We start from the raw sequence: 72,089 nt of genomic DNA, 5'->3' as shown, positions 1-72,089 counted from the left end.
TCAAATTCCTGTTACAGATCCTTTATTCTATCACTCATAATGGTTCTGCTTTCCTCATGAACTCAAACTAGTATAATTGCCAGTTATATCTGTGATTGCATTTACTTTCATAACAGCTCTGCCTAATAAATTAAATCCACTGAGTTTTTCTCATGAAGAGACTGAGAACAGAACAGTTTGCCTAGGGTCTCATTCTGTGAGCACTGGAATCAATTCCCACTGTATCTGTCTAATTCCAGAACTGTACCACATGGCCACCTTTGAGGCTTGGGAGGAGCATAAGATCTTTGCTAGGTTGCATCCAGGTTGACCCTTTGGGTGTCTGTTCTCTATGGTTTCCACAGGCTCCTTGGTCAACTCAGCCAGTAAGACTCTAGGATCTGCCCATTCAAGTGCTCTTCTCTTTCTGTGCCTTGTTTAGATTAATCTATATATATATAAAGAGTCAATATGCAAATTGTCTGGGACACCGTAATGTCACGACCACTCAGGAGGAGGCTGCGCATGCAGGTGGGAGGGAGGGGACTGCGTGAGCAGTGAGGCAAGCCACGGATGGTGCAGGCCCAGAGAGAAGAGGGCCTGCCAGCCACAGCGTGCCGGCAGTCCCACCTCTGTGCTTGAGCTGCAGAGGAAACACCTTTTCTGACCGCTCATTGGCTAAGCTCCCAGTATGCCACTCCCAGTGTTCTTGGTAACTTGGGTAATAAGAATCCAAGAAGATGATCTAGGGTTTTTCCACCTTACCTCTGGAGGAAAAAAAATGAAGGTCCGCTGCTGGAGGGGCTAAGAAATGTCATATCCTGCCCTAGCTCGTTTGGCTCAGTAGATAGAGCCTCGGCCTGTGGACCACAGGTTCCGGGTTCGATTCTGGTCAAGGGCATGTACCTAGGTTGCAGGGTCCTCCCTGGCCAGGGCCCAGATCAGGGCTCATGCAGGAGGCAACCAATTGAAGTGTCCCTCTCACATTGATATTTCTCTCTGTCTTTCCCTCTCTCTTCCATGCTCTCTAAAAATCAGTGGAAAAATATCCTCAGGTGAGGAAAGAAAGAAAGAAAGAAAGAAAGAAAGAAAGAAAGAAAGAAAGAAAGAAAGGAAGGAAGGAAGAAAGAAAGAAAGAAATGGCATATCCTATGAAAGAGACATATTGAAAATGCCTAAAGAAAGTTTATCATTTTTTCGTGGTGAAGGGACTGGACTCCATGTTGATGAAAACACCTTGGCAGCTGCAGCAGCCAGCAGTGGCAGCAGCAGCGGGGTCATGGGGGCAGTGCCTTCCCCTGATCAGCCCAGTCGCCTCCCTCAGAGGGAGGCCAGACTGCGGCTTAGGCCCATTACCCCCAGGGAGCAGGCTTAAGCTGTCAGTAGGAAATTCCCTGAGGGCTCCCAGACTATGAGAGGGGGCAGGCTGGGCTGAGGGACCTCCCTCACAGTGCACGAAATTTCATGCACCAGGCCTCTAGTATTAAATATTAAAACATGCTTAAATTATGAAATATTTCCAATACATAGACATATCCAGAAAATAATAGACATTCTTGTACTCAACATCCAAAATTGTTGTATGTGCTTCAGTTTAATTTTGTCATCTCTTAATTAATATAAAAACTAAAAAAAATGTTTCAGCATATTTTGTAAATATCCACCCATATAGGGATGAATAAATAAATATGATGTTCCAATGCCAATAAATACCATATAGTAATTAAAATTGATAAACGAGGTCAATATTTTGAGGGAAAAAGGCAAATTGCAAGTGAAAAGAGCAATATAATAGTATTTGTGTATTTTTTTAAAATATATTTTTATTGATTTCAGAGAGGAAGGGAGAGGGAGAGAAACATCAATGAGGAGAGAGAATCATTGATTGGCCGCTCCTGCATGCCCCTACTGGGGATCGATCCTGAAACCTGGGGATGTGCCCTTGATTGGAATCGAACCTGGTACCCTTCAGTCCACAGGCCGACACTATATCCACTGAGCCAAACCAGCTAGGGCTTGTGTACATTTTTAAAACCAGCAGACCCATACCAATACATGGTTCCAAAACTTTAAACTCTTTTCTGGAGCTATTCCCTCAGAGCTTCTACCTGCCTCCAGACATCCTTGATTCTCTCCATCCCTGCTTCCATTTTCATCTCAAAAACTTTTCTGAAATACCATTGTATCTCCTTACAACTCTCCCTCTTGGCACCATCAGCCCACCCACAATCAGCCTGCTTCTGTAAGTCCAGTCAGAGATTTACAATATTTTGTATGTTAAAGCATAATTATGGGCCTTCCTCTGAAAATGTATCTTGTGCTTATTTATAGATGTTATAGCTCTTTAAATCTGAAGTTCGTCTGGTAGTACTCCAACCTCTGGTTTATTTGTCTGGGATGCCCTTCAAACCTACTTTAGACATAAAACATGTAAGAAAGATGGGCAATACCGGGTTTTGGTAAGCCTAGAAAAAGTTGGCAATTCTTGAGCCCTTCTGGTAGAAGTGTGGACTGGTGAAACCACTTTGGAAGACTGTTTAGAAGTATTTCCTGAAGATGAAGCTACACTTACTTTCTATGACCCAACAATTCCATGTTTAGGAAAATCCCAACAGAAATGTGTGTACATGGGTGAGAATTTTCCCAGCAGCACCATTCAGAATATCCCCCAAACAGAACAACCCAAATGCTCAAAAGTCAAATTGGTAGGTAAATTGTAGTATGGTTTTCTAGTGTGGTGGCTCACACCTGCATGGGTGCTGTCATTCCTAACGTTGAGAAAGGGAAGCCAGATAGAATAGCGTACATGTGTGTGATTCCATGACATGGAGGTCAAGATGATCAAAATGAAATCTTGGTGTTCAGGAACCCAGGGTGCATACTTAGGTGTGGGAGGAGAGAAAATCAGGGAAGTGATTGCCATAAAAGTCAAGACAAAATTTATTTTTGGTGTGAAGAGGTATGCCAGGAAGGGGAGCTGGGGTGCTGACAATGTTCTGTTACTTGGCCTGGGTGGTGGTTATGCAAATACTCATGTTATAATGGTTTGTTTTGCTGGCATGTTTTATGGACTTTTTCAGTATGTAGGCTGTTGTTTTTTTGTTTTGTTTTATTTTTTGTTAATTTTTACCCGAGAATATTTTTCCATTTTTTAGTGAGAGTGGAAGGGAGGAGGAGAGACAGAGAAACATCCATGTGAAAAAGACACATTGATTGGTTGCCTCCCCTGCACGCATACTGGGGATTGAGCCTACAACTCAGGTACATGCCATTGACTGGAATGACCCTTCAGTCCGCGGGCCAACGCTCAATCCACTGAGCCAAACCAGCTAGGGCTATATGTATGTTGCTTAATGGTGTTAAAAACCTCACATATTGCAATACTCTTAACATTTTTTCCAGTGAGAATACAAAGGATGATTTGCAGGATTCTTTTGAAAAACCTCAAATTCTCAAACTATTCTGGCAGTAATTTCCCTTATAAAACTTCCATTTTCTGCCCAAGAAACAACACTTTCTTGGACCTCTTCATTTTCAAACGAGGCATACTCTCTCTCTCTTTCTTTCTCTCTCTCTCTCTCTCTTTTTTGCAAAGAAAATTTTATCACTTAACAAAATTGTCAGATGAGTTACCAGATGGAGAGTAAAAATGAGCAGAGTGAATCTCACCCTCATGAACTAAGTGATGCACCAGGGATACCCTCTTCACAGTGCACCCATTTAAATTCCAAGTCACTGACCCTTGGAAACCCTGAGAAATAAAAAAGTGATAGGCCTTTTAATACAATGATAACCAACACGTTTACTGGGCAATTTGTCCTTTCCCTTTATAGATGAGGAAACTGAGGCATGAAGAACTTCTTCAATTTCTCTCTATGAAATTAAAAACTCTGGTGCTGGACAGAGGTCATCTGGCTCTAGAGACTATGCAGGTAATTAGCAACCATTCTACCATCCCCCAATCATTCTCTAAATTGGGGGTCAGCACATATTTGGGAATCTTTAAATTCTCCCTCTTCCCCATGGCCAATGAATTTCTTTTCTTTTCCAAAATAATCTTTTGATTCTATTCTTGACTTTTCATTTCCTCAGCCTAACATTGGCCAAATGAATTTTTCACTTGCTTTATTACAAAAACCTTTGACCTATTCTCTCTAAGTCCAACTCCTCTCTCTCCAGCTCTAAGTCCTTTGATGGTTGTCCATTGTTGCCTTGTCAAGTCCAGACCCTCACCATGACTTAGAGTGTCCTTCCTAGCTTGGTCTCTACCTATTGTTCAAGCCTTATCTTCTACTCCTCTCTTTGTTTATCTACCTATAGGGCCCCAGACTATTTATGGTACCCCTTGGACCAGAGATGTTCTACCACACTACTTTTCTCTGACAGCCCTTCCCCTGCCCCCTCCACCATCTCCCAGTCCCATTCCTCCTTCAAGACCCAGTGCAAATGCCAACTCCTTCGGGAAGCATTCCCTGATGCCTTTCAGCCAGAACCTGCTCCCCACTTCTCGGCTTCAGTCTTGTCACCTTTATCAGAGTCTGCCCTGGCTATTTGCACAACTGTCAGCTCCACTAGACTGTAAACTCTCAAGAATAGGGACTGTGTCTTATTTACCTTCTGATTCCCAAAATCTGGCAGAGAGCCTGACATATATTAGCTATTCAGTTAGTATCAATGGATATAATCACCCACTTAAGTTCAGAGCCAGTGATGAGGACTTCCATGGCACTATGACATTCTCTTGTCCTGACATTCTGGCCCGGTTTCTCCTAAAGCAAAATGGTTAAAGCAGAAGTCAGATGGATGGAGCCTTTTCCCGGCCAAAAGGAGACAAGTGATACTGGAACAGCACAGATGACTATTCATTTGGGGTGCAAGTTTGGCTGGATGCCCACCTGAAACAGACTTTCCCTGACCCAGTCTGGGACTCCAAAGACTCCGCCAAGGTGAATCAGGACAAAAAGAAGTGGAAAATTCCCTATTCACGTTTCACGGAGAAACTTGAACCAGAAATCAATGTTTCAGGCCCAGCCTGTCTCGTTTTCCCAGACAGGACTCCCTGACTCCCCAGTCTGCCCTGAGACGCGCTGTAGCAGAAACAGTGCAAAGCCGCTGTGAAGACTTTCATGTGGCTTTCACTGCGAGAAAAACACCACCTCCCCCTGGGTGCCTTCAGAACACAGGTTCATTGAGAAATCTGGTTTTTCTTCCAGGCAGGGCATGGGGACTATTTTTCAAGGGAAAGCACATGCATAATTGCTGGAGAAATATACACGTTTAATTTCCTTTAAGCCCTTGACGCTTTCTTCCTTAAATAAATCATCCTGCATGGTCCTGTGACCTGAGACCTGGAAGTGGTTTTGTCCTGGCCCCAAGCCATGGCCTCCAGAGAGAGGGCCTCCATCCCATTTGACACCCACGTGAACACACATGATGCTGCCTTGTTCTTTTCCAAATGGGCAGACAAGATGGAGCTGCTAGAGTTTATGACATGTAAGGTCTTTTCAAGAGCTGAGCAGGTAGCTGACAACCTGCCTGCCTCATAAATTAAAAGGCACAGGAAATAACTACTAGTATGTTGAGAGAGATAAGAAGGCTTGCAAGCTTGGGCAAAGAGATGCTGTGCAAGCCTTTGAGAAGTCCATTGTTGGAGATGACAGGAACAGTTGGAATTGTCTTTGACAACCTTTCAATTTACAGGTCATAGGGGTTCACAGAGGAAAATCCTGTCGCCACTGTTTTCCCAAGGACAGCTCGTCTAATATCACCTGGGGAACTGGTCACAAATGTCACTCCTGGCCCAATCGCAGACTCTGAGTCTCTGGGGATTCCCTCAGGAACTAGGAATTTAATCAGCTTCCCATGTGTTTCTAAAGAGCCCTAAAGTTTGGCAACCTGTGTTAAGTGCTCTGGCCTTTTTGCTTAGACACAGGCTGGGTCCAACCTTCTCACAGGCCTCAGCTGCTCTTTCATCTGGCTCTGCTTGTCTCTCCAAGTACCAGCAGTTCACCTGGGCTTTCTCGCCCCCAGGCCACCTTTCTCCCCTTATAGTGCTCTCCCCTTCGAAGGCCCTTCGCATCCCAAGCTGCCAACTTTAGGAGATGGAAACAGCACTCTTCCTTTCTCTGGACAGGACCCCAGAGAGGATCTAATGCTGCCTCCTCCTCCCCTGTCCCTGTCCATGCATGTTCCTTCCTCTCTTTCCCCTTGTGTATTAAGTGAAGACATTACTTATGGAAGCAATAGCACCTGCTGTTTCCGGAAGCTGGAAGCACTGTGTGGTCTCAAGAGGGGTTTGTAAGATGATAAAGGCTTTTGAATTGGGGACTTGTTCAAGGCATATTATAAATTGAGTCTTGGGATTATTTAACAAGAAATAACCATTTTGCCACATGTTTCTGTAGCCTTCTGGTCTGTATGGTCTATAGCAGTGATTTTCAACATTTTTCATCTCATGGCACATATAAACTAATTACCAAAATTCTGCAGCACACCAAAAAAAAAAATACATTTTTTGCTGATTTAACAAAAAAAAGGTATAATTTTGTTTCATTCACAATGGATGGTGATTATTGGATTGGCTGTTGTCTTTTTCTTTTTCTTTTTTTTTTTTTTTTTTTTTTTTTTTTACAAATCTAAGGGGAAAAGAGGTCAGTGACCCTGACTAAATAGCCAGGTACTGCATCTTATAAAAATTCTTGTGGAATACCAGTGTGCCATGGCATATAGATTGAAAATCGCCGATTTAGAACCTTGCTAAATTCATGCAGTGGAGCTTTTGTTGTTATAATCTGCTCCCTCTACCCACTCACACCAGCCATCAGCCATTAATTTTAAGTGTAGGTCATTTTGAAATTCCTTTGTGGGTGATATTTAGAAGGCCTGTCTAGCCTTACAGGAAGCAGAGAAGGGGTATGGAAGCACATTGCCATGGTCAACCCGGCCCACATTCCTGCTTCACTTCTTACACCTGGAGAATCTTCCTACTCCTGCCTGAAGCTTCAGTTTTCTCATCCAAAAAGGGACAGCAGATGATCTGCAAAATTTCTACACCTAGTTCCTGTGCTCTAACACTCTTCCTGGTAGTGAGAGGACTCGTGTGGAAAGAACTGAAAGTCCTTGCAGAGAGAAGAGTCGTTTCGGAGTCACTATCATTGAAATTATAATATCACAAATAAGCACTTGGGATGCACTCAGTCATGGTGGCCACCTTAAGAGGGATAAGATTACCTGAGTTAGACCAGATAGCATCCAAGGCTCTTCCCATTCTTATGATTCTGTAATAAAAATTTGACTTAGACCAGATAGCATTCAAGGCCCTTCATAATCATAATCAAACCTGTCTTACAGGCTCATCTAACATTATTCCCCTTAACCCATAATTCTCTCAAGCCATGTCCCATGAATTTCATGCTTCTTCTTGCCACCAGACTGCCAATTCTTGTACTTTCCATGCTTCTTTCCTCTTTCAAATATTAAATATCACTCCTCCTTGAAGGCCTTCTCCCATCAAGCTCCTCCTGCTTTCACAGCTGTAATCCACCCCTCCAGCCTTCCATCTGCACTTCCCATAGGATGTTAACATTTAACTATCTGTGTTCTGGGTACATAGAAACACAGCTTACCAGGCTGGAAACTCTTTGAGGACAGATACTGGGTCTCAAGTTTTCTCAGAATGCACCCAGTACCTGGCATATGGAAGTTGTTCATGAATGATTATTGAATTGGGCCAAGGAATTCCAAGGATTAATTCAAATACACTATGTCTTTGGTTTTAGTATTTTTCTTATTTAAGGTATGTTGACAACAAGGATCAGGTATTCTCTCAAACAGTTTCAAATGAGTAGACAGGTTACTAAAAGGATACAGGAGACTGTCATTGATCTCCAAGGACAGAGGGAACAGAAAAGTCTCCTCTCTCTGTCCTACACTGGCTACAGATTATCTTCCCTCTAACTCTTTCTGCATGTCAATTCCATTCTCCTCTTGGCAGGCGGAACCTCTCTGCAAGACTCTTATTTTTCATTCTTCCATAATCAGCGCTTGCCTATGGCTCCTATTTTGTTATACATAGTCTTACTTCCTGTTCTTGATGTGTTCAGACCTTTCAGTTCAAGCATACTCCTAACTGGAGTCTCTCTTAGTGCAAATTCCACCAAGAAAGAAGCTTATTAGCTTGGCCCAGACTGAAGCCCAATGTCATGTGTCCATACCTGGGTGAATCAGCTGATGAGGGTCAGAGGTACATAATATGACTTCCCAGGTCCCACCCTCTCAGCACGAAAGGAATTCTGAGGAGGGTTGCATCGCTTCCCAGTAACTGGCTATTGGTTGAATTATCATTCCTAAATACAACTATGTGTACAAAAAGCAGTGAAGGATACAGACACCACACTATGGATCTACAATGTGGATTTACAAGTCAAAGTGTTGGCTGTTTCCTATTTGGATGCTGCCCAACATGGGTCTCTGGGGTCTACGGGAGCTAAGGGCTACTTGCAGGCTGGCTCAATCTCTCTTAGAACCTTTTGCTTGTATTTGTATTTCCTTCCAGGAGCTAAAGCCCAACAAGTTGGATATTTCTATATAACCAGCAGAGGTGATACTGGGGTTGACAGGATGAGGAAATAGGGGGGGGGGAAAGGAGTGGCAATGAAGGGTGTGGACCCAAGGAGCCGGGTGCATGCACACTAAGTCATGGAGAGGACACTAAGAGGGAACTGGCGGTCAGTTAGAGAAGCCTCAGGCTGGTGTCTCAGGTTGATGCTTGGGCACTGTTTTTGCCTGCCTTCTGGATCATTCTTTTCAGCCTAAGACATATTGTATTATTATCTCTTAATATAATCTTCCATTGACCCCCTTTCACTCCTCTCCAACTACTACCCCCATTTTCTATTTAACTGATGGTGATTTCCAAATTCACACTCCTCTGGGAGAACTGCCTAAAAAACATGAGGATCAGTTCATTGCTGCTGAGATTTGGTGGGACTAGTGCTTTACAGGAACTTTTAGGATCTTCACATTGACTAATCACTGCATCTGCCAGTATTGTCCTTACTGGTTTAAACATTGAAAGACAAATGCCTTATAGCCCAAAAGAGGAAGCCTGGGGTGGCATGCTTCCTTGTCATAGCCCCCTCTCACTGTATTCTCCTCCCTTCTCTCCATCTTCAGGAGCCTCTTACCAACCCTTGGAGATCTATTTAAAAGTCTCCTCTTCTTCAAAGTCTTCCCTGACTTTACAGCCAGAACAAACCTCGCCCTTCTCTGGACTCCAGTGTGCCCTTGTTCCTATCATGAAGGCAGCACTTACCCCTGACAACCCTGGATGCTCCACATTTCCTTCATCTTCAGGACTCTTGACACCCACTAACCTCTGAGGGTTTGTTCAAGAGAACTTGCGTTCTTTCTTCCCATTTACTTTATAAGCAAAACTCAATTTCTCTTAAGTTTCATATGCTCATCTCAAAAAGAGGGGCAGAAATGATCTCTACTCAAATCAAATAAGACCAGTGATGGTGAAAGCTTGCAAACCCTAAAGAACTGTGGGAGTGTGTGGGAATTTTTCTCAATACCTACCTCATTGTTCTCAGGGACGGACCACTGACCTGGCCCATCACTGTGTCCATGCATGTTTATGTTTCAATGGTCTGATTACAAGTTGTGTGTTGGCTTTGACCCCGCATACTGATGACAGATGCACCCTCCCTTGTTTGTGTGGGTACCTCCTCAGTCCAGGGCAATAACCTCACAACCACACCTGTCGTTTCACAAGAGATGCCTAAAAAATTGTAAAAGGAAGGACAGAATTAGAGCCATTTTCTTAAGCTTCCTGTAGGGTGTGTCTTAGTACCCACCCACAGGGCAATGGTATGTGAAGCAATTTCCTTTCCCAAGCCCTTCATTCATTCTTTCATTCAGCAGTCCTCACTCACTCACTACTTCAGTGCCCTCCTGCATGTAAACCAGCAGGAATCACAGAGCAGGGGGTAAGTGCTCTGACAGGTTTTGCAAAGATGTTTGGAGGAGTACAGAGGAGGAATGCCTATGCCAGACTCTAGGCGCAGGGGGTCCTCAAACTTTTTAAACAGGGGGCCAGTTCACTGTCCCTCAGACCATTGGAGGGCCGGACTATAGTTTAAAAAAAAAAAAACTATGAACAAATTCCTATGCACACTGCGGGCCCGGGACGAGTCGGCTGCTAAGCAGGACAGGCAGCGGCACCCGGCGGGCCAGATAAATGTCCTCGGCGGGCCGCATGTGGCCCACGGGCCGTAGTTTGAGGACCCCTGCTAGGGAGAAGCTTCCCATAGGAGGCGGCCTCTGAGCTGACTCTAAAAGGAAAGGACTGACCACATGCCCTCAAGGAGGCTGGGGAAGGCTCTCCTTACAGCAAGAACAAACAGCTTGTGCAAAACCTGGAGGTGAGTGAGAACATGGTGTGCTCGGGAAAGAACAAGCTGTTCACAGTGGCTGGAGTGTGAAGCTTAAGGAGCGGATGGGTAGAGATAAAACCAGAGCATGAGGCAGGAGGCAAGAGCCAGACCAGGAGGAGTCTCAGGAGCCATGGCTTAGGGCCTGCTCCCAAGGATGGCTAAAATTCCACCAGTAAAACTTGCTGGAGGTGATGCAGGTTAATAACCTATGCGAGAACCCACCTCCGGGCTCCTAGTCCAGTGCTCACTTGCTCCTTCACTATTCATTAGGTGGCCCTGGCCAGGCTGCCTCTGGCCACACACTAGCCGGAGCCTTGCCAGGGAGCTGAGTGCAGGAGCCCCAGATGAAGCTCAGATGGGTTCTGTGGCAGCTGACAGGGCATCTGAGCTGGGACCAAAGATCCTCCCTCCCCTGGAGGCGGCAGCCCACGTTGCTTCCCAAGGCATCCGGCCCTTCCCTTCCGTGGTTAATCTTCACTTTTCATAAAGATGTATTCCTTAGGGCACCAGGAGCGGAGCACTGCCTGATGGGTACCACATGCCTTGCCCACAGCGGGCGCTTTGGTTCCTGCCAGACTAGGCTGCAAACATCTTGCCTTCCCTGAGACAGCTGCCTTCTTAGTGGGGCATCACTTGCCATGAGCCCCCCTGCTACCTAAAAGGCGCGCGGGTCCGGGGAGGAGGGGGTCCCCTTCCCCGAGGCGTGATGCTGGAGAGCGCCGCCAGAGCCCCCACCCTGGCGGGGCAGGCACAGGCCGGCTTCCAGCAAGAATCCGCGGGCCACACAAAGGAAATGGCAAGATCGTGAGTCACCCAGAGGCTCGCCTGCTGCCTGGGCTGCTGGCCCACAACAGGACGTTTGTGCTGTGCTCCCGGGGGACCAGGAGGAGGGCGCAGGGAGGCAGACATTGTGGGGCGCTGAGTAATGCTGGGGGGCGGGGGGCATCTCCGCAGGAAGCAGGGCCGACTTCTGGCGCCTGCCACTGCAAAGCCAGAAGCAGGGACTCAGGCAAGGCTAACAGAGTGCCCTCCCGCTGCCGCCATCTGGTCACACTGCTTGTCCCCTGTGAGGTACATCCTATGTTGCAGAGGACGGTAAGCTTAACAGTGGTATGAAGGGTTTGAGGCCTGGGGGCATGTCCATTCAACTCACTCTTCCTACCACCATCCCTGACCCAGCCCTGAGAAGGTGCTGAGAGTCTGTGGGATGGAGGGAGGGGTGGATGGAAGGAGTAAGTCATCATACAAATACTACAGCATGTGAAGAGCTAGCCCAAAGCCCTCGTCACACAGATGGGGAAATGAAGCTCAGAGATGAGAATGGTTGGAGCTAGGTCCCACAGGCAGAGGTGACAGCCTTAGAATTTGGTGCCACGCTGCCGGGCCTAGGGTGCTCCATTGTGTAGCTGCTGTGTGTGGCTCAGGGGAAACCAGGAGATATGACTGATGTGTGGGCAGAGGTCAGGATGGGGTGAACCCATAGCATGACCTTGGGGAGTGAGGGAGAGAAACCAGAGCAACAGGAGGCCTCAGGGCTCCAGGCTTTTAGGGGATCACAGTCTCTTGGCAGAGGCAGATCACAGGGTTTACAAAAGCTAGGAAAGAATCAGCATTGTTGAGCACCTCATGTATGCCAGGACATTCAATGCTTTAACCCTGAGGGAGGTTCATTACAGATAAAGAAGGTATCTGAGAGAGCAGGGGCCTCTGGGACAGTCAGTGACAGCTCCATCAGGGTCTCAAAGTGGTGGCAACTTGGTGGGGCCACCGTGTGACAGGATCAGCCTCTTGGTCTGGCAGGCCCAGAAACTCAGTGTTGTTTGTGCCTGCAGAGGGGGTCAGCGTCTCATAAGTAATGCACATCAACTCACACTGAGTCGGAGATATCACCAAGAGACTGGGGTGCAGATGAGTGGAGGTTTCTTACTGTGAGAAGGTGAGCAGTACAGGGTAGGAAGGCTGCCTGGGAGCATGGAAGCAGAAGCAGAGGTTTAGTGCCCAAGCCAGACGCTCTGTTCTCCTGTGGCCCTGTTCCCATGGCGGGTGGCCAGCCACAGGCTGCACATCTGAACTCTGAGTCGGCATGGCCAGGGCAGTGAGCATAGACCTGGCCTTTCTCCGTGGCCTTTTCTTTCAAGCAGGCCATCCTCACCATGCTCCTCACTTACAGCAATCTTCTTTCAGCCTAAACCCAAACCACAGACTGGCTGAGAGCTTCCAACCAGCTGATCCAGCCTCAAGCTGGGCACCCTAATGAGATTCAGACAGTCCAGAAGCACTTGGCCTCCTCTCGACAGACCAGGGCTTAAGGCAGATGCTGTCCATTCACAGCAAGAATCATTTCCTACCTCTAGCATTTCCCAATTCCTTAACAGAAGCTGATTTTTTTTTTTTTTTAAGAATGAGAGTATTGGACTCCCTCGCACTCCTAAGCTCCTCCCTCACCCCCCCCCCAAAAAAAAATCCCTAAATTATCCACTTTAAAGATGAGGAGTTTAGAAGTCTGGTAACTTCCCAAAATTACATGGCTATAAAGTGATGGCACCAAGATTCAAACCTACCCTATCACGTATGCCTTCACGTAGTCTTATCATATAAGACTGTTAATGACAATGATAATTAAGGTTGCCAATTGCCAAGGACTTGCATACGTAAATGACACTTTGTATGTTTCTTTCATGTAATCCTCACAGCAACAGCAGGAGATGGTTCTCGTCTGCGGTTTAGAGGGGAGAGTGGAAGTGTGGAGTGGTAAAGGGACTTGCCCAGGCCAAGGCCACACAGCTACTAAGTGCAGGAGTTGGATTTCAAACCAGTTTGTCTCCCTCTCCACCCAAGCTCTTAGCCACCCAGTCCATGGCAGAGCAAAGCACAATTTCTGCAATCACTCACCCCCACGGTACCCCTGGGTCCTGCCCTGGGCAGAAGTGGCCCTATCTGGGATTACCAAAGTCCAGAGCCTCACCCTCAGCCTTGTCAGTTTAAGGATTAGATTTATAACAGCTTCCCAGAGAGGAACAGGTTCAGGCAGGCTGACTTATGATGACTCACCCCCAAGGGTCTGAGCCAAACCTAAGGAGTTGATTCACCTGTGAGGTACACCAACCAGAAGGAGGTTGTGTAAGAGCACTGACTTCGAACTCAGACGCAGCTGGATCTGAAACTCCATCCATCACCTCCTAACTCCAAGACTTTGGACATGTAACCTACCCTCTTTGAGTCCCAGTTACAGCCCCACAGAAAGGGAATATAGTGCCAACCTTGCACAGTGACTGTGGCTTAAACAGATATTGTGGGTAAAATGTTTAGTGCAGTGGTTGACGCTTAGTAGAAGCTCAATAAGTGGTAATACTTTTAATTATTATGATTGCTTGAAAACTGGGCTTGGCCACCTGATAAGGTATCCCTGCCCCTGGCTGGTGGGCAGGTTACATTGTAAAAAACAAATTCCAGCTCAGAAGGCTGGTGGGAGAACCCAGATAAGAAGATGGGGCCTGAGCCCCAAGCCTCTGATTGTGGGATGAGGTGCACCCCCTTCCCTCCCACCCTCGGGGTGTTGCTGTTGGAACACCCAGTTCTGACTCGGAGCCTATCTTCTCTTGGACAGAACTGCTCATGACAACCAAGTCTCTTTTCTCAGTACTTCCCTCCCACTGAGAAGCAGGCCTGATGCCACCTCATCTTCAAGGCCCCTGGTGGGTAAACTTGTCCCCTCTTCGAGGCCCTGATCAAATGCGCCATCATGTGTCAGGCCTTCCCAGCTCTCTCAGGCAGAGGTGGAGCAACTATAGGCCTTTCATACAAAAAGTACTTTGCAGGTGCTGGGACACAACAGTGTAGAGCACAGAGGTGGCTCTTCTCTTTCTGGAGCTTGAAGTCTAAAGGGACAAAAAACAAACAAACAAGTAAACCAAATCGGGGTGATGGGGTATCAGGAAAGACCTTTATAAGGAGGTGGCATTTACCCTGAGGCCAGAAAGATGAAATGGAGCTAGGTTTGCCAAGAGCTGGGAACAAAAGGTTCCTGGCATAAGGAACAGCTTTTACTTTCCAAGGAGGGAAAGAATTTGGTGTTTCTCATTGTTCACAAAATCCAGCTGGAGCAGATAGAAAGGGTGGGAGGAATCTTAGCAATCAGACACAGGCAGAGAGTCCTTGCTCCTCTGTGTATCCAGCCAGATATGTGATAGTGAGGATACGACTTGTTACCATTTATTGAGCATCTACTACGTGCCAGGTACTGTGTAGGCATTTTCCATAAACTCTCTCATTTAACCCCTCCCACCCCAATTCACTACAATATCCATATTCATGCTCTGGTTTTGCTCTATTGTCAGTATTTCCCTGCAGATTTGTTTCCCTGCACACTCCTCCTCTACCCCCATTAGACTGGAAGCTCCTCTGTAAGGCATCTTGAGACCCCAGCACAAGGCACTGGGATAGGGGGCTGCAGTATCTGTGGAGTTTTCAGCAACACTCCTCTTCACCTAGTCTTGAGCAGTTACAATTTGGGGGAGGGGAGAGTCAGTAACATGCATTCACACAGTCCAGATAAAGGTTGTAGAAAACACATCAGGCATCTTGTGATGATTTAAGAAAAACTTAGTTACATCAGTAGCATGCTCACAGTTTTATTTAGGTCAGCCAGTTCCAGGATACTCTAAACAGGGGCAAATCTCACCACTTTGTGTGTTAGTGTCTACCATGAAGGATGGCAGTCCCAGACCTGCCCCCACCCCATGGAGTAGTGTGATCTTCACAGGCCATACAAGCACACTGCAGATAACAGGGATGAGTTCATTCCATTCAACATTGTCATTGAACACCTACTCTCTAGACCCTGTGGCAGCTGTTCTGTTAGACATAAAAATGAGTTTCAACGTCCTCTGCTCTCTTACCACATTGCAGAACTGTATGCAATGATCTAATGAAAGTACAGGCAGCACCGTGATGGGGAGGTGATGGATATAGCAAGAGCCAAATCACAGACAGCTTTGGATGCCAAGGCCAAAGGCTTTGGACTTTTGCATAAAACTATGGAAGAGGATGGAACCTAAAATGTGGTTTTCATTTCTAATTCTTCTTTTTAAAGTAGGAAATTGTAAATAGCTCTATTTTTGAAAGGGCCATTCTGGGAGAAAGTGAAGAAAACAGAGGAAGGCATTTGTAATGGTAGGGGCTTGGAGCAACTCACATCATTCACAGTATGAGCAAGCCCTGGGGCTGGGAGAGAGGGAGGGAGCAAAGTGAGATGTTGAGGAATGGGGAGTGAGAGCAGCAGGACTGTTGCTATGGAGATATCTCTCAAAGTTTACCCAAGAGTCCTGAAACCAGGGACAACTGAGATGTCCTAATGAAGGGAAAAATACTGGCCTTGAGTTGGAATCAGATTCCAATTCAACCACTGTCACAGATTAGCTGTGTGACTTGGAACAAGTCACTTCATTCTCTGAACCTATTCACTCAACTGAACAGTGGGGATTACAGCATCCAAATATGGGTTGTAATAGGTAAAAAGATGTGTGAAGATTCCTTTTATTGAATCCAAGAATCAAGGTCTTTCTCTTGGTGGTGAGTTGGAATTGATCTCTTCTTCCTCTTTGCCTGTTCTCATCTTGTCATCACATGACTTTGGCCAAAAGATGGGCTTTCTACCCTGTGATTCCTAAAGGCTCCTCTAGCTCTAAACATCTAGATTTCTATGTTGAATTTTGTCAGATTACATTGACCCAGGTCTACAGAGCAACCAATTGAAGCTATCATCCAAAAGGAAATTATAGTCAGGTCTATAAATAATACATGCTGCATATTTACACATACTTTATTGAATCTTGGCAGACTGTGCAACCTATTCTGGTTTAATTTTTCAAATGAAAATGTTGTTTATTGCTTAAAGGCAGACAGAAGTGAAAAGGCAATTATGTTATTATGGCCATTAAAGACAGGCTATATATAGTGTTCCTCGGGTAGGTCTCCTCACCATTCCCAACTGGAAATTTCCCTCACTGAAATTCACCACAACCATTGGGGATGGTTTGTTTTGAAAGTGTAACACAGAAAAAAAAGAGCACCACCCAAAAAAAGGGAATGTTGAGGGAATGGGAGACCACCACACAACTTTTCCAGGCCTGTTGGAAAGGCGTTGGCAGCCCTTTGTGGGAACTCTGACCAGAGGTTGATGAAACAATAGTGACCGTGAGCCAGGGATTGGCGGGTTGGTCCAGCACCTTCTGTGCAAGGACCCTTGCTCTCCAATAAGCAAACTATGTATATTCTTCACCTTCCAGTGAATCAGGGTTAGATTTAGAGGTTCTCTGGTTTCTTAAAACACTAAATCAGAGTTAAGGGATCTAAAATGGATGCAAGAGGATCCCAATGTGAAGGGTATAGTCAATTTACAGAGATGCTCCCTCCTGGAAAATCTGTACTGTGTGTTTATGTCTCACTTGGAGGCAATTTTGAAGAATAGCTGAGTTCACATATGCCATCCTCACATTGATAGGGGAGTCGGAGGAGAAAAGACAGGCATAAGGACCTAGAGGATAAACATTACACCTCAGAAAGACTAGGAGTGAGACGCCACCCACAGACAGTCGTTTTACCTTGACCTTCAGCTGTCCAAGGATGCCAGAGCACACGGTGACCGAAGGATGGTGTCCAGCCTGGATTCCCACAGTGAGTAGTTCCACAACAAGGGCTGGTAGCTTATTTTCATAATTGATACTGAGATACAGGAATGAGAGACAGAAAGGAGGTGCTGGGAGCGGTTGTAGCTAGAAGTCCAGACCTGGCTGAAGTAAAGAGGAGGGCTGAGAGGATGAAAGAGGACACAGAGGTGCCCATTCATCAAGTTAGAAAGTCAGCACTTGGCAACAAGCAGTGATGGGCTCACCCAGTCAAACCCGGACTCCAGGCAGGGGTGGGGAAGTGGTTAGGAGATCCTGGAAAAATCATTTTCTTAGAATGGAGAAGGGAACAGAAGAAAAGAAAAAGGGAAGAAGGAAAGAAGGAAGGAAGGAAGGAAGGAAGGAAGGAAGGAAGGAAGGAAGGAAGGGAGGGAGGGAGGGAGGGAGGAAGAAGTAAAGGCAGATAAAAATTCACTAGCTTCTTTCTTTTAAAAACAAACAATTTTCTTTTTGTAATAGTTGTAAAGCTAATTTATGACTACAATAAAATATTTAAGCACTTAAAAGAGAAAAATGCAATGAATAAGTTTCTCCCCTATCCCAGATCTCAGTCTCTCTCCCCAGAGGTAATTACTGTTAAGAGTCTCTTGCATATTTTTGTGTTTTTTTCCCAGTAATATTTTATGTATATTTCCTTTTAAATGTACATATGTACATTTCCTTTTAAAATCAAAATTTTAAATACAAACATTGTGGACCTTTTTCTTTTTTTTCTCCTTTGAGGATTGCTTAAAGTTTTTTTGTTTTTTTTCATAATCTCCATAAAAAGGACTTTCATAATTTATTTAACAAGTCTCCTTTTGATGAACAGGTAGTGTTTCAAATATACCTCAAAAAAGCTGAAAACATCTTTTAAAAATTAAAATCAATTCTCTGCTCACTCTTGGTTTGATAAGCATTTATTGAGGCTTACGTTAGGTGCTGAATAGAAATATGAATAAAAGAATAACTTGCCTTAAAATGTAGAGAATAAGACACACATGAACAAAATCACATTGTTCCAGTGTCCCCAATGTGACTATTGTGATGAGATTTAAAGACACACAGATAGAGAATGCACCCACCCATTCTAATGGGTTTCCTACATAGTTTTTGTTTATATGCGTTCTTTCAAAATATGTATTTTTGTGTGCCTATAATTTTAATGTTTCTACAAAATGTTATAAAGCATATTGTTTTCTTTTTTCACTTAGCATAGTGTTTTTAAGATCCAACCAAGTAGTGAAGAATACAATTATCTGGTTTCTCCTCATGACTGCGTAATGTTCCATGGTGCTCTTCAACAGCAGTTTAGTTGTTTACTATCCCAGTGATGATCCAATTGATAGATTACTACCAATTCTTCAGTTCAAAAAATAATGCCACATCCAGCAGCATCCCCTAGTTGCCCCTTTGTGGACCTGTGTGAACATTTTTTTAAAATTGATTTTTAGAGAGAGATGAAGGGAGAGGGAGAGAGAGAGAAAGAAACATCAATGTGAGAGCAGAACATCGATTGGCTGCCTCCTGCACACCCCTTACCAGTGATGAAGCCCACAACCCAGGCATGTGCCCTGATCAGGAATCCAACCTGCAACCTTTCTGTGCATGGGACACTGTCCAGCCAACAACGGAGCCACAGCAGCCAGGGCTGTGTGAACATTTTTGATGCATAACAAGTTGTGGAAGTGCTGGGTCACACAGCATATATCTACTCAATTTGACCAAGTATCCACTGACTGCTATTCGAACCATCTGCAGTCATCTACACTCCACCAGCAACATATGAACATTTCTCCATTCACCTATCCACCAGTGCTTGGAAGTATCCAGCTTTTCAAAGTCTAATTGATCTCAGTCTCATTTCTTTTTTAGTTTGCAATTTTCTTTCCACCAATGAATTGAAGGTAGCCGTGCAATTTTCCTCTTCCATTAATTCCTATTTCCAAGCTTTACCCACTTTTCTATTACAGTCCTTAATTTTGCTTGTTTATTTAAGAGTTGCTTATATATTTTAGTTATTAATCCCATCTCCATTTTCAATATTGTGAGTCTATTTTTGTTCCCTGTCTATTAACTTATTAGTGGCACCCTTTGCTTAGCAGAAGTATTAAATTTTAATGTAATCCATTTCATTATAAAAAATTTCTTTATAATCTCTATGAGAAGGACTTTCATAATTTATTTAATAAATCTCTTTGGATGAACAGTGTTTTTTCTCCATTTTTTCCTCATTGGTTACAATGACCAGTTAAATATTCTTGTATATCCTCTGTGCATGTGTGTAAGAATATTTGAAGAACACACTTCTAAGAGTGAAATTGTAAAAAATATGTCCAGTTGAACTTTTAGTAGAGATTGCCAAATTGCTCTTGAAGGATTCCTGCGGATTTACACTCCTACACCCTGCTGGTGACCCCACCTCACCTCTTTGCGGTCTTTATGAATCTAGTAGGTAAGAAATGAATTTTACTGTTGTTTTAATTTGCATGCATTTAATTAGGAGGATAACAGACATTGTTATCATGTATTTATAAGTTAGTTGTTTTCTCTTTCTGAGGCTGCCTGTTTAAGAGCCAAAATAACAGATATACACATATGCTCTGTGTTTAGGCTGTGCCTGAATGAGTCACGGTGAAGCTAAGAATCACCACTGAAACCTGTGGCAGGCGTTGGGCCAGCTATGGGGTGACAATTTGGAGCAAAGATGATAAAGCCCCTGCCGGCTGCACTTACAGACTTGGAAGGTGGATCCAAATAATCAGTCCATGGAAATACGTGCTGAGGTGCCACAGAGGAATTAGGCAGAGCCTTGCAGCAGGGTGGGTCCTCTGACCTGCACCACCTTTCCACCCACCTGGAGGGGGTTAAAATTTAAAAAGGCAAAGGGAATGAAGCAGAGTGTTCTCAGTAGGAGGCAGCAGGACTGCAAGTGTGAAGGCCCTGAAGTGACAGACATCATTAAAGGAAAGAAATTCAGAAGAGGTGAAAATAGTGGGGCCCTGGAGGCATTGGGGTGGGATGGGCCGCAGAGTAGAGTGAAGGGCTTGCTCAGTTTGCCAGGCATTAAGGAGAACCCAGGCCTTTCGGTACTACAGTCAGGGACAGCCCTGGCTAACCTGGACAAGTCGGTCCTTGAAGGGCTGAGGCCATGGTATAGGACTGCTGATAAACCATAGTAAGGATTTTGGACTTTATCTTAAGGGCAATAGTGAACAAGGTTCAGAGTTACATTTTGCAAAGCTGGGCGCTGTAGTCTGTGTAATTTGAAGGGGGCAGAGAGGATGGTGTGGCAGGGCGGAGCCAGCAAGACCAACTGGAAGGCAGTCTGCAGTATTACAGATGAGAGTTGCTGATGCCTTGAACCAGGATATTGGCAACAGACACAAAAGCTTTGAGAAGTAAGATCAGCAGAATTTCGCAGGACTAATTGTTGTGTGAGTGAGAGAAAGGGGTGGGGGTTGGATGCTGCTGCTGTTCTCTGAGACTGGGAGGGGAGCTGTGAGAGGAGCAGCCCGGGTGGTGTCCATGTGTTCACAATTCAATCTGTGGAAGAAGGGGCCTGAGAGGCATCTAAGTGGTCATGTGTAGGAGGCAGTTTGCTATATGAACCTGCAGTTCAAGAGAAAAGATTTTGGTGGAGATAAAGTTATGGGCAGTGTCACCTTAAAAATGCTAACTGATATCATTGGAGTAGAAAAGACACCCAAGGATGTAGATCAGAGGTGGGGAATGTCCGGCCCACAAAATCATTTGGTCTGGCCCTGCTAAGGCATTAAGGTGAGTTGATTAAATGTTTGACCAAATAGAGCAGGCTAATATTTAAGTTGATAATTTTGTATGGCTCTCGAATGATATTATAAATATCCAAATGGCCCTTGGCAGAAAAAAGACTCCCCACCCTTGATATAGAGGAAAGTCAGACTCAGAGCTATAAACATAATGACAGTAATTAAAAACAAAAATTTAAAAAGCTTGCATAAAAATTGAAAACAATTTGGTCTAGAATAGCTTAAATATATTTATTGAAAATGTCTTTTGTTAATTTGTGTTTCAACTACCCACATACTCCCCTGGGGTGTGTGTACATGTGGGGAAGGGTGTGTTTGATAAGACATTGTCTAGCTATCCTTCAGATCTCTTGCTGCTTGTGAGTAAGTTTGTCCCCTCTGCCTTCATGAGGCCAGTGGTGTCAGGAGGGAAATTCTGAGGATTGAGACCCCAGAACACAGCCAGCAGGCCGTCCTCAGCTGCCCAGGCCAGGGTGTCATTTTCCTGTGGTCCCGTGACTGGTCTCCTGTGGTCCAGGTCTCCCGGGTCCCACCCAGTGTCCTCTTTCAGATACATGCTTCTGGTAGAAGCAGGTCTGTTAGACAGGAAGGCATCCTGGTGTTTCCTGAACCAGCCAAGGGCCTCTGTCTACTGTGAGAGTGCAGGGTTTGTGCTGAAAGGGGAGGTGACACTGACTCCCACTGATCTGTGGGGACAAGCAAGGCCAAATAAAGGAACAGGGACACAGACACAGAGGTCTGTTCACTGTGGCCACAGCTCGCTCTCTCCCAGAGGCGCACTGCTCTGGGTCCACCATGGCCTGGGCCTGCTGGCTTCGAGGAGCTCACTCACGCTCTTCTCACTTTACGCAGGGGGCACCGAGGCCTGACCAGCTGAGCTGACTGCCCAGGTGCCCACTGAGCAAAGCATGGGAAGTATAAGGAAGGCCTGCCCATCAGAGAATGTCAAGGTCCCCCTTCCCGTTAGATGGGACAGTTTGGATCCTTCAAACACAGACAGCACTTTGGCTTTTCAGTGTTTTCATACACAGGGTCCCCTTGTCAGAGACGAAGCCACATCAGTACAGGAATAAGTGGTAAAGACGGGACTCGGACCCAGGTCTTCAGGTCTTCTTTGTTTATTTCACTACCCACCTAACAATCACCATTACTGTACTTGGGCACCTGCTAATCGCCTTACACTCTGCTAGGCCCTGTATACAAAGAAGAGTGAGAGCCACAGCCACTTCAAGGGCACAGGATCTCCTTCCTCACCCTGCTCAGGGCAGGCACCCATGCCAGGTTGCCCTCTGGGAGGACACCAGCATCCTGCCCTGGACCACCCTCCTACACCCTCCCCACCCCACTTGGATTCTGAAACTCTCCTATGAAGACCACTTCTCACTCCACTTTGGGTCTGAGTCCCATGCCAGGACATTTCCTCAAGGGTCTCTCTTCTCACCTTGTTTAAGATAACCTACTCATCACACACAGGGCCACCTTCCGATGTGAACACCCCCTCACTCCACATGGTCCCCAACCTCCCAGTAGGTCACCTCCACCCACTCCCCCATGTGAAACTCTTCCTCACCCCAGTTGGCTTCACCCTCCTGCTTTGGGCCACCATAGCCACTCCCCACTCAGGGGCAGAGACCTACCTTGCTTCATCTCACATAATAGCTTCTGAACAGAATTTTCTGGAAGGGAAGGGAAGGGAAGAAGAGCTAATTTTCTTGGCCTGTTACTATACCCCATGCTTCTTTTTTCACTTCCCTCAGCTCTGTAGAAACCCAACATCCCTTGGGGTTGTTGAGCTCTCGGGTCAAGAGGTCTTCATTGGGTTCCCCAGGGCTCTGCTGCTTCCTGTCCCATTTCTGTGCCACCTGGCCTGGAGTTCTTCAAGCACCAGAGCCGTGTGGGTTCTGTGGGAAGTGGGAGGGAACAGCTCTGCTCACTACCCTGCTTTGTCACTCTCTGCTAGAGAAGTGCCACTTGGGCTCAGTGCTTAACAGCTGAAAGTCAAACAGCTTTCCCAGAGGGTACCTAGTGCAGCCCTTGCTATGCCGTCCTCCTCATCGGGTTGGAGACAAATCTGGGTGACAAATACCATGATGCACGTGGGCTTCCCTCCCCCTTCCAGCTTAGACTTTGTGCCCACAAGATCAAGCTTGCAGTGCCCTGATTCCATCCTCCTGAAATAAATGTCTCCCAGGAAGCTCCTCAGTCCTCACAGGAACAGACTTCTGGTTGCCCATCGCCACACACTCTGCACATTTTGAAATCCCACACTGGACCCTCTTCAGTGATCTGGCTGAGCATTCTGTTCTCCTAAGTGTGCTCAATGCACAGCGCGGTTCCAGTCTTGTCACCCAGCCATTGACTGATATCCTGCCACACTGAAGGCAGAGGAATTGCAGTGATTAATGAAAGAGACAGATAAGGGCCCTTTTGCTAAAGTTCAAGTCCCGTGTGCCACCTGAAAGATAGCCTGGATGCTTTTCCCTCCCACCTACCTGAGCCTTTAGCCTGACTGGAGGCAATTAGAATCTGTTTTCTTATTTTATGATGAATTAAAAGAGAATTAGATAAAGGAACATTTAAGCTACCTTTGATCAGGAAATTGGCTCTGGAGAGAGATTTATTAGGCCATGGCAATGTCTCCAGGGAAGGCTGGGAAACCCCATTACTAAAATATGCAGAAGGGACCAAGCTAGGTCTGGAAAATGCTGTCATTAGCCTGGATGATCCAACTTTCTTTTCCATCAGCTATTCTTTTATTTTATTTTTGAATATATTATTTATTGATTTCAGAGAGGAAGGGAGAGTGAGAGAAAGATAGAAACATCAGTGATGAGAGAGAATCATTGATCAGCTGCCTCCTGAACACCTCACAGTGGGGATCAAGCCAGCAACCCGGGCATGTGCTCTGACAGGGATTTGAACTGTGACCTCCTGGTTCATTGGTTGACACTCAACCACTGAGCCACGCTGGTTGGGCTTAGCTATCCTTTTAAATTCCTGAATTCCAATACAGAGTAGGCTGGCTTTGATAGAGGAGTGATGGCAATTGAAGGAGCTCACCTTGTTTATGAGAACGTGGAGGGAAAGTCCCTGCTGCAAAAGAAGCTGGGCAAGGCACTTGCTAAAACTGATGCCACTGGCAAGAGCATGACCCAACGTAGCCCAAGCATGTCAGACAGTCTCCGCCTCATGGAAAGGGCCCTTGAGCCCTGCTAGGAGTCCAGGGAGGGACTTTACCCGTGCTCAGGGACAATACCACTCTCAGTCCCAGTGGCCCTCTGTCCCAGGGTGCCATCACCACACTAGACATTGAAGTCCTGGCCCCTGGAGTGTAGGAAAGTGGGGGGTGAAGCGGAGTACTGTTCTCAGGCACTGGTGGTGGGGGATACTGCAAATCTTTGCAGATTCTTGGGCAATAGTGGCATGTAGGGCAAGGGACACAAACACATTATGTTGCCCTGCCCCAGTGCCATCTTACCCCTGCTATGTCTTACCCAAGTCCCAACAGTAGTGCTAGCCAATAGCACTTTCTTCAGTAACAGACATGTTTCATCTATATCTGTGCTCTCCAGCAGGGTGGCTATTTATCCACCTGTGACTTCTGAGCACTTGAAATGTGGCTAGCATGACTGATGAACTAAATTTTCATTTTTCTGTGATTCTAATTAATTTACATGTGGCCAATGGCTATCATGTTGGGCAGTGCAGCCCTGGACAATGTCCACTCTGCTGGGCACTGGCTTCTCACTCAGATGTTGCCTGTGATGGCCTGGAGTCCTTGGCGCACTGAGAGGGTGGTTTGTGGGGGGTGGAGAAAACACCTCCCTCCCTGTATCACGAACTGTTATGGGGTCTCAGAGAGTGCTCTTTCTGCCCCTTTCTTCCCTTTTTAACTAGCTTTTTGTGTTTAATTACAACTCCTGACTTTCTACTGGCCTGGGAGTCCGCACATTCTGGGGTTTGGGATGGCGTTCTCAGAGACTGAAGCTGTGTTACTGACAGACTTTTCAGCCCTGGGTCCTCTCTGCTCAGCACTTCCTTCAAGGAGCTCACAGACTCCTGAGAAGACACAGAAATTATCTGCTTGGTGGAAATCAGAATAAAACAACTGAACAGACCAGGCAGCCCAGAGGAGAGATCTATTTTCCCTGGAGCTGTGATCCTCAAGGTGTAGTCATGGAACCAGCAGCATCACCATCAGCATCAGCTGGGAACTTGTCGAAAATACAAATTCTGAGGCCCAGCCCAGAGTCTTGTATCAGAAATTCCAGAAGTAAAGCCCAGCAATCTGTGTTTCAACAAGCTCTCCTCACTCTGAGGCCCTCTGAAGTGTGAGAACTGCGGGGTGACAGGTGGGGCAGAGGAAATAGGGCTGACTGCTTGCCCGGGGGCCTGAAGAAGAGCTCATGGGCAGGCGCGAAGGAGGACATGCCCGGGCACAGGACCCGCCCTGCATCAGCAGCTAGTGTCTGAGCTCAGCACACCTTCCGATGTGCATGTAATGAGCTTGGAATCAGCATTTCATTGACTTTATATCGTTGAAAGTAAATAGCAAAGCATTCGTTAGAGACAAATGAAACTGTGTTTTAAAAAAGGAATTCTTGGTTGGGCTTGATTTGTGTTCTAAATTTAACTATTATCTGTATACTAGCTTTTGAAAGTTTATAAAATTTAGCTGACAAACTCATCCTTTGTCTCTTCTCTTTGACTCCTTTAAATAAAGCATAAAGCTTTTAATGTGAAACTTCTGTTCAAAGAAATCACAGATGAATTGCTAAAAGACTGCTTATTTAATGATTTTCTTCTCTTGGACATTTATTTCTCTATTAACCTAATTTTCTTTGCAATCCATGTACCCACCCCTGCCCCTCACATACTTCCTGGTTTTAACAAGGAAACCAGGCAATCAAGCTTGTTAAAATCATACAAAGTTAAGGATGAAGCTCTATGCAAGAGTCTTTCTCTTCAGTGTGCTTTCATGCATGGACGTTACTCTGAAATTTCCTGGCTTAGTGAAAAAAGCACGAGGTTACGGTCAGGCAAATTAAAGTGGGATCCTAGCTCTACCTCTTATGTGCAAGTCATTAAACTCTGACTCTGTGTTTCCTAGTTTCCTTGGCTATACCATGGGGCTACGGGTGTGTTGTGGGGGTTAAATGAAATTATCATGTGTAAATTAGCTGGCACTTAATAAACCAGTGGTTCTCAACCTTTCTAATGCCGCGACCCTTTAATACAGTTCCTCATGTTGTGGTGACCCCCAACCATAAAATTATTTTCGTTGCTAATTCATAACTGTAATTTTGCTACTGTTATGAATCGTAATGTAAATATCTGTATTTTCCTATCGTCTTAGGCAACTCTGCTAGCGGTTCTCGACCTGTGGGTTGCGACCAGGTTGAGAACTGCCGCTGTAGAGCCTAAGACCATCGGAAAATACAGATATTTACATTACGATTCATAACAGTAGCAAAATTACAGTTATGAATTAGCAACGAAAATAATTTTATGGTTGGGGGTCACCACAACATGAGGAACTGTATTAAAGGGTCGCGGCATTAGAAAGGTTGAGAACCACAATAAACACTTACTGATTGTTTCTGCCTTCTTTCCCTTCTTCCTGGATAAGGGTGGAATGTGAAGAACTCAGGCCCTGAACCAGACTAACCTGGATCCAGAGCAGCCATTTATTGGTTGTGTGATCTCAGGTGAATATTTGAACTTCTCCTCATCTCAGCTTCCTGGTCCTTAGAATGGGGATAATGAAAATAAGGTCTAGCTCATAGAGCTCTTGTGAAGATTAAAAATCTCAATGCATGAAAAGTTCACAGAAGAGTGAGTGCCTGGAACATGGCAAAGCACTCAACATAGCTTAGCTAGTGTTATCGATGTTATTCTTCTTCTCAGTTCTCAACTCTGTGAACAAGCGAGGTTGCCAGAGACGTGATGTGCAAAGAGTAACACACGCCATGCACTGGGACTTTCAGAGCCCGATCACACCTTAGCATCACACAACCATTTCCATGGAACAGACTCATGCTCCCTCCGGGACATTTTTATCATTTCTCCATTTTTTTTTTGATAGATTTTGATAGTTCATGTGATCTATATCACATGACAGCCATTTTCCTACTAATTTCATGAAATGATATGGAGAAAATATTTTTTAGGGAAAGAAAACCAGAATGGCCAATTCATTGTTTCTCCCACTTTGTTACATAAGAGATTTAGAATGACAAAGCTGAAGAGTCTAATGTTACACAAGTCCAATATTTTCTTTTTGACAGAAATTTACATGGGGATAGATTCCTGCTTAGAGAATCTTGTATTACTTTCTTTCCACTGAATTGCCTGAGATTGAAATCCAAGAAGTTCTCTGCAGAGGGAATAGTTTCCATTTATAAGATTTGGGTCCTAGGAGTAGGAAGAACCACACCTTTCATGCTGGAATTCAAGGTCCATCTGTGTCTTGTCTTATTACTTAATCCCAACCTTGTTTTTTCTCCCTATACCAAATCAAGTCAAGTGTGGCTTGCTCATTTCTTGCCTCTTATGGAATGTGGATAGTCATACTTCCTGATTCATCTGCTTCTGCAGAACCCTTCCTAGGACAAGCCCGCAGGCACCTGCTCAGCACCTCCTGACAGTCTCTCAGTGACTCATTTGTAATGCCCATAAAATACCGTAGTGATTTTTTTAGAACAGAATTCTCTATCAGTGGTTCTCAGCTCTGCCTGCACATAACCTGGGAGGGTTTGCTGCCGGGGGTTAGGGGGGACTCAATAAATGCTGAGACCAGGCTATGCCACCACACCAGCTCAACCAGAGTTCCAAGGGTGGGCTCAGGCATCTATTTTTCAAAGCTCACAAAGTGCATCCAGGGCTGAGACTCACTCCTCCAAATGGATAAAGCCTAAGTGAGCCTTAGAGGCTAGAAGTAGAAGTAGGACTATGTCATGTGACTCCTTACTCTGAAGGCTTTTTTTGTTTTTGGTTTGTTTGTTTTTTAATCCTCACCTAAAGACATGCTTAGAGAGAGGAAAGGAGAGGCAGAGAGAGAGAGAGAGAGAGAGAGAGAGAGAGAGAGAGAGAAAGAGAAACATCGATTGGTTGTCTTCCTTATGCTCCCCGTGCCCTGACAAGGAATCAAACCAGCAACCCTTTGGTGCACAGCAGGAAGCTCAACCAGCTGAGCCACGCCAGACAGGCTTGTTTTTAGTTTTACTGAGGTTTAAGTGACGTACAATAAGTTGCATAACTTGCACATATTTAAAGTATACAATTTTATGAGTTGTAACGTATGTGTATACATGAGAAATCTTCCACCAAAATAAAGATTATGAACATATCCACTACTCCCACAAGTTTCCCTGTGCCCCTGTGTAATCGCTGCCTCCCTCTGCTCCCTGCCCAATCCTCTCCACCTCGTCATGGGGACTGTGGGCAATCATTGACCTGCTTCTGGTCACCATAGACTAGTTTGCATGTTCTGGAATTTCATATAAATGGAATCATGCAGTATGTACTTTCTTTTGTCTGGCTTCTTTATTCAGGAAAAATATTTTGAGATTCATGCACATGGTTATAATATCAATAGTTCATATTTTTATTTCTATGTAGTATTGCATTGTATTGCTGTACCACGATTTTTTATTCAATCATTTTATTGGTGGACATTTGAGTTGTTTTCAGTTCTTGGCTGCTACAAATAAAGCTGCTATGAACATTCTTGCACAAGTTTTTTCTGAATATATATTTTCATTTCTCTTAGTATATACCTAGGATGGGAATGACTAGATCACATGAAAGGTATGTACTAGTATTCACTTTTAAAAATAAACTGTGAAATTGTTTTCCACAGTAGCCCTACCATTTTGCATTCCCACCAGCAGTATTTGAGAGTTCTAATTAATTGCTCCACATCTTTGCCAACACTTGGTTTAACCAATCTTTAATTTTAGCCATTCTAGTGGGAAACTAAAAATATTTCACTGTGGTTTAATTTTGTATTTTACTAATAACTAGTGATGTTAATCATTTTTTCATATTCTTACTTGCATTCCATAAATCTTCTTTGGTAAAATGTCTATTCAAGTCTTTTGCCCATTTTTAAATTGGATTCTTTTCTTTTTATCATTGAGTTGTAGAAAATTTTTAAATATATTCTAGACATAAAGTTCTTTATCTGACTTATGTCTAGATAAGCTTGCATTTTCAATTTTGTAACAGTGTTTTTTGGAACAGTAAATCTTTTTATTTTGGTGAGGTCCAATTTATTGTTTCTTTGTGTGTGTGTTTTTAAAATTTTTACAGTTCATGTTTTTTATATCAGATTTTTAAAATCTTTGCCAAATTCAAGATCATTATGATTTTTATTCTGTGGCTTACTTCTAAAAGTTTTATAGCTTTATCTTTTACAGGTAGATCTATGATTTAGCACAGGTGAATAATCTGAGACTCCTGTGTTTAAGTGATTTGGCCACTTCCCCCATGTCACATGACTCTTTGTCCTGAGCCCTTACTTTTTATTTTTTATTTTTTTTTTGGACTTAGTTATAAATTTGAGTTTATCATATTCCTTAATTCACCGGTGCACCATCGCCAGCAGTCCAAGACAAAGCTGCTGTTTTATTATTTTTATAGCATGGTCTATTTATAATTATCTCTGAGCCCAAGCTCATAATTGTACATTTTCCCCTGTAATACTGGGGCTTACATTCATTTCCCAGATTTCTTTGCCAGTTGGCTTCTTGGCAGGTTCTGTCAATGGGACATGCAGGTTGGAGGTAGGAAGGCAGGATGAATGGAGGTACTCTCTTTTTTCTCACTTTCTGTCAGCATCCCCCCAGCAGCAAAGGAGGGCCATGGCTCCAGTCCCTCACTTCCTTCAGCTCTCCTGGCACCAGCCATCAGCACCTGTTATGTCCCTACCCCAGAGCTCTGAGCATCATGCCTGCACACCAACCATGGGGTTCCTTCCTTTGAACCCATAGGTCTCAGCACACTATCCCTTCCTTTCTGTTCACCAGGCTTAAATGTGGTAATTTTTCTCTGTAGTTACAATACTTCAGTGTTCTCAGTGTCCTCTTTCTCATCTCTCAGCCTTTCAATCACCCTGTAATCAATTCCCTACAGTAAACTCTCTCTGTTTAAAATATCTAGAGTGGTTTCTGTTGCCCTGATTGGACACTGATTAATACATTGCCCCCATTTCTTGCTGCTACATAGGTACCTCATTGAGTATGTTTGTTATATGTCTTTGGATATGAATAAATTCTTGTAAAATATACTTTTTTTCTGTTGTGGTTTTAATTTATATAAATGTTATTGTGCTATATATTTTATTCTGTGTGTTTTTTTCACTCAAAACCATTTTGCTTAGATCTAATCATGTTGGTGTTTTAGTTCCAGCTCACTGTTTCTGATTATTGTATAATATTCCACAGTATGCATCCATCTTATTTTATTTATTTATTCCTCTGCAGTGGTTCTCAACCTTTCTAATGCCACGACCCTTTAATACAGTTCCTCATGTTGTGGTGACCCTCAACCACAGGTTGAGAACTGCTAGCAGGGTCGCCTAAGACCATCAGAAAACACAGATATTTACATTATGATTCATTAACAGTAGCAAAATTAGTTATGAAGTAGCAACGAAAATAATTTTATGGTTGGGGGTCACCACAACATGAGGGTCGCGGCATTAGAAAGGTTGAGAACCACTGCTCTAGAGACAGTGTCTGAGATCATCACCAACTCCCTGCTGCTGCAAACAACACAACTCTGACACGTGAGCATTTCTATGGCATTTCTCCCTGGGTGAGAGCTGGTCAGACATCACAGGCTTTCATCAGTTAGGTGCATGCTGCACATTGGGTTGCTCTCTGGAAGGGCTACACTTGCAGTGCTTGTGGGTGCCTATTTCCTCATGTCTTCCTCAGTATTTAGGATCTGATCATCTAAGTTTTGCAAATTTAGTGAGTACAGATAGTTTTGTAATTTCGTTTGCATTTCTTTGATTACTAGTGAGGTTGGGTGTCATTTGTGTACTTAAACTTTCCCATGTAACTTGCCTACACATAGCCTTTGACTATTTTCCTTGGATTTCCTGTCTTTCTCTTGTTGGTCTTCAGGAGTTCCTTGTGTATTCTTTTATTCCCATTAGCTCAAGGCATTGCAAATATCTTCTCTTCATCTGATGCCCTTCTTTAATCTTTATCTAATGTATAATTTGTTGAACACAAAAATTTAATATTGTTATTGCCAAATCCATCATTATTTTGCCCTAAGGTTTGTGTTTTTTACAAAATTAAATTTATTGGGGTGACATTGGTTAATAAGGTTATGTGGGTTTAAGTGTACATTTCTATGATACATGATCAGTATATTGCATTGTGTGCCCATCACCCAAAGTCAAATCATTTTATGCTCTTGGGTTCTTCTTTAAGAGTCCTTCTCCACCCCAAGGTCACAAATATATTCTCTTATCTTTTCTGCTATAGCTCCTTCTGGAGCTTTGTCATTTGACCTTTTTCATGTAGGTCTTTAACCCACCTAAAATTCACCTTTTATTGAGTATAAGGTAGGGATTCTAACTTTATTTTTCTTCAAAGAGTGGACCATATTCCTAACCCTGTCTCTTTTCATTTTATATGTAGAAATGCTAGGCCCCCTTTTTTGTGCTAGAATTAAACGTCTCTGATAAACCGAAATCGATGAGTCATCTAAATGTTTTAGTGACATTTGACTCAATTGAGACCATAAAACAGCGAGGGAGATGACCACGTGCTTCAAGGTTTTTCACAGATCGTTCCTTTCATCGCATACAACTCCTCTCGTCTCTGATTGCCCCTTACTGAGGCTCCTGACTCTTACCAAACACACCTCGGCCCCCCCACCACAGGGTCCCTCCCTCCTGATGACCTGCCTTCACACATGCCACCCCTATGGAATGCCCACGCCAGTCCACTTCCTTCTTCCCTGTGCCACATTCATCTCTCTAAAGACTGCTCATGGGAATCTCTCCAGACCCAGCCCTCTCAATGCTTCATTAGCACTGAAGTCTGCACTCGGCCCTAAGCACCCTGAGCTCATTGAGCGCAGGTGTGTGTGTGTGTGTGTGTGTGTGTGTGTGTGTGTGTGTGTGTGTGTGTGTGTCTGCTTTGCATAGTTTGCAAAAGCCTTTCACATTCTCACCCATGACTCCCATAAAGCAAGCAGAGCAGTAAATGTTTCTCCCATTTACAAATAAGAAAACTGAGGCTTGGAGAGTTTACATGTCTTAAAATTCAGGCAATTTGCTGTGGGAACAAGGATGGCTGGGACTGAACACCAGCTCTTCTGGTTCTAAGTCCAACACCCTTTCTCAGCCTGGGCATAGGGCCTGTCTGTGCAATTAGACAGGTTGTTCTCTCACTTGATCCAAATGAACTGCAGGCACAGAGGCCATTGTATTTGTTGCCTGGTCTTGAACTCCTGCCCCTTTGCTTGGAGAACTTACACTCTGGCTAAGCCACAGAGCATGAGTCCTCTTTTAATGCTGTGTTCATCCTGTAATATCACTGACCACAACTATAATCAAACCACCCTTTGCCATTAGTATTTAACACCACAAGTTCTATGAGGGCAGGGGCCCTATCTGTCTTGTTTATAATTGTATCATCAGTGCCAAGTTCTATACTCAATATATTTCTTTTGAATGCATGAATGAATGAATAAGTGAATGTTTCCTGTGCCTTCTCAACCACTGCCTAGGCTCTTATGCTCAAATCACCAAGCACCTATATTAGCAATGCTGGTATCATCCGACTTTAAGGCCCTTACTACTGTATACCCCTTTGAGATGAGCACCTGTGTTTGCCACACACCATTAAGTTCAGTATGAAGTCCAGCCTGGGACCAGTACCACCATCAGGACATTTCCTCCAGCCCAGGTTCTGCCTGGTCCCTCCCTACCTGCTCTCCCTTCCTGGACCCTGCCTCCTAACTCTGGGTACCAGCACACCCCATGTCTAAGGCCTCTCAAATCAGGATCCTCTGTGGCTCCTTCTAGGACCCAGCCTCATGGTATGCATAAAACAGACTCTCAGTGGATGATGACAAATAATGAAGTCTTTATTCCTTTTGGAAGTCAGACTTTTTATATATCTCATAGACATGAATGGAAAACACAGCTAATTGGTAAATAGGAAAAAATGCTTCTCTCTTCCAGTAATGTGCCTACTCTTGCCGATGTTAAAAAATGTCAGCCATCAGAGAATACATCAGTGGTAAACATTATCTCTTGAATGATTACCCTGGAAAGAAACCTGACTCTAAGCACTCCATATAATGTGAACCAGCTCAAGAGGACCACTAGGATATTCTCCCAGAGCACCTTGTCCTGCCTAGGTGAGTTTTCCATTAGAAAGGGAAACAAAATTCCATGACATGTACAGGAACACACACACACACACACACACACACACACACACACACACACACACACACACAGCATGTATTGGTTTAGCATGGCAGAGTGGTTTGGGACATAGGTTTTAGAGTCAGACAGAATAGGGTTTAATTTCTGCCTCTAATTTTTCCTAAGTAGTTTATCTTAAGCAAACTACTCCTCTGACTTTGTTTCTCATCTATAAACAAGGGTAATAACACTTACCTTATAAGGTTGTTGAGAGAATTAAACAAGATAGATAAACAACGCTCCAGGAATGCAGTAAGGAGCAGAGAAGTAGTGGCTGTTATTAGTATCAGAACAGGACTTTTAACATTTTAAAGCTGAGTATGCAAATGTTGGAATAATGCAGAATGAAGAGGGCAGGGAAGGGGCCCTGGGGAGAAGTAAGCTCAGAGCTGATTTCAGGGGACAGTAAGAAAATGGTTTGGAAGAGCAAAGTGAGGAGGGTGTTTGAGGTGGGAATGGGGCCTGTGAGGACACAGTGAGGAGCGGGCTCGGCTCCAGGTCCTGGCTTTAGCTGTGGTCACTGCTGACTAGTCCCAGGAGGCAGTCATGCATTTCCTCTGAATCTTAAGCAATTACTTATTGGTGTGTTGTTGTTGTTGTTTTTAACTTTCCACTGAAGTAGCTTTGGACCTTCTGCCCAGCAGCCTGCGAGGCTCTGGGGGGTGGCAGGCTGGCTGGTGAAGACACTCTGACCTTGAACACACCTTCCAACCCAGCCATTGTCTCCTCTTACTCAAGGCTCAGTGGGACACAGTTTGTTACTGAGGTCAGGGAGCAGCAGGCATCTCTAAAGTTCACATGGAAGGGCAGTTTTCATCTTGTCTTCCGTCTTTCAATTTTAACAAGCCAGAGGAAATCTTTCCGTGTTCCAAAGTCTCTCTTACTTGGGGAAAAAATCATATTTAAGGACTTACTGTTCCAATGGTGGTCCTTAGAGCAGCAGCAGCAGTGTCACTAGGAGCTTGTTCAAAAGTCTGATTTCTGGTCCCACTCCAGACCCACTAAGTCAAAATCTCTGAGTATAGTTCCCAAGAAACTTGATGTTTTGGCCCTGGCTGTTTTTTCCCAGTGGTTAGAGCATCAGCCCTTGGACCAAAAGGTTGCAGGTTAGATTCCTGGTCTAGGGCATGAAACCCACAACCAATCCATGTGTCCTGTTTCCCTCTCTCTCCCCCGCTCCCTCCCTTTCATTCTGTCTAAAAAAATCAATGGAAAAAAATATCCTCAGTGAGAATTTAAAAAAAAAAGAATTAATGTTTTGAACAACAAGCTCTCCAGGTGATTCTCATGCACACTAAGTTTGAGAAGCACTGATTTAAAGACAAGCTTAGATACACCAGCCTCTCTCGAGCTTACTTGTAGTATATGTAGTTACCTTTAGCCATGTGATTAAGAAAAAGCCTTTCCTTTGCCAAATCCTTTGTTTCAAAACTTAGAAGATTTTTAGAATTCCACTGTGGATCAGCTAAGAGTAATCATAATACAAATTGAGCTTTAGATATTTGGACTGACCTACTATATCAATTAGAATTCTTGGATTGCAAACAAAAGAAGTGAAATCTTACTATTTTAAACACAAGAGAGATTTAGTAGAGGATACAGGACCACTTATAGAATCAGAAGAGTCAGTGTCAGAATGACCAGGAACCCAGGCAGGTCCCTGGTAGCAGGAACCAATGGATAGTCTGAATAGGAAGCTGCTGCAGGGATTAGGTGACTCCAGTGGCTTTCCATCCAAAATACCAATTTCCAAGAGAGAATCTGATTGGTCAAGTTATAATCACATGCCAAGCCTTGGCCAAAGGAAAGCAGAACTGCTGGACCAATGGTCCCAGAGCCCCTCCAAGACTACACACAGTGGGTACTGGATGGTTCCTCAAAGCAAAATCAGGTGCAACACCCAGACATGAATGGGTGGAGCCAACAGGCAAGACAGGGGATGCGCCCTGCCTCCCCAGGCTGGCTGGGTTTGACTGGACATCAGTAGGAGCGATCCAGATGTGTAAACCTTAAGAGAGATGAAAGGAAATGTGAAAGTTTTCTTAGAGAGGCTGGGCAAGTTCAAAAGCTAGGAAAAACAGAGTGGAGACAACACTCTGATTGTTAGACAACAATCAGACAACACTCTGATGATTAGGTGTAGTTCGGTAATGACTTCAAGAAACCCAGCTCTGAGAAGCTGGCAGGAGCAGAAGCACTGAATGCTCCTGAAAGGGAGGGAGGGAGGGAGGCAGAGGTTCAGAGAGGTGTCTGTGAGAGACGGCCACAGAGAATACAGACTCTGCTGGGAGTGCAGGCCTCTCCAACACACACCTGTAATGTGAGCATCCCATAAGAAAGGACATCACTCTCTCAGGATGACATGGGGTGGTGCTGGGCTGGGGTGGCCAGGGGCCACAAAAGGAGGCCTCTCAGTTACTTTGGGGCTATAGGTGTGTGCCATGTGACAGCAAGAATCCGAAAGAGGCAACCTTACCATCATGTTGTAGAGACAATCCCCCACACTGTCAGTGTGTAAGGCCTTATAGACCTTGACGTTTTTGAAGAGAAATGTTGAAAATATAAACTTCTATCATAAGATAAAAACTGATCACAGCTTTTGAAACACAATTAAAGACACTAGAAAAATTTGCAAAAAGTGGAAAAATCACTAGCACTTTATGAGCAGCTACTATGTGACAGGCATAATAGTAATCACTTAATGTTATATCTCATTTAATCCACAAAACAGCCCCGAAATCTCTGTTTTATAAGAAGGAGTTTAGGTGACTTGCTCATGGTCACACAGATAATATGTGGCAAAGCCAGTATTTGAGCCAGACATGTTTAGCTGCCAAGCCTATGCTAAATATTATGTTAGCAAAGTCTTTATTACTATTCAACTTACTAACAAAATTTTCTATACAATGCCATCAGAAATAAAGCTTTTATAGTACTGAATGCATATACATTACTGTACAAATAAATATAGGGGAAAACTTGCATCTTTCTGTGGTATTTGTTTACTTTTTACACAGTAGATACTTGATGTACATAGTAAGCATTCTGTATATAATTGTTCAATGCCTAAACATTCACAGAGATATATATGATTAGAAATATAAAACATATATGGCTATTTTATTTATTTATTTATTTTAATATATTTTATTGATTTTTTACAGAGAGGAAGGGAGAGGCATAGAGAGTTAGAAACATCGATGAGACAGAAACTTTGATCAGCCACCTCCTGCACACCTCCTACTGGGGATGTGCCTGCAACTAAGGTATATGTCCTTGATCGGAATCGAACCTGAGACTCTTCAGTCCGCAGGCCAATGCTCTATCCACTGAGCCAAACTGGTTAGGACCATATATGGCTATTTTAAATTCTAATTTATTTTCATCTGGCCAAGTCCAAAGGGAGCCCATCAGAAATTACATGCCTAAAATACACTTGACCAACAATGGCATAAAACACCACAAAAGTCTAAAATTTCTCTGAGAAAAATTGTGAACAGTTTTCAATTCTAAATAAGGCAGAGCCAAGGGCTTAGTGTTTATTACACATGGACCCCAATGAAGTAAAGGAGATGGGGTCTATGAGAGCCAACCAATATAACTGCACCTACGGTAACAATTTATTCCCTGAGACCACCCTACCCTGTCACAAAGTCAGTGGGAACCAACACTTGAAGTTTTGAAATCATTCCAGGGAATGGGAGAGAGGAGGTGCAACAGAGAACAACAAAAGATGTAAGGCTGTAGCAAGTTTTTCGGGGGTGGAGTGGGAAATATCAATCATATTTTTGCCTTTAATACGGCCTTCATTTAGCAGAGAAGTGAGGTAGTCTCTCTGGAATTTTCTAGAATGTTGTGATCCACAACCTAAAGAAGCTCAGCCTAAATTCTAGGCAACAGGTGTTCTCCTGAGTGCAACCTCCCCTCCTGGCCCAGCAGGGAAGGATTCCCGAACAACGATCACAACCCTTAGACAGCATTTGAATCACATCTCTTTCCACACCAGAGCACTGACATTCCAATTTGATTATTTGGAAGCTGACAAGTTCCAACTCAGCCCATGCCAAAGGGATCCCCCTTCTCTGAGTGTCCCCCCTACTCCATCCACCCATACCTATTTGCTCCCTTAGTGGTCCTTCTGCTGTCCCTCCCCAGCCCCACCCCCCAAGCCATGTAGAAAACAGTCATGCATGACCCATCTGCCTGCTCATGCCAGGGCTTAGTATAGGGCTTTATATTTGGCTGGCTTTGAATAAAAACCTTGGAAAATGCTAAATAAAACAAATTCTAAGAATAGCTGCATAGAAGGATTCTTCGTGTCTAATTTAGGAACTCTTGCAGGCTTATGCCTTGAGGTGCAGATAAACATCTGTCTTTTTAATACCCACCACAGATTAGAAGTATATAAGCAAAATGTCTGGCACTTAGTAGGCTCAATAAATATTGGTTGAATGAATGAATACATTAACTGAAGAATGCATACCAGGAAAGGAAAGTTATAATAAGCATTTCAGCAGTCCTTAAACCAAGAGAAAAAGTCAATAGTGAGAATATAAACGAACACATTACACCGAGAAAGTCATTAAAAATCCACAAAGTGCGAGGACAACTAAAAACATTCTGTATATCACACCAGTATCATTATATGATATTATCAGCATATCAGGGCGGGTGCCTTTTAACATTTCTGAAGTTATCTTAACTTTTAAGATGATTGGTTTTTTGTGTTTGTTGTTTTTTTAAAGAAGAGGCCCCATTCATGGGGAATTTTGAAATAAGATTTAACTATAACCCACTGTACTTTAATTCCCTCCTTCTAGATGACAAAGGTCAGACTACTTTCCAAGATTGGGTTTTCTTTAGTGCAGAAGATGTGCAAATTGGGAATTAAGCGATAAAGTCAGACCTCCTTGTCAGGAAGCACGGCCTCTCTGCTTTTTAATAGGCCTCTTTTCCATTTGGTTTGAGAGAAAGTGGACCAATTATTTTAGAATCCCTTAAAGGAAAAGGTATCCATAAATTAAGCTACAGTCCTCTCCTCATTTCCCAGAGAAATTAAATTCTTACCTTAAATGACTTAAATCGCATGGCACAGAACCAGATGAAACTCTTCTGGGTGTTATAAAAGACAGACACAGCAGCACAGAATTTTAGAGCTAAAAAGATAAATAGAAATAGATATAAACACACACCCCACCAGCAAAATTCAATAGAAGATCAAAGCTAAACTCCCTCCTTCACAGAGCTCCTGTTCAGATTTTTTTCCCTCTCTGCACCATAATCTGAGTCTCAGATACTTTCGTTCCTATTCAGTCTCAAGATCAAACAGCTCACACACATCTGCTGGGTTAGTTTTTTCTTTTAAAAGGCATTCAATAATTGATGCGGGTGAGGGGGGAAGAGGAGTTTGAATATCAGCATAAAGGCAACAGCAAAATACACCATCACAATCCTTCTGCCCATGAAAATGAGGGGCCCACTGTGAGATGTGTGCATGTGAGGTTGCATGTTTGTGAGCAGTGGTATTAACATGTTACAAAGAAAATGTTCTCAGAATACTTGCCCAACCATTTAAAATAACCTTTAAAAAAATTTTTTAAGTGCTTTATTGCATCTCTCTTCAAATGGAATCCTACCCCTGAACTTTTTTGAGAGCTATGAGGTCACAGGCCTGACCTCGGGAAACACGCAGTGTCATGCAGGAGCTATGTATGTACATATATGTACAAGTAGAACAGAGGCCAGATGACTACTAGTCAACAGGGATCTTTTGTGGAAGTGCAGGGCAACAAATGCTGGACAAGGCTTCCTGGAGGAAGTGGCATTCAAACAGGGCTTTGAAGGATACATGGGTTTTATTGAGAAGCAGACACCCTATATGGCAATGTTGTATTTATTTATTCTACACTTCATCTTTCCTCTAGCTCTGGTTACTCCCTCTCCCCACCCACTCCCAAATATAATCCTCTGTTTTCTAAACAATAAGATTTAGCATTATGCTAAGAAATAGATGCAGTTTTAAAAAAGCCATGTCTACCGATGAAATATCAAAATAACCTGTGAAGAACCTTGTCTAAATGAGTCCCAAGAGAAAAGACTTCATAGTATGTTCTACTACCTTCTCTTTGGGTGACATAGTTTCTCCTCCAAAAGCCATGAGTTCTGCTATTTGAGGGGCTCAGTCCTGATCTCTACCCTCTCACAGCCCATTGCATTAGTCAGGTTAAGTAATGCTAGCTGCTGGAACACATAGCCCCCATATCTCAGTGGTTTAATGAAATAAAAGTTTATTTCCTGCTCAGGCAAAGTCTAATACTAACCAACGGTTCTCCTGGGTGACTTTGCATCAGCCCTTATGACTCAGGCTGTTTCCACCTGCCACTAACTTGGAGTTTGACCTTGGGCAAGTCACTTCCCTTTTGTGGACTTCAGAGTCTTCATTATAGGATGGTGCTAATAGCTCTTACCCACCAACCTTATAGGATTATTGTGACTATCAAATGCTTAATAAACAATAACTATAAAAGCAGTTAACTTTTATCAAATTATTACTATTCAAAGACACTGTGCTATGTGTTATAAGCATTATTTTATTTAATCCTCATAACAACAGTGTCCCAAAAGTCCTACCACTATTATTACAATCATTAAATGGGTTGGTTTTTGCATTTATAAGTGAGACTTCATTGTAAAAGAATATTCCTTGAACATATCAAGCATACTCCCACCTCAGGACCTAGCACTTGCTAAACCCTCTTTCAGGGGGCTCTGCCGCAGTTATCAATGTGGCTTATGTCCTCCCCTTATTCAAGCCTCTAGCCTATGTCATCTTCCCAAAGAGGATGTTCCTATTCACTCTATGTATCCAAAGTATCACCCCACCCCCATCATCCTTCTTTATCTTCTGACCCTGCTTGGTTGTTCTTTATCGTATTTTAAACCCCGACATATGGGGAATTTATGTAAGTATTTACTGTCAGTTTTCCCCAATTAGAAGATAAGCTCCATGAAAGCATTCACTACTCTACCTCCATTGTCTAAAACAGGGCTTAGCACATAGTAGGTGCTCACTAAATACTGGTTGAGTCAATATGATCCAATTCTTATTTTATGCTGCAAATAAATGTGGTGACAGGATGCTTTGTTAACTGACTTTTCTTTATCTGCAAAGGAGCTGTATCGAAAACACAACTGCAGTATTCAGAGGGCTCTGAGTCAAAACTCTAAAACATTGGCCCCTTCCAGCTAAGGGTAAAGAAATCTACCAGCTGCAACCTGTCAGTTCTCTCCTGGCGAAAGGTTAGAGAGGGAGCATGCTCTCTTCCAGCCAATTCCCAGGCATCTGGGTCGCCTGTGCAAGCCTTAATCAAGTTATCATATCTAGCCAGTGTCTCCTGGACCCCGTCACTTCTGAATGAGAAAAAATTTGCAGACAAATTTCTAGCAGCAGGAAATTGGTGCTCTCCTGCAAGGCTGCCTGAAAAGCACCTGCAGCAGCAGCAGCCTCCCTCCCACTCCTGCTGGGAGGCAGCTTCAAGCCTCTGGCTTTGGGACTGAGGGTTCTCTGCCTGTACACTTCCAAACTCCCTGCTACTCCAAAATACTGCTCTGGTACCAGTACTGCCCTGGGCCGGGTCCAGATGAGACATAAGCTCATGGTGACGTATCCCTAATGGGCTTTGCTGAGTTGCTCTGGTCAACGGAGAGTGCTCTGCCCAGAAATCAAGATGCCTCGCACCACCAGCAAATCCTGCCCTCCTCATTGTCCCCACGCCAGGGGACATCTGATTAAGAGCCAGGAAAGTTCACGTCATAGTGCAAGAACCTCGTTCAGCTCTTCCAGGAAGAAGGGGCTGCCCTGGCCTCTGGGCTTTATCTATATGTGGCCAACTATTTTCACTTTTTAGTGAAAACTGTGAGGGAGAAACAAAAAGCACTTTCCCCTTTCATCAAAAAGGAGTTTTTTTCCCCCCTAGGAGAGAGAGTTTTGCTGGAGAAAAAGAGCCGAGAGGATAAAGAAATTGGCAGAGCTTAATGCTATAAATCTGATTAATTTACCTTGTGACACTCTCAACAAAAAAGTTAAGGGTCAGAGTCTTGCCTGAGAAGTGACCTTTCACCTGCAGCCACGGCCATCACAATGGGGGCCTGAGCCGCCTTTCACAGCTACCTGCTGCTTCCCACAATGAGATTGGACACAGTTTTCCACATGATGGAGAACACCTCCGGCGCAGGCGGCCTTTGTTCTCTCTGCCTGCAAGTGGGAAGCGGCGGGCCACCACTTCACCTTCCAGCATTCGCATGGGATCAGACAAGAGCGGGCATCCTGGGACAGAGGGGAAGGAAACTGACATATGGAGTTCTCTCTATGACTCACTCCATGAACATATATTTAATAACTTATGTAATATGACAAATATAAATAAGCATGGTCCTTGCCCTAAAGCAGGGGTGGCGAACGTCTGGCCCGAGGGCCGTGGGAGGCCCGCGCAATCATTTAGTCTGGCCCTGCCAAGGCATTAGGGGTGAGTTGGTTAAATGTTTGACCAAACAGAGCAGGCTAATTTTTAAACTGATAATTTTGTAAGGCCCAAGAATGATGTTTTACATACCCAAATGGCCCTTGGCAGAAGAAAGGTTCCCCTCCCCTGTCCTAAAGCACACAAAGGGTGATGTCACTAACTAAAATAGGACACAGCCAATACTTGGCTCATGGGAGGTTCTCAATGCATTTCTCAGGGTGAATGATTGAAGGAACTGGGAGAGCCCTTTGTACAAAGGAAGATGCAGGAGAGTCGGAGCCTGGAATTCCCAGACCGAGGAAACTCAGAGAATGAGCTTCATGTCCATCTCTTAAATGACACCAATACACATAAAGGTGCAGAATCAGGTGACCCTCCCTCTTCTTTCATTTTTTCATTTTTTCAAAAAATCTCATGAGGCATAAACAGCGTACACAGGGGCCCCTGTCCTGGCAGCTCTCTCTAGGAACCCGCAGCCCCACGTAGGCCACGTTCAGAGATTTCTCTGCCCCTGCACGTTGCCGCGTCATGTTGCCAGCAATCCTTGCAGCTTTCTAGTTTTGCGTTTCATCTCAGCTTCAGCAGGATGTATCAATAAAGGGGTACATCTGGCAGAAGGGCATAACGAAATGGGAACCAGACTCTCAGTCAAGCGCCACCTAGAGCTGTTTATCCATGGAATTAACCTTTTGTGCAACATTTGTTTTGTGCTGGGATGGTGCTGTGTTTTTAAATTTACATTTCTCCCAGTCTCTTCTAAAGGTACCCAATTTTTGCTGATTCAGGACTTCACATGCCTGGCAGAAGGCCGTTCCGAACAGCTGGCAGCCTTGGAGGCTTGAAAACCCTCCCGTGGGCAGTCGAATCTGGTTCCCCGTAGATTTATGAAGCCACAGATGGGCCCTGGTGGGCTCATGTGAGAATCCCAGGCAGGCCCAACCCCCATCTGCACACTGAAGTTGTGTCTAGACAGAAGGCTAGGCACATTCACCTTCCAAATTCACTTTGAAACAGCTCAAAGTGTGAAGTGGATTTATTGCCACTGGAAGGCCTATAGCATGCAGGCAAAACAGCAGGGAATATTCAGGAAGAAAGATGGAAAAGATAGGGAGGGAGGGAAGGAAGGAAGGAAGGAAGGAAGGAAGGAAGGAAGGAAGGAAGGAAGGAAGGGAGAAAGGAAGGAAGGAAGGAAGGAAGGAAGGAAGGAAGGAAGGAAGGAAGGAAGGAAAAAGAGGGAGGAAGGAAGGAAGGAGCACTTATCAGAGAGAGTACATGCCAAATTAGCACCGAACACATGATTCCTCCATAACTGGTCTGAGTGTTGGTGATGGAGCCCCTTCTGAGTGTCACTGGCCATCGGATGGATTATCGCCTATGGCTCAGCTCCAAGAAGGAACAAGGAATCCTCCCATGTCAGCCTGGAGGGGGCCACTTAGATCATCTAGTACTAGACATGGTCCAAAAGGAGGTGGTGGTGGTTGTTATTGTTGCTGTTTTGCTCGGGTTTACGTGGAAACCCAAGATATAAACCAAATCAAAGAGAACTGACTCTGGTTGAAGTAGAAGTAAAAGGTGGCCAGGAACCCACTCACTGAGGCATTTCTTCCCCCTTCTCCCACCAGCACCCCACCTCCCTTCAAGTGGCCCATAAAAGACATTGAGGTTGAAACCAGGTGATCCGTTCGAAGGCCCAAGATGGCAAAAGGTCTAGAGGAGGGTAGTGACCCATCTATGAGTTAGTGGTAACACTGGGACCAGAAACAGGTCTCCTGTCTCTCCACCACATGCTTTCCTTTACATTCCAAGCTAGGTGTGTGCCCCGGCATCCTCACCTCCTGGTTCTACAGAAAAAGAATGTCAACTTCTATAATTATAGGAGAAGCAAAAGGAATCAAGCTTGGGGTTGGGATCCTCCCCATCCCAGGCACATATTCCCAGCTGGGTGACACACACTGCATGTGTGAAATATCTAAAACCACCTCTAGCCCCAGATTCAGACAACCAGACTTCATCTGGGTGCCATATGTCTGGTCTTAGAGATTTCATTTTGCAGTGAAAATATAAACATCATAATAAGGGAAAAGCTAAGCTCATTTATCCAGTCAATAGTTTTTCATGAAGGCTTTACTTGTAATTTATTGATTTTTCAAAAAAGAAAAGTAAGAGAGAACAACAAAACAATAGACCCCATGTTCTCCAGGCAGCATAGGGCCCGATGCCAGTGGTAGGCCTATCTTAAATAGAATAGAGCTTGACATGTTGAAAGATATATTTTAGTAGAGAAATCACTGAGAGAATGTTTTGAACAGATGAATAATGTGAGCAAAAGAAGTTCCCTGGCTTTTAGAAAACATCGTTTTGGAAGATTATCCAGACTTGCAATTTAGTACCAGATGTTGGTATCTGGAGAGACCCTGATTTGACACTTAGCCAGGAAATATGAAGAAAATACAAATGGTGGTTTCAAAAAAAAAAGTTAAAGAAAGAATTGCTGCAATGGCTCAGAATTCTGAGCAGCCCTGGAATGTCAGAAAACCAGAGTTAATTACCCAATGGGGCTCGAGTAATGTCAAGTGCAGCCTGGGTTCAGGAAGGTTCCCGAAGGGTACCTGAGGGTGAGGAAAGGGAAGGTTCTTTGGTGGGTTCCATGAGGCAGTCAGTGGCAGAGGAAGCCGGCCAGAGGGTATGGCCGGCCCTGTGATGTGGTTGCAGGGCCGAGAGGAAATGGCTCTCCCAACCTGCTATTACAGCAGCTGTGGTTGTGCCCAGCCCGACAGCAAGGCACTGGCAGAGAATACGGGAAGCTGGCTGACCCCAGCCATTAGCACAAGTGGGAACAGACAGCCATGCTCCCAAGTTCTGGATTCCAGGACACTGCGCTTGACAAATGAATACACCCATGTGCCCTGTATCCCCATCAAGACACAGAACATTTCTATCACCCCAACATTTCTCTCATGCCCCTTCCTGGTCAATGCCTCTCCATATACTCTAGTACACACAACACAAAGAACTGCTGATCTTGTTTCTGTCATCAGCAGATTAGATTTGCTGTTGTAGAACTTTATATAAACAGAATCATACTAGGGTCCTTTTTTTGTGTCTCACTTCCTTCACTCAGTATGCTTTTGAGATTCTCCTTTTTTTTCTTTCTGAATAGTATTCCATTGTATGGATATACTACAATACCATAATGTGTTGTTTATTCATTCGCCTATTATTGGGCATCTGGGATGTATCCAGTTTTTAGCTATTCGGAATATAAATTGCTGTGAACATTCCTGCTGGAGTCATTGTGTGGACAGGATTTCATTCTTTTAGAGTAAATTCCCAGGAGTGAAACTGGGTGATAATTCAGGAAATGTGTTAGATTATGTGTGATCACAAACACATCGAAGTTTTTTCCATCAAATATCTATTTTGATGTCTATTCTCTCATCTCCTTGAACTTGGGATGGCCTTGTTTTGACCAATAGAATGTGGCAGAAGCAATAAAGTATGTGCTCTATTTCCCAGGCTTGTAGCTTCTTCAATTTTCTTCCAACATTCTCCACATCATGTATGAAAACCTGGGCTAGATGACTGAATGGTAAGAGATGACACAGAGAGAAGCCCAGCTGATGGCCAGCACTACAGCCCTTGGATGTCAGTGAGGCATCTTAGATCCTCCAGTTCCTGTGGAGCTGTCAAATGACCTCAGTCACATGATTAACTCAGGGCAAGATCAGCAGAACTGCCCAGCGATGTCAGCCAACCCATAGAATCATGAGAAATAATGAATTCCTGTTGTCTTAAAAGACTAAGTGGGATGGTTTATTATGTAGCAATAGGCAACTGAGTCAAAAAGGGCCTTTAAAATTCTCCCAATCTCTCCAGTGATTGACTGTCCACTGAGCCTGTTAGGTACATTCACTACTTACTGAGGTACAAGGCAGCACCTCCCATTTTTGGAGAGCTCTATGAGGATGTTTTCCTACTATGGAGGCAGGCTTGGCCTCCTGGTGCTTCCATCCCTCGGTCCTAGTTCCCCGACGCTCACTGGAGTCCTAGAGAACAAATGCAACCCCTTAGCCACACAGAAGCACTTCAGCCATCTGGTCACCTTCTTCCATCCACAAAAGATCATCCTTCTCCAGGTTAAGCAATCCTAGTCATCAACCCTCTTCATTGTTGATGGAATGGAGGATGGTGAGCCCAGAGGGCTAGTCCTGTTAGGAAGCTGTTGCAATAACCAAAGGATGTCGTGAGGATCTCCTGAAACTTTGTGGCCATGGCCAGAACATCCCCAGGCAGGGGCTGGTCAGACCTGAAGAAGCAACAGCTGGTCAGCGTACAGGTGGCCTTCTGGAGAAGATAGTTTGCTGTGCTGCCGAAAGCCCGATGTGGCCTAAAGAAGAGGGCAACAGGGTACCTGGGAGGGAGGGATAGGACCTAGGGGTTGGTTCTAGAAAACATATCAGTAGATCATTGGGAATCTTTAGATGGAGCAAGAAGTGGAGTTTAGTGCAGAGAGAATAGGAGATATTGAGAAAAAAACAAAACAAAACAAAATAAAACAGATCATCAGGGGATATGCAAAGCAGAAGAAATAGTCAGTCAAGAGGACCCAGACTTTGGTCTGGTTTAAGAGAAATGAGGCCAGCAAAAAGGGCAAGCCAGTGCTCACTCATTGCTGTGTGAAGGTCCATGGTGGAAGCTGGAAGCAAAGGCCTGGGCCCAGAGGACAGACTCCCCTGAGAATTCTATGCCCTGGAGGAGCTGGTCTGTGGGCAGGGCAGGAGTAGCCCCTTGCTTTACAATATCCCCAGGCTGGCCTCTGCCTCCCTCTCCCCCTCCCCACTACCTTGTCTTGGGAGTCTTGGGCCACTGGTAAGCAAGCCTCCAGGCTTGCAGTAGAGAAGGCACCCATGGCTGTCGGCCTGTGTGTCTACCACAGTAGCCCTCGACTGCCCTAGGACAAACCACATTTCTTTCTGCTCTTTATGTGGTGGAGCATACTTAAGGAGGCCTCAATAAATATTTGTCACAAGAGCTTTACTGCAGTCAAACAGAAACTGCACGTTGACACTTGGATGAGACTACTTCAAGTTGCCCAGCTTTTCAGCCACCCAGCTTCTCAGCCACTTCTGGCAGGCAGCCTCCCGCCCCACCTCTGTGGGCCTCAGCAGTGGAGGGCGATTTCAGGGAGCCTCCCTTGGACTGGCATGTGGAGGGTGAGTCTGTTGAGGACACAGTGCATCATAAGCGGAAGAACTGGAAGGTGTGTTCAGGACCTGACTCATAGCAGATCCCCATGCCCTCTGAGACTCTGCTTCATGGTAGTGGGGGCCGGGGGTTGGGTGGGAGTGTCTCCCCAAAGCCCCCAGCCCAGACCACAGGCTCAGAAGCCCAGAGAGCAAGTAGCTATGGAGAAGGAAGGTAAAGCTGGCTGTTCTGTGGGAAGACCAATGCTTTCCTCAGGTCATGGGGGAAGGAGGCTCCACAGGACGCCTCCAGGGGAAACAACAGTGTACGGCATCCTGGTGTCTGAGCCAGCGGTGCAGGAGGCAGGAGACCAGCCGGACAGGAGCGATCTGAGTTCAAGAACTAACTCCTACCCAGCGTACCTCCTTCAGCGTTTTTCATAAAAATGTTATCCGTTAGCTTTTCTTGGTTAGTCAATCATGATGTCAGGAGCTACTGACCACACACTCCTCTTCCCCCACCTTCCCTCTGAGATTTTACATTTTCACATCACAAATGATTTTCCCCTCGGATCTGGAAATGAGAAAGTAAATTAGCAAATGATCACAGACTTATCATTTCCCCTCTCTTTCTTTAGAAAACATATCAGTAGATCGTTGGGAATTGTTAGATGGAAATTACAGGAACACACAACATTTAGAACTTAATGAGGTGATAAAGGTTAGATCAGACAAGCCAGGGAGCTTGGACTGTGTGTGTGTGCTGAGGTGTTTGTGAATGACTGGGAGAGAGGCCCTCCTTGAGGTCACTATTACCACTATTTGCCTCAGAATGTAAAGATATCTTTAAAAGAGTCAAGGTGAGTAGAAAGGCAGCTTTTTGTTTAGGATGAGCTATTATTTTTTAATCTAATTCTAAAAAGTCAGGCCATTCTATAATATGGTGAGGGAACGAAAGGGACTTGGTAAAAGTTATGCCATCAGAATGTCGAATTATCAAATCTAAAGACAGATTTTGATAGCAATAAAGATGAAAAATATCCTCCAGGGAACCAAAAATCTTTGAGATGAAGAAACTGAAGCCAGGAGTGCATAAGTGGTTTATCCAAAATCAAAGGCACTTAATTTCTTTGCTTCCACACCACAGAACCACCGCGCTTCCAATCGGAGGGCACAAAATCCAATTTATTTCCTTCAGTCACAGAAGGGCCAAGAACTATCCCATCACCAGGAAGTCGGCCAGTGACTGACAGTGTCTAGCTAGCTGCTTCCATGTTCTCCCCACCAAATGTTACAGCAAGATAAGGGTTAAATCAGACAAGGATCGAGCCTGCAGAGGTGCACATGAACCACCAGGGAGAAAGGCTCTTATCTTGATGGCAGGGGTATTTGGTGCCCTTTGCATAACCCCAAAGCCTTGAGTCTGACAGCAAAGTTTGCAAAGACTGTCTCCAGGCTGTAGCCTCCGCAAGTGCTTTTGCAAAGATTAGGCTGTTTGATAAACAGATAAACTTGGAGCTGGAAGGGACTTTAGAGTTTACCCAACTCAGCTCTCTAGACCAGTGGTTGGCAAACTGCGGCTCGCGAGCCACATGTGGCTCGCGAGCCGCGGTTTGCCGCTCTGTTGACTAATGAGTTTGCCAACCACTGGGATAGGGGCTTAATCACAAGGAACAACAACAGACTGTAATTATTGGAATCGAGAGTCTAGGTCAGTGGTCGGTAAATTCATTAGTCAACAGAGCGGCAAACCGTGGCTCGCGAGCCGCATGTGGCTCGTGAGCCGCAGTTTGCCAACCACTGCTCTAGTTTTTTTTTTTTTTAAAACAGAGGAGGAAGTTGCAGCTCAGAGAGGAGGCAAGAATCACCCAAGGGCCCACAGTGACTTATGGGTATAAGAGGAGGCAAGTTGAGAATGCAAACTTGGCCACTGCTTTGCCTCCCCTGGGAAAGGCTGGCTTCGCAGAGATCCCCAGAGCATTCCTTCAATCCTGGGCCACCTACTTTCTCCCACCATCACCCTCAGCTCCATCTCCAGCTTTGCCTTTGCTGACTTTGCATAAAGGAGAACTGGGAGCATGAAGAATTATTATGGCTTTTGCAAATGAGTCAATCAAATCTCAGTTTAAAAAAGTAAGAGTTTCTTAAGCAGCACCAGCTAAGGAGATCACTCTTGCTAAACTCCAGTTCCTGGACCCATCCCAGGGTAGGTGCTCGGGGAACTTCATATTCAATAAGCTCTCTGGGTAGCTGTGCTGACCCTTTGTCCCTTAGCCTGGCATCCAAGGCTCCTCATTGCCAGGCCTTAATCAGCCTTTCCTGCCTGATTTCCTGGTCTCTGCCCATCACAGCCCTACATTCAGCCTCATGGAAGTTTTCAGTGTTTAATAAAATTGCATTCATGGCAGTGGAAGCTGCCCATTACTGCGTGCCTCTAAAGTATCACAGGAGTGTCGTCTCGTTGCTGTCCTCTCTGAAGTAGGTGAGGGCACCATCCCCATTTTCAGTGGAGACTGAAGGTGATAACTTGTCTGAGGGCACAGAGCCCAAAGCCCCACCCCAGTCACTTCCCAGCACTGTCTCCGGGAGCTCAGCTTTTGTGTTTCTCACCTATATCATTGCTGACATGATTTCCTCATTTAAAAAAGCAACAACCATATGGTGTATTTATAATTACAAGTGATGCCTTATTAAGCATAGTCCTGGCTTTGCTTTTACCCAGCATCATTGACATGGAAGCCTCCATTTACAACTGTATACCCGTGGTGATTAGAAGCATTCTGGCCTTTAGCTCCAGATCTGGCAAACCTTGCTTCCCCTCCATTCCCCAGCGACCTCCAGTGTTTAATTTTACTCTTGATGGGGACCTTCAGTCTGCAGCTCTGTGTCATGATAGCAGGTGAGTTGGCAGGTGGCGGTGCATTCCTGAAAGTCACCCTTACATCAGAAAGGCTGGAAATAACTTCATTACACAGGAGAGACAGCAAATCGCGTAAATATATCCCAAATTAAGGTAACCCCAACTCAAGGTCCTCTTGGCTGGAGTTCACAATTGTTCTGAGACCAACTCTAATGTCACTTAACAGCCCTCGGGGTATGATGGTGGGGGGGGAATCAGAGTGGAAATTGCATTCTTAGCCAATGATGGTTAAAATATCTGATTTCTGCAAATTTTACAAAGACAAATGGCAATGAGAACATTGTGGAAGGGCCTGTACTGATGAGAAGCTTAAACGTTAGCTTCCCTGTGGATTCACCTTGCCCTTGAAGAGAAGGACTGCCCACTCTGCCTGCCTGTGTGAGAGGGACCTGGCCAGTGCAGCCAGAGAGTTAAATCCAGAGAGAGTAAGCCTCCTTGAGTCCACAGTGTTTTTCTCTCTGGAATAACCTCAATAAACTCTAGGCAAGAAGTTGGTTACAGAGCAAAGCCTTGACGAATTCAAATACAAAGGATGATGCAGAGTACTGCTTAGAACATGTTGGCCTTATATCTCAGTCCTAGTGTTGAAAGTCCTCTGCTGTCATTTATAATCCTCATGACATTCTCCTAAAGCAGGTGGGTGGCAAGGATAATTCCAAGGTGTTGGAGCCACGGTTCAAACAGGTCCAAAGTCTAGCAAGTGAAATACAGAGGTGGGGGGCAAAGTAGGTCTACAGTTGTAAGTAGATGAAACAGAGTTTATTCTTGTATTATTACTTATTAGTTATTGTATTATTTTCCAATACAAACCACTGTAGACCTAATTTTGCCCCACCCTGTATAATCAGCAAGGTGTAAGGAGAAAAAAAGAAACCAAATATTGAAATTTTCACTTTGGGTATGTTTTCTCTTTGCCCTAAATGCCACATAATGCTTTGTATAATTGGGCTACACAATGTAATGGCAATATTTTCACTGGATTGGTGACAACTACATTTAGAAAAGGCAAATTTTTAAAGCAATTAAATGTTGTTGGCTACCTTCTTAACATATTCTGTTTTATCTTCTCAAAGGGATTACAGAGTAAAATAGCTTAAAGATGAAAGAGTGTGATTTTTTCCATTTAAGGAGCCGTCCACTGTTTCTGTTGGCCAAGAGATCCTTGATACACATCTGAAGATAAATAGTTAATAAAGGTGTTTGGATTGCAACATCTGTTGCCATTCTTGGAGGCTGGGACTTAATTGCAGACTAGAGCATCAAATCTTCAGAGGGTTTGTAAGACAGAGATTGATTGGGGTCACCAGGTTACCCAGAAGTAAAATCCCAATCCTTATCTTTAAAATGCAGTGTCCAATTGATTCTTCCTGGATCATTACACACAGCACATGGAGGTAGGGCCAGGAGAGGGGTGCTCAAACATTTTCCTTTTCAAGATACTTGCAAAGTAAACCAGAGTGGTGCTTTGATTTTGGCAAAGAGTCTCAAAGCAACGTGCCAGCTAAGGCTTAGAGATGGAAGCAACGATGTTACTAGTATGTTCATGAATAAGTACAACTCCTGCTTTTACATCTGATGGAGAGGGCCCTGTCGGCTTCCCACCTTAAAGACCAGACCACAGATGCCAAATCTGTCCAGCCAGGGGCAGCAGGGGAAAACCACAACCTGTAAATCAAACCCCGGGGGCCCTACCATTAGCAATCTATAAAGGCAAAAGAATAAGTGAGATGCTTCTATGATTAAGATGTGATCAGCTTCAATCCCCAGGGGCCACTCTTCAACTGAGTCCAGAGAGTGGGTACTAGTCAGGCTATGCCACTAAGTTACCGTGTGACTGAATGGTCACCTCCCTTCCCAGCTGCCCTGGCTTCATCTTTAAAATGATGGAGAACTAAAACATTTTCAGTGTTCTCAGAATTTGAACTGGAAAGTCCGTGTTCTTTATTTTCATTCGCATCCACACTCTGGGTCTCACCTGAATACCTTTCCTGGGGCTGTGGCTCCTCAGTTTGAGAAAATACAGGGGTAAATTCGTTGTCGTGTTTTATATGCTTAGGAAAGAAGAGACATTCAACCGTCTCCTATTTACCTTTTCTCTTTGGCACATAAGAGGCCAGCATTTACAAGTTAGGATTCCAAAAGCCAAAAAATACCAGAATGAGCTTCCCTGAAGAATCCTAACAGCCTCAAGATAGCACGAATTACCCTTTCTTATTCAAGTAAGTGATTTTACATTCATTTACTAGTATATTTCACAATAGTCAAGTCAGAAATTGAGCGTCCTGTTACTAGGATGATAAATTTGTAACATCCAAAGTGCAGTACTTTATATAAAACAGAAAACATTTTAAGCAGTTCTGTAACAAAGTTTACTAAGCCTATTTGTGATATAGTTGTAATGTACAGTATTATTTTACTTTTTAATTTTTTTATTTTTTTTATTTGGAAAATGCATTTGGAATCATTACATAATTTTGTCATTTGTTAAGGCTATCCCAGCCTTAACAAATCATTTAGAAAGAAAAGAAACATGAAACCTATTCATAGTACAGCTGTGTGCTCCTTTACACACACACACACACACACACACACACACACACATATACACACACACTAACACTCCTAGACTGATTCCTCCATAACTATTCATATTTCTCTGGTCTTTGATCACCTCATTTGGCTCCTACACATTTTTAGAGGTTTAGAAGGGATAGAAATTGCTTGTTTCCAAAGCTAGGATGCTTTCTGCTGCCTGGTCACCCAGCACTGTGTTTATGCTGAAATTGCATTGTATCCCAAGAAAGAGGAGACATACTGAGGAGACCGCTTGACTTTAACTACCCACCCCCCCGCTTTTTTCCCAGCCAGGGTGCTACAGACTGGCCCAGGACAGAGTTTAGCATATTGTACCAGGCAGCGAAAGAATGGAGTCCTGAATGCTTGTACTAATCCTCTTCTATACTAAATAAGTCAAGCTTTGGGGGTAGGAATGGGAGGAAAATTATATAATTTGAGTTAATTGGTTTGGTGCTACCCAAACCCCAGCTGTCTTGAACAAAATTCTTTGGTCTTTAAGACCCAATTAGAGACATTCAGCTGATGTAAAATAGATTTTATTCTTTTTTTCAAGTCATTGTCAAGAGACTCAGCCTCCATGCCATACCAAAAAAAAATATCCTTTAAACATAGACTTCCCAAAAGCATCCTGAAAACATGTCTAGAAATAGGTACACCTAAAGGCTTGGGAGGATACAAATATATGCTAATGAATTAGTTTATTTCACAAGTTCAAGGATGCAACCTTGAGCCATCAGACAGGAACTCCTTTTAACAACGGTACAGGTACTCTAAAATGCATATTAGCTAATCAGATTGAGCAAATGGCCCAGCCTCTATCTTTTTTTCCTAAATGGAGATTGGTTGGACAGGTTTGAGAAATTCATGCTTGGCCTTCCGAGATCTGAGAGGAAACCACATGTGACCTCCACTTGAATGATCAATGTATAAGGCATGGCTCTGGTGTCATGAACTTGCAAGCAGTAGCATTTTGAATTTCCAGGTATGCAGACAGCAAGAATGGTGACATGTTTAAAGTCATCTGAGGGGCACTGGCTTCTCTGTCCAGCCGATGATGCTTGAAATCAGTTTTTGCGGATGACAACAAAAATCATCCCTCTTGTTAAGATCCATGCAACCCAGAAACAATTAGAAATGAGAATCATAAACTGTAGAGGTAGCACCTGTGTTTACAGAATCACTGCTTGATTCAGCAGTTCTTCAGTTCTGTTATTTCCCTTATTTCCCGAGACAGCACCATGTGCACAGAGCTGGAAAGGAAATAAAATTAGGACCATGTCCTTATCCTTAAAGAACTTTCATTCATACAGGGGTGGGAGTGAAGGAAGGGGTTACAGAAACAATTGTAAAATCTGAGCAAAACAAAGGAAGGTTACAGATGTACATGCTAGAGGGTAAGAGGAGGAAGGGACCTCAACTAGTCAGAGATTTTATAAACAAAATGCTGTTCAAGCGAGGTCTTAAAAGCTCTCAGTGACTCCAGCAGACTTGAGGATCACTTACAGCTTTCAAGATTCCTCTTGAAGATCGTTTTGTTGGGGAGGTTGTCCCAAACAGAGGGAACAACACGAAGAAAGGAATGGAGACAGGAAGGTTTGAGTGGAAAGTCTGGAAAACATTGAGCAATGTCATTGAAATGCAACCGAGAGCACTTGTGAAGCACGTGAAGCTTGGGTCTGGAGGACTAGGTCAGGTGCAAACCCGAAGCCTCGACTACCAGGTGAGAATTTGTGCTTGATTTTAAAAGCAAAGGGGAGCCATCTAAGGATCTGGGCTGTGGAATGGTGAGATTAGAACAGAGCTTTCCCCGGGGAGGCCAGGAGAGCAGTGGGCTCTGTGGGAAAAAATAATTTATCCTGTGGAAAACTAAGGCATGCTGTCTTCTATAGCCAATGAAAACACAGATTCTGAGGTCATCAAGATATTTTCTTGAGAAGTGGCTTTTATTCATTTGAGAGATATGATTGAGCTGTGTGCTGGGCACTGTCCTGGCCTTTGCCAAATAAAACAGACTTAGGTCCCTGCCTCATGAAGGAAGTGATTAACTCTCCCTCAGTCCTCAGAGTCTCCTTCAAAAACAACAGAGGTGAGAGCATCCACAAGTGCAGCCCTGTCCTCTAGACCTCATAGCTGCTAAGCTATTGCCTAGGTTAGGAAGTACCAAGGTCATGACATGTCTCCATGAAAGTAGATACCCTAAATCAGCAGTCACCAACCTTTCGGACCACCGATTGGCAACCGCTGCAAACCTCAAGGGACAGTACCTAGGAGTGGGACCATGGAAGGGGGCCTAGAAAAGCAGACCATAATAATCACAAAGAGGCAAGCAAGGTGCAGGCTATAGACAGCTAAACCAGCCGAATCAGTGCACAAGGAGCAACATCAGGTAGGTAGGGGTACCCCAAAATCCAGAGGAAGTCATAGACCAGAAGTGGGAAGAACCAGAGCAGGAGCAGGTGAAATCTAGGGCCTGACCTTATACAATGAAAGAAGAGCAGTAACTCAGCAGCATGGAAAAGGGCAGCCATTGGAATCGGGTATTGTTTGCACAGCAGGAGAAGGGCTCTGGCTACAGACAGCTCTGCCCAGGCCCTGGGACGGGTGTCATGGACTTGGACGCATCAGGCCATTTGACATGATGCCCACAGACATAAGCGGTTGCCTGACTGCCTCCCTTGTCATGAAACTCTGCTTACCAGGTAAGATGCTGGTTCCAGTTGGTTTTCTTGGGGAGCTTGCCTACAAGGAAAGGATGGCTGGACATGAGTTTCTAATCCCCAGCAAAGGTCAATTCTACCCAGTAAATGGATGAATTAGAATTCTCCTCTACGCATCAGTTGCCTATATGACAGGCTCTGCGAACAGGATCTTCTCAGGGGCTTTGCAAGCGCTGGGCTCTGGAATAGGGTGACTTCGCCTAAGCACAGCCAACCCTTATAGAGGTTACTATATACCAGACATCACTGTGAGCACCTCACAGTATCATTCCATTTTCTCCTTACAACCACCCTATAAGGTAGCTGTCGTGATTCTGAGTTATGGCTGATGTTAGTTAAGTAACCTGTTTGAGGTGGCATTGCTGGTAAGTGGTGGAGCTGGGATTTAAGCCCAGGTCCTCCTGCCTCCTGCCTCTATTCTCCTCTGTTGTCCACTCTCAGCACTATTCACATGCAGTCCACCGTGGGGTAAGAGCATGTGGAGGTCCTTCAGTCTCACTCTAGCCTCACCTTAGCAGAAGCATTTCGTGGTAGTGAAAGACCCCCTGCATGCACACACAACATTGGATCCTTATTAGAACCCAAAAAAAGGCTGGGAAGGGGTCATCCTCCCCTTTTGACAGGGAAGATCCCAGATGCAGAAGACAAAGCAGCCTGCCAAGATGGCATGGCTGGCCCGAGAGAGACCTGCCTCCAAAAATTGTGTCTCTGACTCGCAGTGGGGGCTCTGTCCAATGGGCCTGTAGAAGCCAGGCGGGCGTGTTTCACTCATTGACAAAGCTGGTGCTTAGCTGAGCACCTGGGGTGTAGCAGGTGCTCAGGAAGACTGTCTGCATTCTGAGTCTTACCCTGACCTCTAGGGATAGTACCTAGGAATGGGACCTTGGCAGGGGGTCTAGAAAAGCAGACCATAATAATCACAAAACCTAAGGCTTGCTTAAGGCTGCCTTGGCCGAGACGTTTCCCTAAGCGCGTTGTGTGTCTTAACACATTTAGACGTCACAGCAGCCCTGACAGCAGCCACTACCTTTGCTCCCATCTTACAGATAAAGAGCAGGGAGGTTAGGAAGCTTCAGTAGATTGTCCAAGGCCACGCCACCAGTGACAGCAGAGCCAGAATCAGGTCCCTCAGCCTTCACAGTCATCCAACCACGTAACCACACCACACTGACCCTCAGGCCAGTGTTTCCTCCTGCCCCAAGAAACCACTTTCTTCCCAGTGTCCCTTAAGAGGCCCTCTGTGGGTCTCAGTCTCCCTGCCTTCAAAGTGAGGGGATTGAGTGCCATGCTCGTTAACAGTTTCTGATTTGCCAATAGATTCATGCTGACTTCCTGTGGAATATGGCCCCATGAAAACACCAGCCGCTGTCTTCACTTTTATTTATGCCTTGTTAGTGGTACATTCAGCAACAGTGTCGCTATCTGGAAACCAAGCAGGAAGCCCACGTATAACTCCTCTTACTTCTAAAATAGAGGTGTGGTGTCCTGAAATACAACCTGCTGAGATTAATTGTCATTAGGATGTGCCAGGAGCAGGGGTGGGGCTGCCTCTGTGGGGTCCTAATCGGAGCCCCTGTGGGAGCAGCCGCTCTGAATGCTGCTCATTAACTCCTCACAGGTGCACTGGCCCCACAGTAATTGGGCTCCTGTCAGCTAGGCCCATTGGGAACCACAGCTGGAGGGCTCAGCCAGGGTCCCCTTTTCTTTCTCTCACCCTCCCCCCTCGTTATTTATCTATTTACTGGGTCTAACAATTGGGAAGACTAAATTCTAAACAGCCTTTGTTGTTTCTGCTGCATCATCCTCTCTAAGTCAAAGAAGTGGAATTCAAAAGCAAAGCCATGGGGCATCCATCCCGGAAAGTTAAACAAGGACAGCACATTATGCAGGAGGCAGCTGATTGATGTTTCTCTCTCATCATGTTTCTAACTCTCTATCCCTGTCCCTTCTTCTCTGTAAAAAATCAATAAAATATATTTTTTAAAAAAAGGACAGCACATTATAGATAGCAGATAGCACCCATTTGTCAACACAGTGGAGTAGGGACACACTTGGATGACGTGCCAGCATGAAAGATGCCTACCCAGTGGGTTTCACCTGGGGGTAAACCCTCAGCAAAGCAGGGCCCCATCTCCTGGGGAAACAGCTTCAACAGCCAGGGAGGGCACTGCCCACTCTTAGATAAGACGTCAGCCTCACACACCTCCATGTGGTTCTGGATGTGGATCAAAAACTGGAGGTGATTCAGAATCCTTGAAGCAAAAAAAAAAAAAAAGGGAAAAAAAATCTCTGAGCCAAGCTCATACACTTATTCTTTCAACAGCATTTATTGAGCACCTACTCTGTGTCAAGTGCTGTTCGAAGTTCTGGGCTGAAAAAACAACAACAACAAAACAGATAGCCCTAGCTGGTTTGGCTCAGTGGATAGAGCGTTAGCCTGTGAACTGAAGAATCCCAGGTTCAATTCCAGTCAAGGGCATGTACCTTGGTTGCGGGCACATCCCTAGTAGGGGGTGTGCAGGAGGCAGGTGATAGATGTTTCTCTCTCATCGATGTTTCTAACTCTCTATGCCTCTCCCTTCCTCTCTGTAAAAAATCAATAAAATATATTTTTTTAAAAAGCAGATAGAAATCTCTGCCCTTATGGAACTTACATACCATGAGTTAGACAAGAAATAAACACACATTATCAAGTAGTGACAGGTACTATGGAGGGAAATAAAACAAGGTAAAAGATAGAGCTGGAAGAGAGGAAGAGGAGGTGATGTTTTAGATTGGGTGGTCATGGAGGTGACATTTAAATGAAGTAAGAATGTGATTCATGCAAGTATCAGGGGTGGACTGTTCCAGGTGGTGGGAATAGCATGTGCAAAGGTCTGCCGTAGGAGTGTGCGCTTGACATATTTGTGGGCCAGCAAGGAGGCTGCTATTGCTGATTGTAGTGAATGAGGGAGAATTTAGGAGATGCCAACCTCAGACCTTCTGCTTCAGGAAGAGATGAGAGCAAAGAATCCAACCTTATTATCCTGTGGAGCTGTTTGAATGAGCTATTGTTACTAAAATCTGAGCTCCGGGAATAAAGTGCATTTTGTTTTATTAAGAAACAAAGTACTATTCTTTCAACTGTGTATTTGTGACCTCCTCTTCATCAGCTCCCAGGAGACTTTCTGCACCCAAACCAAGTCATCCTGCTCTCCAGAGACCATTTGACTTCTGTTATGTGAGATAATTATTTCTTCTCCTTGTCAATTTGCAAGAAAAATAAAATGTCTCAGCAGTGGTGTGCTGGTAAATGCTTAACAACTGGATCTCTGGATAAAAGATAGATAGATAGACAGATAGATGATAGATGATAGATAGATAGATAGATAAATAGATAGATAGATAGATAGATAATAGATAGATACACAGACAGACATAAGTCTATTATAAATTTCATTGATATAAAGAATGTGCAACACAAAAAATAAAAACATATACAACACTACCATAAATTTCATATGGCCAATTGAGTCTCACAAGATGCTTTCACTGATTGCTGTAAAAACCTTGAATAGGTAGCCAATCTATGGTAGCAGGTGTCAAATGAGTCTCGTTCTGACATGAATGTTGGTGGATATGGCAGGTGTCACTGGGATGTGCACAGGACCAGGAACTGAGGGCTCCTGTTGTTGCAAGTCAGTAACAGCAGAATGATCAGCTCAGGGTCTTGCCCCAGGTCAGCAGGAGGCAACTGTGCATGAATCCAGAATCATAAACTCTCCAGCTCCATCATTTGCCAGCAGGGTGACCTTGGGCAAGTTACTCAACCTCTCCAGCCTCAACATCCTCATCTATAAAGTGAGACTAGTAAGCACACCAATCATCTAAGGTTAGTGTGAGGATTAAATGAGTTAGCATATATAAAGTGCTCAGACCAATGCTTGGGATAAGGTAAATATTCAGTAAATGATAGCTATTATTTATATGATAATAATAACAGCAACTATTATTAGAGAATAAAACATTTCTCTTGGCCTCTTCTGTTGGGGGATAAGAAGGAGGGAGGGAAGGATGGGATAGAGAAGAGAGTGGGGTAGAAGAGAAAGAGCACTAGTTGGGAGGACAGGAATATGTTCGAAGCCTGGCTCTACCACCTTTTAACTCCATGACTAGGACAAAAACACTTTCTCTCTCTGGACCTCAATTTCTTTGTCTGTAAAATGAGGTCCTTGGATTAGACGAGAGTTTCCTAAACTGATCTAAGTTTTTGGGAAGTGATTTTTTAAAATCTAGGTTCCCATGCACCACTTCTGGTGGTGAATTAGGCTCTGAAATTGTGGAGCCCGGGAATGTGATTTGTTTTTTAAGCTTTCTGGGTGAGTCTGATGCAGCCAGGGAGCATTTAGGAGCCACTGGATTCAATTCCAGGAAGGCAGGGACTGGGTTTCGTCCACCACTGCATCCTACACCTCTGGTATAGTGCCTTTATAGAATTGGCACTCAGTAAATCAGTTTGAATGGATTGAATGAATGAATGAATGAATGAGTATGCATCAACTTGACCTCTGCCTGAGAGTCAGGATGTGAAGCTAATAGTGAAGGCGCTCAGCCTGTGCAGCAGCTGGGATATACTCACTGTACTCACCCTTCATGAAACCTGGAAGTCCCCTGGGATTGTGGGATGTGCTTCTTGTCACACCCAAAGCAATTCCCCCAGAGAGAGGATTTTGAATCTAAATAACTTCCACAGTGCTCTGCTTGGGGGGTTTCATTAACCACATTTTCCAGGTGCTTGCTTTTAGAGAGAATGCTTTAGGGAGAGATGGGGAAGCATTTCTAATTTCCCTTATAGAATGATATGCACAAGCAGACGTGATGTCATTTAATTTTAAAAGGTGTTTGAGTTGGAAAAATGCTTCCAAAGTATTTTTAGAGGGTTTCATAAATGACTAATAAAATTTATATGTGAGTTATTATCTAAAAAATACAGTAATAGATAAAATACTTTTGAAGGTAAGGTTTTATGGGCTAGCATTATACATCCAGATTTCTATTTCTTTAAAATATAAATATGTGGATCTGGGTCCACCAGCTTTAAAGGAAAAAGTCCCTTTTATTGTAACATCTTCTTGTTTGCATATTTAAAGTTTTTAACTCAGACTCATCATTTGCTGGAGAGGTTTAAATTATCTATTTAATTGCTGGCTCTACAAAAAAATATATATCAGCTTAAAAACCATATCAGCAACCTTGATTTTGACTGATTTGCTAAACCTAAAAGCTCTCTTTTCCCCTCCTGAATAGTATTTTTCCAAAACTTTAGGAAAAACAGATAAGAGGTCTGATAATCCATGAACCTAAAGAGCACATGTTTCAAATATTAGTGAATATTTGGTGAAGTTGTTCCACCAATCAATTAAGTTTGGGAAACATTGAGTCAATAAAAATTTTCAATAGGACTTCTCAGAATCTTTAATATGGTAATGTGTCTGTGTTGCTCTAAGAAGAAAAATCAGGCATAACATTTCCCAAAAGTATTTGATCAGAGAACACTATACACAGATTACCATTGAACTTCTCATAGCCCTAGCATTCCTCAGAATACAGTATGGGATATTCTGTTCTAAAAAGAACTACTAAAGACTGAGTTGAATTTTTAGAAACTATGATACCTTTGTTTATGGGCTTGTTTGTTTGTTTAACACATTGAAAGACAAATGTTGTGAGAATCACCTAGTGATTTTTCTGAACTCATCAATATATTATCAAATCAAAGCCAGCATTGTGTAAAAAGGATAAACACATTAAGACCAAGTGAGTTTTATCCCAGGAATGCAAGGTTGATTTGACATTCAAAAAGCAATCAATTTGATTTACCAAATCAACAGAATCATAACAAAATGCTATATGTTCACTTCTAAAATGAAGAAAAGGCATTTGACAAAATTAAATACCCATTTATAATTTCTTAAGTCTCTCAACAAAGAAATAAAATGTCTGATAAAAGACAGCTATGAGAAACCTACAGTGACCGTCATACTTAATAGTAGATCATTGAACACTATCTAATATTAGGAACAATGCAATGATGTCAGCTCTCACCACTTTTATTCAACATTTTACTGGAGTTCCCAGCCAGTGCAATAAGATGAATTAGAAAATATAAAGATATTTTTTAAAAAAGAAGTAAAAGTTTCTTTGTTTATATATGACATAAATATGTATATTGAAAATCTTAAGAGATATATAAAGCTATTTATTACAACTAATTAGGAAATTTAGCAACACAGCAATCTATAAGGTCAAATATACAAATATACTAACAACAAACAATTAGAAAATAAAATTTTCAAAATGCCATTTGCATTGGCATCAAAATATGTATAACATTTAGGAATAAGTTTGACTAAAGATTTGCAAGACTATATTAAAATTATAAAATATTCATGGAGAAATATATATACATACAATTCATTAATGTATATATATGTACAATTCATTAATTGAAAGGCTCAATATTGTTAAGATGTCAATTCTTCTTCTCCCCAAATTGATCTACAGATTCAACACAATCCCAATCAAAATATCAACAAACTTTTTTTTATAGAAATTGACAAGTTGATTCTAAAATGCAAAGGACTAGGGTGGAATGGGAACTGGGAGGAGGGGGGCAATGGGGGAGAAGTTGGAGGACATCTGTAATATTCTCAACAATAAAGATTTTTAAAATAAAATAAAATATAATGCAAAGGACTAGAGTGGCCAAAATAATCTTTAAGAAGAAGAGCAAGATAGAGAACCCACAATATCTGATTTTAAGACATATTAACATTCTACAGCAATCAAGACAATGTTGTATTGGCATAAAGATAGATTTTTAAAAAAGAATAGAGAGTTCAGAAATAAAGTCACACATATACAGTCAATTGATCTATGACAAAACCATCAAAGCAATTCAATAGAGAAAAGAAAGTCTTCATTAAATGATGCTGGAACTATTAGATGAATACATGGGAAAAATAAACATCAACCCTTCCCTCACACTATACACAAAAAATTAATTTGAGATGATTTATAGAGTTAATCACAAAAGTTAAAGTTGTGCAGATGCTAGAAGAAAGCACAGAGAAATGTCTTTACAACCTTGGGTTAGACAAAAGTTTCTTAGATGAAACAGAAAAAGTACTAACTTTAAAAGAAAAAATTTTAAAATTAGACTTCTTCAAAGTAATAAACTTTTGCCCATTGAAAAGATGTCATTAAGAAAATGAAAATGAAAGACATAGACCAAGAGAAAATATTTGCTATACCTATATATTAGAAGAGACTTTTATCCAGACTATATAAAGAATATCTACAAATTAATAAGAAGACAAACCAATAAATAATGGGCAAAAGACTCAAACAGAAATTTTATGAAAGGAGATATGCAAATAGGTAATAATCACCTGAAAAGGTGTTCAACATCATTGGTCATCAGAGAAATTTAAGTGAAAACCTAATGAATTATTTCATACACATTTGAATGGCTAAAGTTAAAAATACTGACAATACCCAATGTTTGAAAGGAGGTAGAAATACCGAAACTCTCATCATACATTACTTTTGGAAATATAAGATGGTGCCACCACTTTAGAAAATAGTTTGTTGGTTTCTTAAAGATACACCTAACCTTTGACTCAGCCATTCCATTCCTAAGATATGGCCCAAGAGAAATAAAACATATGCCCACAAAAAAGTCTTATACAGAAATGTTTGTAATAGCTGTAGTCATGATTTTCCCAAACTGGAAACAACTCAACTGTCCATTAGCACAAGAATGGATTACATTGTGGCATAGTCATACAATTGAATACAGATTATATATAACAGATATTGAATGGATACACTCAATCACAGATGAAACTCAAAAATACAATTTTGAGTGAAAGATGTCAGGCAAAAAGAAGTCATATATGGTATTATTTATATGGAACTCAGGAATAGGGAAAACTAATCTATGGTAACAAAAATCAGAACACTGATTGTATGGCAGGTGGCTATTGCCCAAATGGGGCAGGGTCTTCTGAGTTAATAGAAATATTATATATCTTGACTGTTATGTGGATTATTAACAGGATGTGATACTTACACTTAAGATCTATGAACCTCACTGCATGTACATTTTACCTCACTAAAGTAGGAAGAGGCAGTGAAGAAGGAGAGAGTGAGAATGTAGAGGGAAAATAAAAAGACAAATTATACTTTACTTGCAAGCATGCATGCACACAGACACAGACAATGTAAATGTGTGCAAGAATGTTCATTGTGAACTGGGCCAATGTTGCACAGAGCACCAGGTACTTGAGATCCCTTTCAATACATATCTTCAACTCTCATTTTAAGGAAGGTCTCCCCTTGATTCATTTCATCTCCTTTGGGCTTTATTACAAAAATACCCACACATGTTTGAAAAGAGAAGGAACAGAAACACTAATTCTGAATTTCACACTCATCAGAATCCAAGACAAATTGTTCATTGTTGACATGTTCAGGTTTCATTTCCTGCCATGATTCTTTTAGGGAAAGAAAACTAGAAAGGAAATGACTCTCAACTTCTTCATGGCCTCCCAAATCTGGCCACTTGATTTAATCTAGCTGAAAAAATATTTTAAACATAAATAAAAACTACTGTTTTTATTATAAGACAGCTCTTTAATTGACTTGAAATCACCTTCCTATTAAGACTGACCAAGTGATATTCTCAACAATAGCATCTCGCTTCATTACTAAAGTACTGATCACATTAAAATGTAACCACATGGAAATGAATTTCCCCCCTTTCACATCTCTTTGCTTGGTTTCCATGGAAAAGGCCTAATTACCTTTTTAATAGCCCTAATTGATGGGCTTACAGATCATATCTTTCAGTCCCCACTTGTGTGTGGTGAGGATGGGGGTGGGGCAGCACTCCTTTCTCTTGACCCCTCAGCTCCCACTCTTCCCTATTGGAAGGAGGCTTGCTGGCTCATGAAAGGACCCTGCCTTGTGTTTCTCTGATTGCAAGACTACCTGCAGCCCATTGTGGGCTGACCAGGAAGCCTCTCTTTGTCTTGGCCAATTGACACAGCTGCACACTCAGTAAATAGACTCAGATGTTGAGCTTTTGTTTGAAGGATCTTTTCAGATTAATGCAGAGAGAATTAGTTTTTAAAACTTAAGCTGGAGCCAGGATGAGTAGAATGGAGACATGAGGCATTGAATTCACGTCCACAAAATGAGACCAACTGTCTTACAAGGGTGTTTATCCCCTGTTCCTTTTGGAGGTACCATTAAGGGGAGAGGGCTTCCACTCAGACGATTGTGAGAAGAAGATCTGGCTAGTGATTACCCTGGCTCCAGCTTCATTCTCCAAGGGGAGAGAGCCCCATCCTTGCTAAGTAGATGCAATTACTACAAAACATTTGTCTATAATTTAGGTTTTCTTATTTCCAGATCACAAGAAGTTCTGGAAAAAGGTACATGAAGATCCACAGTTTACAGCAACGACAATTTTAACAAACTGGCAGACAAGGCAACAGTCTGGAGTCTGTGCTGATTAGCATCTCAGATTCTTCAGGCTTCCTCATTTACACCACCCAAGCTAGCCCTCGCTCATAGGCTCATATTTCACCATTCCCTTGTGGGGTGCAGGTATAGGCCATAACTCCCAATGATGGCTGGTCTCTGGTGGGTGGGACCAAACCTGGAGTGTGCCATTTTACTTAACACAGGGTGACATTTTAGTCACATATTTGTGATTGGAAAATCGCTATGGTACTTTATGCCTCCCTGAGACATACAGACTCATTTTTTTCAAGGTACACATGGGGGATGATGGCTCCTCTCTGCCAATAGTACGAAGGACTTAAGGAGGCAGTGTGATGTTGCGGAAAGAAGGCTAGCTTTGACTCAGACAGATCTAAATTCAAATTCTGCCTCTTCGACTCACCAGCTGGGAGATCTTAGGCAAGTCACTGCTCTGAGCACACACCTCCTGACTATGACATTTAAGAGAACTTGTCTCATGGTGTTGTTGGAGATTGGAAGTTCTCTCATATGGATGTGTGTAGAGCAGGGGTCCTCAAACTTTTTAAACAGGGGGCCAGTTTACTGTCCCTCAGACTGTTGGAGGGCCAGACTATAGTTTAAAAAAAAAACTATGAACAAATTCCTATGCGCACTGCGGGCCCAGGATGAGTCGGCTGCTAAGCAGGACAGGCAGTGGCACCCGATGGGCCAGATAAATGTCCTCGGCGGGCCGCATGTGGCCTGCGGGCCGTAGTTTGAGGACAACTGGTGTAGAGGGCCCTCTGGGAAGGCACATGGGTATTCTTTAATTATTGTCAGCTGAACCCAGTGGTGTTGGCAAAGCCACGCCCTGGGAACACGCCTTGCCAAAAGGGCAAAGGTGTTGTCAGCTTGACCTTCATTTCAGCCCATGGTGTGGGGAAGTGGGTTTTGATATCTAAATCCAGCCTAGCACCAGGAATGCTCAGGGCCTACTCAAAAATGCAAATAATCTCCTTTTGTCTTGACCTTTTGGTGAAACTTCCTGGTATTTGGGGGTATAAAATAAACATGTGCATCGGCTCTGGGTCACTGTCTCTCCATCAGAAGAGGGCAGCGGTCCACCCGGCTCCAGCTTTTCTTTCTATCTCTGTGTCTTGTCTTTTTCTTTTATTTCTCAATCCCCAGCCACCTCTACTCAGGAATTGGACCTGCTCTCTAGCCGTGCTGGACGCGGAAAAGAGAGAAAATAGTTACAGATGTGAAAGTGAGAAGCACATTTCCTAGAGTATGTAGACTCCCCAACATGTTAGTTCTTCCTCTCCAGGTCTCTGCTGTCCAAATACTGTTTTTTTTTCTTTTACAGAATTAAAAAGATACCAAATGGAAAAAGCACCAAGTGAATTACAAAGATGCATACATGAAACAATGTCCCTTCACTGTACTTAGTATTCAATAAATGCTAAAGAATGGCTGTTGGCAAGCACTCCCAACTCTAACCTTGTCAAACCCTCCCTCCCTTCCTACATCTCCAATGTCTGAGTGACAGTCACCAGGCCATGGCATGGGCACATCCAAACCACCACCACCCCTCCCATGTACACTCACTAAGCTCAGAAAGAACGCCTGACCTAGCAAAAGAGTAATCAGAAAGGTGCAGAGAGCCATCCCAGAGGAACACATCAACATTCCAAACAAGCGATGCTCTCGTAAATGCAATGTACACAAGGTGGTATGTGACATATTTCCCCAAGAAAACCTGGCCCGCCCACTCCAGGATATGCAATTTAAAGAAAAATGTGTGTTCCTCTTTATGTTATAGAGACACTAACCAATCTGGATTCCCTATCACGTGTTTAGTACAAAGCACCTTGTGGTGAAGAGTCAGGACACAGGGCCAACCTCACCCAGCTCGCTATGTGCTTATGGCCCTGAAAAATTGAAGAGGAATAGACTCTATGCCCTTTACAGCCCTTCCCGAGCCAAGCATCCAGGACTCTGATGCCCCTGCAGCTTCCTAAAAGGAAGGATGCGGGAGCAGAAAATGTGGGTTTTGAACCAGCTCCAACAATCAGGAAAAATGCTGACAGGATGGGGCTGCATTTTGGAAACCTAGATCAACCCCAGGTTAGGTCAGATTTCAAGTTTTAACCAGTAGGTTCCTTAGACTCTAAGAAATTAACACTGGAAAATAAGTCTGTGCTTTGGGAAATAATAAGAGAAATTGTGGCTGATTGAGTTTTAAATTCCAAAATATATCCCCAGACCATACTTTAGTGTTACTTTCTTTTGTGACATAAAAAAAGTAAAAGAACTTCTCGCTTTAATAGGTGATGTCACAGTGGGAAGAGCTCAGAAGGGGGAATCTTGTAGGGCTTTGGGCTAATCCCCAAACCTCTCTGCGCCTCAGTTCCCTTCTCTGTGACATGGGGATGGAATTCCTCCCTGAGGACACCTCTCATCCCACAAGAGGAAGAATCCCACAAAGAAACAGGGGATGGTTCGATGCTGCAGCATTTCTGGCCTGTTAGAATCCCTCTCTAGAACAGGTCCATGTTCCTGGAATGGGCCATACCCATCCAGTTTGACACTGAACAGTTAACCTTGGAGGTATTGGCACTTTCCAACAGGTTCAAGCCAGGAGTGTCAGTACCAGGAACTTGGAAATTAGAAGTTCAGAGAGAAGAAGGGTGTTATTATAGAAAGTACTTGAGAACATTGGAACACAGTGGACCGAAGACACGTACGTCTCGGTGAACTAAAAAGGATCAATAGGTCTAAGCTGGTACCAGGAGATACAAAGGGAGACTGGACCACAGCACCTGCCATCGGCCATGTTTTGAACCTCAGGTTTAAACAAGACAATTAAGAACACCAGGCTGTAACCAATGGACACAGACAACAGGGGGGTGAGGGCATGAGTGGGGGGTGGGGGTTAGAGGGTTAGTGGGGGGATGAGGACACATATGTAATACCTTAATCAATAAAGAAATTAAAAATATAAAAAAGAACAAAAAAAAATAAAAACAAAAGGGAAAAAACACAAACTTTAATGCTGTATAAATTCCACCTTATCAATATCCAATCATTCATTTAATAATTCCCTTTTTTGGTTGGACATTTTGGAGATATATATTAATCAGGTAAGCATTATATTTAAATATAAAACTAGCTACAAATTTGAGCATATGCGAATCTATAAATAAACTATACTAAAGGCTATAGTAGTAGCTTATTTATTACTGCAAAAAAAAAAAAAAAGAAAAAGAAAAGAACACCAGGCTGAATCAGAAGCCCCAGTACTGATTCTTCCACTTTAAGCCTCCGTGTCTTCATCTATAAAGAGAAGGGGAGGAGCAGATTATTCCTAAGGACCCATCTATCTCTGACATGTTGAATCGCCCCAGAAATCCCGAGCAGTGATTTCAGAAACAAAGAATGATGAAATCAGAGCCTTTGGTTTGGAGGCTTTGGCACATCCAAGCTGAAGGCTTTGGGCCTTCAAGCTGAGTTTCTCAGCCTCATTCAATTGGCCTTGTCCCAGATTCCTGCTTGGCTCAATCTGCCTAGAGGTAAGCAAAGGTGGCTTTAGCAGGAGCCCATGGATTAACAACCGGACAAGGCTACATGAGTGCTTCCTCTGCTCAAGGGAAGGCTCCACGGAGGGTCTAGAAAAGTACGTCTTAAGGGGTGAGCGGGAAAGGCCAAGCATTCTAGGCAAAGACAGCCCCACAATTCACGGTGTTATACATTTCAGCCACTGTAGCAAATTCCTGCTGTAACAAATAGTCCCCGAAGTACACAATGGTTTAAGACCCACAGATATTGACTTTGTGCTCGTACGCAGGATGGGTAGAACAGCTATCCACCCATCATTTAAATTTTTGAGCTAGACTGAGGCGCTGCCATTTTTAACATTTGGCCTCAAAAGTTGCCCAGAGGGTCATCTCCACTCCAGGCAGCCAGACAGGGCAAAAAGCACGAAGGTGGCTCATGGTCACTCCCCCACCCATGTCTAACTACAGAGAGAGCTGGAAAATGTTGTCTAGATGTGTACCCAGAAAACACATGGCAACATGGATTCCAGGGACCCGCCAGCTACCTCTGCCACAGTGTGGTAGAGACTCTGGTCCATTCTTTAAGTCTTGTTTCTTCAGGAGAGATCAGAAAGAAAAGTAGCTAAAGACCTAGGAAAGGCAAGGGAGAGGGGAAGGAAGTTTCTGGCAGCTGGCAGCAGCCCTCTGGGGGCAGTCAGACACGCAGGTTGACTCCCACCAATTTCATTTTCCTCCAATGGGATACAGAGGCCTGGGACCCCACGGTGAAGGGAGCTTCTATAGCTTTCCGGTTATGAAAAGGAGAGCGGCAGAATGTGGCAAGGTCATCAAGCCTCCCAGGGTCAAGTTTGGAAACCCCCTGGCATTGGCCCTGACTCTTGGTTCCTCCTCCTGCCCTGTTTTCAGCACCTCTTTCTGGGCAGGTTCCAGTGGCCAGGCTGTCACAAGGCCTGACACCTCGGCTCGATGCCCAGCCTGTGGGCCACTCTGGGCTCGAGTTGCTGGTCGGAGCTGATTCAGGAGCCTAGCCCAGCCCTGTGGCTTTGATGAGATTTCATCATCCCGCCTGCCTGCGCTCCTTGGCTGGGCACCGTGGATTGCCGCGCAGAATTGCAGAATCACCGCGGGCTATCTGCTTTCACAAAGGAAAGGCCCTCCTCTCTGAATAGAGGAGAGCCTGGAGGTGAGGAGGTGAGGCTCAGGGCTCCCCAGTTTGTCCAGCCTCAGAACCAATCCCATCAGCCTTCACAAACTTTCCCAAGGGTCAGAGACAAGATAAAGGACAGAGAGAACTAACACTGAGCAACTTGTTAATGATTTTATTGCAGGTTAAATGAAATGTCTCAAATAAAACTATGGGAGACCTTCTTTAACCTTATGGGCTGTAAATATGTATTAACTCAATTACTATCAGCAATTAAGGCCTAGTTTGGGAACAATGGCCTGAGACAAAAAAGGGCATTATCATCCTGCAGAATGAATGCAGAGTAAAAGGAATTTATTCCACCTTAGCTAATGAGCAGCTGTATAGGGATGGAAATGAAGGCCCTTGCCTCGGAATTGCTTTTGACCGTTCAGATCAGACAGGGAAAGGAGAAAAGGTTTGCCTCTACGTAAAGCTCTCAGAAGCACATTAGGGACATTGTTACAATGCAAATGAGGAAGACCGTTGTGTTTGGGTGGTTTATGGGTTTAGTAAAAGGAGTAACATTTCAATTAGTGGGGAAGGAATGAGGACCTGCCTCAAAAGGCTTAATTGGCAACTTGGCTTTCCCAGGGGGCTTTGAAGTAGCATCCGAGTTGGACGGTTTTCAGAGATGGGTGGAGAATAGCACAACTGCAGGGCCCTGGGCTATGGGAGGGAGAGGGCTGGAGGAAGGTAAAACCTGCAGCGCAGCGCTGTGCTGATGGCAGCCCGCCCCAGCGCTGTTCTCATCTCCAAGGCTACTGAAACTTTGCCCCTGGCCTCTTCACTCCACCCAGTTCCTCCCTGAGAGCGTCAGGACCCTTCCCTTTCTAAAGCAGCCAGTCCCTCTGAAACACCTCGCCTTTAAGGCCTGCAGCCTAACCTCACCAGTGTGGAATTCCTTTTTCCTCTCAAGAGTCCCTTTGCCGGGTCTCTAAGTCCAGCCCTGCAGGCTGGGGAATTCAACTCCTAATTGCTGTGAGTTATGGGGAGTGGCGCAATATTGCCTACAAATGTGTATTTTCTGTGTGTGTGTGTTCAAGGGGGTCTCAAGACTGAAGAGGCAAGAATGACCTGACCTTAAGGCAAGGGCTTGAACAGGGGTCTTTCAGGATAGACCCTCTCAGAGCTTGCAGATCACCAAAGCCCTGCAGCCTTGCATTCTTCTGGGGTGGTCTCTCTGTGCTGTTGCGTCCACATGAGGGCTTCAGCGTAGCCCACACTCAGGACTCACTCAAATCTTCATACATTTTTACTGCTTTGAGGTTTTAATTCTCAGTCCAGTCATTCACAGGAAATGGTGGATTTATTTTTTACCATGGAAGAACCCTCCAAAGGAAATATTACAGATAACATGCCAAGATAATTGTTTGAAATGAAGTTTGGAAAAAAAAAAAAAACTTAACTAACCCTGTGCTTTAGTTGAAAGATAGCAATCTCACCAGGGGTTTAGAGAGCCATCCAAACCAAGCCATCTCAGGGGTAAGCTGGTGTCTGAGCTTGCGGTGGGGGGGGGGGGGGGGGGTGCGGGGAGAACCAGCATGAAGAACTTCCAAGTGACCCCACAACTCCCTTGGTTCTCCTGATGTTGACTTTGGGGAGGACAGCTCAGTCCCCTGGCCATGTGAGTAGCTGTGAATGCAGTCTGGGTTTTGCGTGAGGTCTTACCAAAGAACCCTGAAGGAGAGGATGCAATAACCCTCCATTTGAAGCAATCAGTCCCAAACACACAGGACCCTGAGCCAGACTTTCTCCCTCTGTCCTCTCCTCTCCTGTGGGTGGCTTCTCCTGGAACGCTGGCTCATATCTCTGGAGCCTGTGGTTTGGGGATTGCCATTAGCCAACGACAACAGGGCTGGGAGCGTTTCCTTAAATGGGAACTGGACCCACCCTGTGAGTAATGCTCATGCCTCGGTAGGTCTTAGCATTGACCAGCTACTTTATAAGTGACCCTCTTCCCTCCGCCCTGCTTGCCCATGTAGAATGGCCACTGCCCTCCCACTTCCTTTGCTGCTTCCTCAGAATTGGGACAGAAGACAAATACATCGACATGTACCCTGCATATTCTTGCATCCTGGACAAGTTGGACCATCAAGCGACCATTGTAATAGGTCCAATCCCATGCCACTGTGTGAAGTGAGAGCCAGGGACTTAGAACACCCATGTCAACTCTGATGTCAACTACTGATGCCAGTGGGCAGGAGATTCTGCACCAGTAATCTAGTCATTCTGTGACATGTGGTAGTTCAGTCCCTATAAGGCATTACTGACTACTTGCTTTGGGACAGTACAGATTCCATTTTAAGAGCTGGGACGGACCTTATGACTATCCTAACCAATATATGCAAGACAAACTGAGGCCCAGAAGGGAAGAGACCTACCCGGGTACCCACAGGGAGTAAAGGGCAGAGCTGAGACCTAAACCCAGGTTGTGGGACTGAGGCCCAGTGCCTCCCTACTAACAATGCCGGGTTCAGCTCTCACTACCTGGTGGGTTTCTGCCTTGGCTGGTGTGGAAATCAGTTTGTGAAACCCTGCAAAGGAAGAGAGGCCAAAGGAAGCTCAGAAGCATTTGCCATAGATCTT

Source organism: Plecotus auritus (assembly GCF_963455305.1).
Source record: "Plecotus auritus genome assembly, chromosome: 2".
Taxonomy (NCBI): Eukaryota; Metazoa; Chordata; class Mammalia; order Chiroptera; family Vespertilionidae; genus Plecotus; species Plecotus auritus.
Note: the sequence above shows the minus strand (reverse complement) of the source record.